This window comes from Buteo buteo, chromosome 4 (genome assembly GCF_964188355.1).
Source record: "Buteo buteo chromosome 4, bButBut1.hap1.1, whole genome shotgun sequence".
NCBI lineage: Eukaryota > Metazoa > Chordata > Aves > Accipitriformes > Accipitridae > Buteo > Buteo buteo.
In genome coordinates this window covers 59921585-59993673 of record NC_134174.1, presented here as the reverse complement: position 1 = coordinate 59993673, position 72089 = coordinate 59921585, and the positions used below count along the sequence as shown (strand labels likewise).

Here is a 72089-nt window from a genome sequence, read left to right as displayed (position 1 = left end):
AAAATGAGCATCCTCTCATGGCCCATGTGAGCCTCATCCTGTGCATTCCCAGCTGCTGGCTGCAGCCTTGCTCAGCACCCTTCCCCAAAGCCTCAGCCCTCATTCAGAGCCCGGTATCTGACCACACGTTAGTGATTGCATCTGCGATAAGTTAAGTGCACATGCATGCTGCATGCTAAAATGTTGTTTGCTAGTGCCATTGCTGTGTGGCTTTATGCAAATTTCTGCCTTTCCAGGCACAACCCTTGCCTTTTGTCTTTGAAAATCTCTCTCCTGCCCTGTTCTGTAATCAAACAGAAGGAAATTACTTTATTCAGGTCACCCTATGAAGGCCTGAGGATGCTGTTTACTCACATGAAAAGCCTAGCTTCAGTTTGGACTTCTCATATGAAAAACAGCTATTGATATGACTATGGCACCCAGAAACAAATGCAGCTTTGAATATTACTTCTGACTCCAGATGAATATCAGTTTCTTAACGTGCCTACAATGGGCCAAAGTGACTAATTTTAGAAAGGTGGATATTTAAACCAACAGCACCTCCACGCAAATGTGCCTTTACGCTGCTGTTTCAACTCGTGATCCCACAGTGAGGGCTTGGAGATATCATTTTGCAATAAAGAGGTATTTCACGGTCAATTGGCTTTATCCAAAAATAATAGGAAAAGAAGCTTGCAGGGGGAAAACCAACCTAGTTTGGCACAAAATGCTAGCACTACTGGATCTGACTAGAGAAGAGTTTAAAAGACTCTTGTGCGCTTAGCTGTACGCTGAAAGAATGACACACAAACAACAGCCACCACATGAATGCATCCATTATATCCTTTATTGAAGATCACAACAATAGTAGCACTTCATTGAAGAAAAGATGATTCCTCTATTATAGACAGGCCCCTCAGATCGCCTAGCTCAGCGTACAACTGCAAGATGTACAGTTCTCTCTGCATTTTCATGTCATTGCCAAAACACACAAAGTAGATTCTCAAATGCCTGGGGCTAAATTACAGCCCCTAAGAACCACGCTGGAAGTTTGAGAGCCCAGAAAAAGTTCTGAAGGTTTTCTCTCTCTCTCTTCATGAGAGAAGCCAAAGCTCGTGGGTACAGTGTTTGTCATGTGAAACAAGGCTATTTTATATCATTTGGGGTTGTTTTATTAATGGTGCTGAAAAATGGTTCACTTCATTTCACTTTTTGTCTCCTTTTGAATGTAGCGGGATGAAGGTAGAGTGTTTTTAACACATCCAAGATAAGAAAAGAATAGACCCTTCTGTCTCTAGAGCTGTATGCCATCACTATTAAAAATCTTTCATCTCATCTCAGACAACAAGCAGAGAGCATGACAAAAAAATTGGAGAGTCAACAGTAAAAAGTGTGTGGCAGGGGGTGGAGGCTGACAGGTAGATAGAGCCACCTCTTTGCCTCGAGTTTCATCCTAGAAGAGTTGGTCAGGGCAAAATTTGTTCCTCTCAAGCAGTTCTTCTCATGTTTCGTACGGGACAAATTTCAAAAGAATCACCCGTGAGCGGGCAAGGAGGGCTGTCCTGCAGGACGAGGGGTTAAGCCAGCCGATGGAGGGATCTCGTGTTGCCACGGCACCATCGGTGCCCTATAAAACTGGAGCTCCTGGGGCCCAGCGGAATGCTGTCAGCACCATCGAGGGTGAGGGAGAGCCGAGGAGGGACATGGTGAGCCAAGGATGGACATCAGGAGCCGAGGAGGGACATCACAACAGGTGCTGCGCTTGGCGGCTGCACAGGAATGCTGCGGGGCTGCCACGGCAGCAAAACGGCCTGGCCACGTGCTTCTCACGGAATATTCACCCGGGGTGGTGCGCGTCCCTTGACACCTGACATGTGCCATCAATCACCGTTCCCAGGCAAGCAGGAGATGGCCCCGAGTATCAGGCTGAGCACAACCTGACATTTCAGCATCCCCGCCAGCTCTCCCCGTGCTGGGGCAGCTCTGAGAGGAGCACGCTGCGCAACCGGATGAAGAGAGCTCCTTTCCAAGCCAAGCAAAGGTACTTGTGAATCAAGGTTAAGTTTAGCAGATTGTCCTAAGCCAATTTATAAATGAATGCTTAGTACATTTCCCTTTGACATTCCTGAAATAAATGTTTGGATTTTTCATTTTGAAAGAACGTTTTGTTTGGAAATTGAATTTCCCTTTTGAGGGGATGAAAAACAACAATAACAGCTGAAACAGAATGAAATTATTTTTTTTTCCCGATCTGAAATTAATTCCTCCTATGGTTTGGTTTTTCTGATTCATTTGGGGGCTACGGGAAGGATAAGTATTTCTTTCAGGTAAGCCTGAAACAATGTTCTTCAAATCAGCCAATAATTCAAAAAAAGAGGAGCAAATGCACCCAGCCCCTGTGTGCAGAGCTCTGTTTAGAAGACCTTTTCAGTGTGTCACTTGGTGTCATCAGTTCTATTTCTCTTCAAAGATTTGTCACTCATTCAGAGGTTAGAAGTCCAGTCGCATCACCTGTAGGTTTCAGGGGTGTTTGTTTGCCAAGGTGAACTGCACTGGTATTACACACAAACCTAGAAATACCTACAGGATATAATATAGATATTCTACCAGGACTTATAAAGATCAATTTATAGACCTCCTGCCCACAACAGTAAAAAAATAAATCAGCAAACTATCCTTTTTGGCAAAAGAAGGCAGAGCTGAGGAGGTAAAGGGTAAGTAGAAAAACTTGTAAAATCTTGGAGGTCCCTTCAGCAACTGTGATTTATCTTTTGACCTTTTCTGTTTGTTTATCATCACATTTTGCCAAAAAACAGTAGTTGCTCTTTCTAATTTTTTTTTCAAACAACCTTTTTCCTCTCAGATTTCCCCGAGATGGCAGCACTAAACTCAACGCAGCTATTGAAAAATACACTGTGGCCTTGAAAATATGTCTGATCAAGAGCAGCAAGGTTTCTGCTTCTTTCCTACAGATGCCTTGGTCAAAAACTGGTATCAGCTGCATGTTTGCTTGCTTTCTAAATTGGAGGTGACGCAAAAAATCTGCTTGGAAAACTGCTGGCCTTTTAAGAAGACAGTGTGCTATTCAGTTCAATGGGCTGAGACCGGTTTTAAAGGTTGATCAACAGAACTGGTAGAAAACAGATTTTTCAGCTCATTGAACGTTTTGAACTTTTGTTCTGTTTCTTCCTGTTGGGCATCAAGAAAAATTATACTTTTAATTGCCCAATTAGTCAAAAAGTCTTATTCTTGAACTGTTTAAATCTGCTTGAATTGGACAAAACTTATATTTTTGATCAGGTGATTTGAGTTTGTAATTAAAAATAAGAATAATTTTTAGATTTAAAAAAACCACCACCAACAACAACAACAAAAAAAGCCAGCAGAACCTTGTAAGATCTTGGCATTGCCCCAAAATGCATTTTTCATTTAAATTTTTTGCCATGAAAAATTCAGACCAAAACCTGAACAGAATTTCAAGGAGGAATGTGAACAGTAAGAAACTGTTAGCCCTAAAAGTTACATTTTTCTCAGCAGGATCAGTTGCTATTCTAAACAGTGTTTAGTCATCAAATCAGTTTGAGGAAAGTATTCGTGATGCTGCCAAATAACTAATGCAGATTCAATGTGTGTATCTTCTGTGGCAAGTTAATAAGCGTGTTTATTGTTCAGTTTTTAAACCAACTGTTAGGCCTGGCATCTTTAAAAGCTAGTGTTTATATCCAGGCTTCTTTAAAATTATGTGAAGTCAAAGCCAAATCACCAAGCCCCAAATGAGTTAACTGATTTAGCTCCAAAATTCAAACTGGTTTCTGAGACAGAAACATGGCAAAGTACTGGCAAGGGGCTTTCTGAACATGAAGGATTTTGACATCTTGCAGTTGAAATCACTGAACAGTGACCCTTGGATTACCAGCTCCAAGCCCAAACCTTACCCTAATTCAACCTCAGAAATCAATCTTAAGACCAACTGCATCCTCAATGTGAAGCAAATGTGGAGGAAGGTCTCCCCACATCATCCCTACTTACACATTGATTGGCCATAAACTGCTGGTTGATGACCATCTCTATAAAATGTCAGGCTGAGTTCAGAGCCTGAGCAGCCAGCAGTGCCAGCTGGGGCTTATTTGGGAGTGTGGACCTTGGAAAACCTCAGTTTTGATGCATTTCTTACCCTTCCATCAGGGACCATGAGAAGAAATTCTCCACGTGCTGGAAGCCAGTAAGATAGCAGGAGCTTCCTTATTACACGTGGTATCTTCTGTATAAGAACAGAGGGTACAAGAGGGCATATACTGAGCTAAAGCAATTTTTTCTTAGTTTAAAAAAGTTACTTCTAATTTCCTTTACATATTTGAGCCCTTTACTAGTGGGTCCCAAGAATGAGTCCTGCTCAGTAGGTGACTGGAGAGGAAAACTGGCCCCACAGTCAGAACACCAGACTGCAGGAACCTGTGCCCCGCTGTTGTCCTCACCACTGAGTCCATGGGTGACTTTGGGCACCTCCCTTAATCCCTTCCATAAGATGGGATGCCGATGATAAACCCTGTCTCTGTTTTGTTTTATTCCGGTCCCATCAGTCTGCGGGCAGGACCATGGCATCCCATGGCTGTCGGGAGGACGGGGAGGTTGTGGGGAACCTGGACTGGGAGAGGGGGAGCTGCCTGAGGATGCAGATCCAAGCTGATGTGGGACTGTCTGCAGGGCTTTGTGAAATGCCTCTCCAAAATGTCGTCTTCAAAATCTTCTGGAAAAAGAACATGCCAGATCATTTTAACTTAACAGAAGAGACCAAAAAAAAAAAAAAAAAAAAAGAACAAGAACAAGAAAAAGGCTTTATGACTCAGTGCTGCATCTAGGAAAAAAGTGTTAACCCCCTTACCTCCCCCGCCTCCCCTGCAGCGCACAGTTTCTGAGTCACAGTGACCCTCCCAATTACTGCAGGACTATCCCCTTCAGGAAGCATCAGTCAGAGCTTTGGCAAGGGTTAGTCCCCCTCTTACACTACCTGATACTTTGTTGGATGAAACCTGATTATTTCCCTCTGCCTCCTCCTACAAGCTGGCTACTGTTGGTGCAATAGCTTCTACAGCTCCTGCCATCTGGAACAGACTTCCCACCCTGCTGATTTTGGCCTCTGTTTCATTTCAATTCTGAGATGAAACAATATTCTCTTCCCTTGTCTATGACTCTTCATTTCTCTTGCCTTACTATTATGTATTATTTATCCTAGTAACTGCTTGACAGTGGTCACTTGTTAGTATAGACTAAAGACAAGACAGCAAAATGTTTCCAGTCACAAGCTGGTAATTTATATTTTTTTTACTAATATGGTGGCTTTCCCTAAGCAGTCTCCTTTTTTTGGCTGAAAATATTATTGCATGATCTCTCCTGAAATATGATTAACATTAGTTTGAATTCTTGAGAAAGCTTAATCAAAGTCGCTTTCAACCATTTTTAATTATGTATGCTTGAAAAAATATACACATTTCTGCTGTGGAAAAAATATTGTCACATATCCTCATCCCACTATATGCTCACAAACACATCAGATGGCTCAGATGTTGGTAAAGCTGGAAAACGTGATATCAAATTAGCAGAGAGGAACTTTTATGGACTAATTGGACATATAGATCAGGGAGGGAAATAACACTGTCTCTCATAAAGGAGGGAGGATTATTTTGTTTCTCAGCTTTTTCTCATATCACAAACCTGAGAAATGAAACATGCCCAACATGCAAGCAAAGCAAAGTTTGCACTAATGAGAAAGCAAAACCCCAAGTATTTTGGAAAGGGTTTAAGCCCTCATTCTTCCAGGCACAAAGGACGCTTCAGCACTGGGGTCAGGGAGACATTTCTCGAAAGGTCTACTTCAGAGCCTTTAATAACATCCTCAGAAGTATGGAGTAACAGCCTCCGCTTGAGACACTCTTTTATCCTACTGTTTTCTTCTGCTCTTGCCATTCTTCTCCAGCCACTGAACAAAGATGGGTCTTTGTTCCATCACAACAACGTCTCTTGGATATGAAGGAGTGGGCAATTAGTCTTTGTGAAGCCCATCAACAACATTCTCCATTAGCCACATCGACCTGGCAATGTTCTGCTTGCTCTCTCCATTTAATAAGAATGTCAGGAAAACACATTAAAAACTGAGTCATCAGTGGCACTCATTGCCACATGGTATCATCAAGGCCAAATATTTAATATGATTTAAAAAATCCAAATTTGTACTTACTCATTTGTAAGAACACCAGCCCGTGACACCGGGCAGGACTGAGGAAAGGCAGAAGACACAAAGGCCTTGGTGGCTGTAGAGAATCAACAGCTGTTAAGACTCAGGAGCCTTAACTGTGGATGAAAACCCCTTTGTAAAAGGAGCTGGGTGAACATGGAAAGAGACAACAGCAGTGACCTAAGGTGGCAAGGTGGCAAGCGATGATGCGCTGGGACTGGCCGTCTCCAGCTGGCGGGTACCAGCAGGGGCCGAGCAGGAGCAAGCGATGTTTGGGAAGGGCTTCTGGGGGAAAGGAGGACCTGTCGGGAAAGGGTGCGAGTGGCTCCAGGCAAGTGGGAGCGGTGGCAGCGGTAGAAGTGAGCATGGTGGGTCAGTGGTGGAGCAGAGGGGCTGGGGGGTGGCACAGAAAGCAGCATAAAGAGGCGAGTATGGGGAGGCTGAGCTGTGAAGAGCCTTGTGTTTGAAGACAAGAAGCCTGAAGGAGAGATTTGGTACTTCAGCGTTCCTCTTGGCCTGGAAAGCACGAGACCTTATTGAGTAATTGAGCTGGGAACCGCAGGGTACCACAGGAATGAACTGCTGGACCCTGATAGCTTTGCTTGATTTTTCGTCTTCCACTCACTGCTCCTCTGCCTTCCTCTCTCGTTTGACTGTGGTCGATTTGTGGGGTTTGTTTTTCTTTACTTCATTCCACCTTTTCTCTTTCCTTTTATGTCCTAAATTGTTATTCAGCTGTTTTGATTTAAATTATGTTTATGTACAGTTACTCACAGCTCTGACTGTTGCCTCCTCCCTCCTGCGACTGTCTCTGATGCTTGCACATTCACTTTGGCTGCTTTACAGCAGATGCCTGGAGCAGTAAATGAAAGCAGCCCTTTTATCAGTGAGCCCTTTCACCTCCGATTTTTTTATTTCTTATTAAGGCTCCAACCAGTCCTAGCTTTCTCTTCAAAAGTAGTATGCGCAACTCAAAACAACAACAACCACCGCTGCCACCAGAAACCCAGCTAAACTGCAAAATTATCAACTCTACTAAACTGTCCCTCGTCCCTCTCCCTCATTTTTCAGCAGTTCAGCAGTGTTACTTGTAGAGGGTGTTACACGGACCCCACTGTGGCACTCTGAACACCACATGTGGCCAATCTAATTTAGCCTATGGCTAAACAAATCCCCAGTCATGGAATAAACCTGCTTATGTTATTAACAAATGCTGTGAGAAAATGTTTAACGTGGCTTTGTGAAATAGAAGTTGAAAAAAAAAGACTCATAATTTCTTCCAGGGCACAGAAATGTCATTGTGGTCAGCAATTCACTGAAATGTGAATATTCAAATATGTATGTAATTCAGTGTTTAAAAAAAATTGAGAGGAGGGGTATTTTCTTTTACAGGAGATTGCAAACATCAACACTGAAAATCTGGAGACTCCTTGAAGATTTTCCAAGAAAAGTGGACAGAAGCAGTTCAGTTTTGAAATTAAAGCCTCTGGGCTTCCCAAGGGGTTTGTGGGTTTTTCATAAAATGAGATGTTTTTCATAATTTTGAAAAGAGATGCATCCCCCCCCAAATCCCATCTGCAAGACTGCCCTTCTACAGACAAAATCCATATACCAGTGTTTGAAAGGAAGATGAAAAATGCCATCAGTGTTAAGCATATTGCTAATTCACTGTAAGATATTTTTTTTATCTGGACATTATGCCACATTACCAAGGAACAAACAAAATAAAAAAGAAACAAGAAAAAACACATTAGCAGTAAAATTTCCAGCAAAAACATGTTTAAAAGAAAAATATAACCAGCTTTGCAGCAAAGTAGACTCAAAAACCAATGGAGTATTTGATTCAGGAACTGAACTTGCAAGTGCTTACTCATGTGAGTTGCCTTTCTTGTCCTTTCAAACCACTGAAAGGAAAAACCCCTTGTAAGCCTATAACCAGCCTCACTGAAGTTCTTTGTCCTTCAAAGACCTTTGTTTCACCTTGCATGGAGATAGTTTTATCCTGTATTTGGAGTGAGCTCTAACAGGTGTAGAGGTGCAAGAACTGGATCCAGAGGCTCAAAACTGCAATAGCAAGAAAAAAAGCATAGCAGCACGGTACGCTTGGAATGCTATCAAGACGTAAGTAATAAAGAGAAGACATTTTCAAGGAAGCATAATAATAGAGTAAATACAGCCAGTTAGCATGGATGAATTTCAAAGAGGGAAGAAAGGAAACATCATGTAAAGAACTGCATAACAATGGATCTGAAAGATATCCAAGTAAGAAGAAAATAGCAGTCCTGTCCCAAACATTAGAAGGCTTCTGCCTGTCATTATGGAAGATTATGCTATTATTCAATTACATAATGGATACTTATATAATTCATCCAATTGTAAACAGATTCTTTAAAAATCCATTTTATCCCACAAACAAGAACATAATTTTTAGCAAAGAACCACTTAAACCTTTCTTCCTTGTATCTCTGCCTGTACAGCTTATGTTTTTCATTCACCTGACTAGATGGTTTTCTGCATCCTTTCTGATGAGCACCAGAGAAGGGACATGAAGTGTCCTTTTCCCTTTTATCTTCTTCTCAGTCCCGGGAGTAAGAACGAAGACTTTCCTCATGAGAAGACTCCCATCTATCCAGGAAGCCAGAAGCAGTGCATCCTCCAGAGCTCCACTTCACAAGTAACTAAGTTCTCCCTGAACACCAAATGTTTATGCAGCTAAGCATCAAACGTTGTGAATGATTCCTCCGCTACGTAAATTACACCCCACAAAGCAAGATAGAGGTGACTTAAAACCCTTTCCAGCTGACCTGTCCAACTGTGGGGAGCCAGGTCAAGAGCACCAACCATTTCTGGTGGTGGTTAGGATGCAGGGCTGGCGTTGACAAATCTGGGTTCATTTCTTCCTCCCACAGCCTTCCTGGGTGACTATTGTTAGTTTCTTGCAGATTTAATTCAGCCACCTGTGGCCTAGCCCCTATTTTGTCTTGTCTCCTTAGATCAGGGCTGCTGGGAGACTTTGAGAAACGGGTCCCTTTCCACTGCGTGGTCCTGCTCAGCCTGGGATCCAGCGGGGCAGGGGATGCTGCTTCTCTGATGCTGCAGTCTGTGATCTAGGGAGGGCACGGTGCAATGGGGTGGGCACTACTGCACAAAGGAATTACGGATAAATTACTCCTACAGAAAGGAGAGAGAGGTAACTGAGTCATGTGCAATTCTCTAGTCTGCCCCAGCTGTGGTACAGGTATGCTCTAAAAGCAGGCTGTGAAATTACATCTGTATATAACATACCTGCCATTGCAACCTGTACATAGCTATCATTGCAATCTCTGAGAAAGAAAAAGGTAGTTTCCAGGTTTCCTACCACCTTGTGGCCTGAGCCCTGGTGTCTGTCCCACACCTGGGCACAGATACTGCAGAACTATGGATTTGTTTTTCCCCCCAAGGAAGGATTTCCAGATAAAACTTGTCCTTGTGCATTCCTGCTACACAGAGCTGGTTTTCTTGCCCAGCCTGTGTGCTTAAAGCACACCCTATATTGATGTGGGACCCTGTCTTTGTGCCTAAAGAGGAAATGCCAAATCAGATTGATTGCCCTCACGGTGGTTTAAGAATTAAAATGGCCTGAAGGTGGGATTCAGGGGTTAGATTTGCTTGGGGAGGCATGGTGGCTTTGGAAGTACAGAGAAACTGTAGGTCCTGGTGGAGGATACACTGAAGAGGAAGAAACCTGATGGGGTCTCAGCTAAATGCAGAGGAAAAACAAGGAAATGCTGCAGATACTAAGAGTAAGAAAAGAGGTTGTAGTGAGCACAGTAATTTCCAGATCCATGATAATGCATTGGTGTTTTACGAGTTAAAACATAAGTGCAGAGAGTGACTTTGGAGCCCATCCTGCCATAGGGAAATTCACACCAGGTGGTGGGTTTTCAAATGCAACAACCCCAGTGCAGAGAACCTGAGAGTTAATATGAAAATAATTTTAAGAATGGGTAATTTTAAAGGCCTGGAGATTGCTGCCTTGAATACCTTTCCTCAGGCCCAGTTGCAGGGAGTGATACAGGTTAGGAGCAATTAAAAGAAAGGAAATCTTTGAGTGCTCACCCACAGGGCCAACAAAAAAAAAAAAAAAAAGGAACAGTTGCCAAGTGGAAGTGTGGAAGTTGATGTTTAACTGCATGTCAAGCAAAGCTGTACTGAGGAGCAGGGGGATGCTTCAAAGTGGCTGCTCATGACAAGGTCCTTCCTGTAGGCTTTGCACATGCCCGAGCATGCACACATGAATAAGACAGTAACCACTAGAGAAGACAGACAGAAAGCCCTCTGAAGATGGGAAGGAATCAAGAGAAAAGAAGTTGACCCAGCCAAGTCAGCTCAACTCTATTAACAAGGGATAGCTGAAGGCTAAATGAGGGGGAAAACATGGCATTATCAAGATACAGATTTGTCATAAAGGCTGCATTATTAATTTCAAATATTTGAAAACATTAAAGACACCAAACTTGTACATATGTGGCAATAGCCCATCCACACAGATTAATCTGGGTGAAATACAGTGAGTATTTTGGGTAAACCTATTGCAGAAGCCGCAGGACAAGATAAACTATTTATTGTGCCTTTGTTATTTTATGGAACACATCACTCATTCAAAGTCTTAAATATTGACTTGATCTTCTACCTAGCAAAGTAGGAAAAGCCCAGTTTTTTTCCTTCTGCACTGAGAAACAGGTAACTACCCAAGGTCATACAGGAAGTCTGTGGCAGGGAGAAGAATTGCTTTCACCTCTCCTGAGTCACGTGCCAGTGCTGCCATTTCCCAGCTATTCTTCTTCTCTACCTGTGATCAATGTTTTCTCTTATAAGCTGTGGAAAGATAGGGACAAAATACAATAGCTATCTCCTCCACAGATGGGTGGTTCCATTCGGTTTCACTGCTCTGAAATGAAAAGAAGCATATAGAATTTTAAGGAAAGATCAATTAAATACAGAAGAAAAGATTGGATGCATTCATCGTACTGTTTTTTAAGAGATGACTGGCAGACAGCATAGGACAAAGAGGATCCTTTTGAAAAGGATTCCTCTCACTCCTGTAAGTGTTTCTAAATGGTAATGGTCTCTAACTATATGTCAACTCTTTCCAACTTCATTCATCAAACAGAACCTCTAGAGAGACCATGTTGATCCCCATGGCTATAAAATTCCCTCGGTGCTGTAATGATCTGAAGGTACAAAAATTCCATGGAAATAAATCCCAATTAAATACCCATTAACAACGATGGAAAGATCACTGGGGCTATTAGAGGCAGCCCTAAGACACAGTAACCACACACAAAAAATTGTCCAGCTTCTTATTTATCTGCTTTAATCAGTGTAGCGCAAAGAAAAACCTTCCTAACATTTCAATAACTAGTGCTAATTTATTGCAACTGAACTCAGTAGCATTTTCATAAGGCTTAAGTACTTATTATTTGTACCATGGCAACAACTAGCAGTCTCAATCCAGATCATTCCTTTTTCTTCATATTATAAGAGAAGCTTCTGCTCTCCTTCCTCCAGAGCAAGAAACAATGGAAGATGTAAGACCCCAATTTTATCCAAGTAACACAAAGAGTTCAAGCAACTTGTGTCATTTTACTTGGAAGGCTGTGACAAAGTCTGGAACTGAGCACACTTTTACAGAGTTTAAACTATAGGAGACTCCCCTTTAATAGTAGGACGTCTTTAAATTCATTGCTGGTAATAGGCTTGGTTCACAAGTATGTAGCGCTGGCTGATTTCTGTCGTGTTCCAGAGATTTAACACAGAATTGAGTAAGCAGATTATTGTTGAAATGCCTACTCCCGTGTTGCCATTCAAACACAACTTTATTCTTTGAGCATTCAGACACGTCTGATCCCAAATCCAGCTATGCGTCACGCCCCAATGAAAATATGACAAGGAGATGGTCCTCAACCTCGCTGGCAGTCAAGCATCATTCAGGATGCTGAGCACAGGGCAGAGCCCACATGGGCTATTTATTTACTGATATTGCAAAGGCAGTTTCCTCCTCTACCTTAAACCTTTCTGCCATATATAAGTAGAATGAATCCTTGCCACCCTGTGACAATTTATACCAAGCAAAAATCTGGTCTTTGCAACTTCTTCAAAACCTCACCGCAATTATAGCTGCAGACCCACAAAAGTCCAAGACCTGAATATTCCTGATATTGAAATAGACTGTGCCATCCTAACTGCACCATCACCTAACAAGCGATGTGATCTGTGTGATACACTCTAGTCCAGGTTTTGATCTCGACACAGCACACAGAGAGCATCGTTGAAAGTGACATGTGATATCTTACTGAATTCAGGCTCAGGGAAATTGCCAGTACTTATCTTGCTTGACCAGAGTGCAGCCTTCAAAGCAGTAATCATGAAATCTTATTACTGTACAAAGATTGGAATTATACACTGGCATCTGTGGTTCACAGTTTTTGATTGGTTTAGGCCTTACTTGACTGGGAGATACTAGTTTCTCTCACTAAGAAACTTCCTCGGTGCTGTCTTCCTTCTGCCAAGCTCCTACCAGCTCCAAAGGGGAGTGCATTACACATGGTTTTGACAAATTTTGTCCTAACAAGCGGAAGCACAATTTATTTGGTTTTCCTCAAATCCAAAAGGCCACCTACACTCTCTTATCGAAGTACCATGAAATCAAAGTAGAAAATGAATGCTTAGCAAGCAAGCACTGTTAAAAATCTGAAACCACTGGCTCTGCATTTTCATCCACTGCCTTAAAACATTTACTCCCAAGGCAAATAATTGACTAATGAAACTAAAACTTCCTTGGGAAAGCAAGTGGTTCTGACCTGGCCCATGTACTTTCCACTTCACACTAATAAATCAATATTTTTCTACTGCCCTTTGCCTTTCTTCCTGTAGGTTATCAGTAGTCTCATTGCCCAATTGCTGTTGCCTTTGTCAGCTGGATTCTGGCTTTTCCTTTCTTTTTGCTGGCACCTGTTTTAAAGCTTGAGCATAGCTCCAGAACACACTGTCCATCAACTGACTTCAACACAAACTTCTTTTTGCAATGCATCATGTTGTATTCCCTGGTGCAGGTTTCTGCCTTCATGTTCACATCTGGTGGGCTTCATGGATTGGTTTTGAAAACAATAAATTGTTATGTTTCCCACCTACCTGCCACCAGCATATTTCTGCAGATCATCATGTGCCCTACATTTGATTAAATAAGAAACCCTTAGACTTCATTCATAGCCATGTAATAGGTCTGTAGAAACTACAGCAATCAGCTCCAAGAAACAAGGTCTTAAGAAACTGTGCCACATATTTTTAGTGTCTTTCAATACATTTTGTCAGTTGGAAATGAGGACAAGCTAAGATTACATGACCAATATGTTTCCCTACAGATACCTCAGCATCATCATGTCACAGAAATTCCTTCTGAAGCACCGGTTTAGAAAGTCATCTTTGATCAAACTCTGATTATTGAAAAAGACCAAATCCTGGAGTTGGCCACAAACCCCTGGCTTTTAATTCTTACTGAGTATATTCAATATCTTGCATGGATCTGATTTTCTGCTGCCTTTTTTTTTTTTTTTTTTTTTAGTAAGTCTGACCAACGGGATTTAAGACTTTCTGGAGCAAAGACTTTTAATGAAATCTGTGAGAACTGAGATACAACACTGCTAGTACAATTGGTATAGCCAATAGCTAAATTTTGATGAGCTTCTCACCGTAAACCCCTTATTTTGGTAGCTTTTAGATTTGCCCAAAATGTAGCTGGTTTGGGTGGATTATATTCAACAAATGCCCACCTCATGCTGGCTTCTCTTGTGTAAAGGTTTAACAAAAATGACCTAGCCATTTCCCTGAAAGGCCTTAGGAGGATATACATTGTTTTTCCCCTTGTAGTAAGTGAATTGCTGGATACTTTTCCTCTGGGAAGCTGTGCTGGATCCTCCCCAGGAACAGATACACTTGGGTGGGGTTATAAACTCATAAGCCTGTACCTTTTCTCACTGGTGAAAGCTGGGTAAGTTTACTTTTTTCCAGTGAAGATGGAAACCCACCCAAATTTGACTGCGTTGAGGTTCTTTGAAAAGTTATGGCTTGCTCAAGTTTACATGGAGACTCATTAGATGCTGGAGTTTGATTCTCAAGAACTCCACCACACCACGTGGTTTCCTCCTCACCTCAGTCCTCCCACCCTGACCAAGTCACACAGATGCTGTCCTACAGAATAAAGAAGCACCTCCCCATCTGGGCTCTGCGGCCACATTTCCCTGGCCCTAGGAAATGATGACAGTTGGCATTAATGTAGAGTATTGGAAAATCAAAGAGCAGGAGGGGACCTGCAGTGCTGGAGGCTGGTAGGGAGTTCTGAGAGGTTGGATGGGGAAGGGCAGGTAGAGAAAAGCAGGTACAAATTCAAAGGAGTGCAGAAAAAAGAGGAAAGGAGGATGATCGGGTGTTTAGGAGGACATAGGCAATAGGAATCCTTAGCTTCCGTAGTCTGTAGTGCCAGAAAGTAGCAATAAAAACACAGACAAAACAGTTTAGCTAAATTAATATTAAATCCAGGAGAGATCCTTGGGTCAAATCCTCTCTTGTGCACTTCAAGCCCTGTCCAGTGCCTGAAGAGACGTGGGACTGTGGGAACATGCTCCAGCGCTGCCAACACATTGAGCCAAGAAGCACTTAAGGCAACACCAGTGTGAGTTGATTTAACAGGGAAAGCAAGGGGAACAGGGTAAGTCTGACAGCCCCGTCCTACATGCCCCACTCACAGCATCAACCACTGCAGACTTCTTCCCTGGAGGCACACTCAGAGGACTGAGCACAGCTCATTGCAGCAGTGAGAGCTGCGATGCCACCTCCCACATAATCTACAGCCACCGTAAGCAATGAATGAACCTGGCCAAGTCCTGGGACACCCTCGCCGGCTTTCCTCTTCCCACTGCAGCATAGCGAACACATTCCCCGTGCAGGGGAGTGCTCTAACCCCAGCCACGTGACAGAGATTCACATCTCGTGGGGGCAGAAGGAAAACACCAGAGGGGACAAGACTGCAGCCTATGCATCTGGGAGCTCAGTGAGCCACGGGAGCCCTTGGCTGGATCCCAAGACTGGTGATGTTCTTTGCATGAAACAGTCATGGAGCAAATTTCTTCAGTACGCCAGTCTCATTCAATGAATAGCAAGTTATACAGTATTTCATTGCAACACATAACTCCATTATTGCTAAGAGGCATGAGGTGAAATTATAGATATTCCTTGACTCCCATCCTATTACTAGTATGAGACAAAATGATACATGTGCTGATAAAAGGATTTGAAATGATGGTCTGTGTGTCAGAAGTGCCAGTACAGTCAGAATTATTTTTAAAAGATTATATTAAAGCATAAATTAAAAGGCTATCCAGAAAGAAAAGTAGATGACTTCCAATAGGGTAAAACATCTATCAAGGTTTAGCATATACTGTGTAGTTACCCTTAATGGGCTCAGTCTTTCTCATAGATTATTCACATATTCTGTGGGAAGTCCGGCTGGATCCTCTTTCTATCCCCTGTAAACCACGGTTGATAATATCTTTCCATTATATTCCTAAGGTGTAACTATTTCATTTTTACCCAAGGGATCCCAGAGCTATTGTGTAGTCCCTAGAAAGCTTTAAAACAATTTGTCTGTGTAGCAATTCTTCTTTATTCCTCCCCATTGCACAAAATCTCACATTTTCTTAATTTGATCATATGAAATGTTTGGGCTTGACTACTGAAAAAAATCACAATCTTTTAAAGGGGGAAAAAAAAAAAGACATTTCTTGAGAGGTTACCTGTTGTCTGTGTAATGCTTGGACAAACAGTGCTCAGACAATCCATTACTTGATTAGATACTAATTCCCTGTGGTTTTTCTTAAAGGTACGTAGTTCAGCCTTTTCGCAAGTTTACTCTTAAAAGCAGCACACATACCTGGACAAGCCAATAAAAAAAAGTGACAATGGTAACAGAATGAAAATGTTCAGTCTTCCTACAGAGGATTTTGCCTCATAAATTTTTTTTTTTTTTTTTTCCCCCTACAGGGATTTCCACAAATTACACAAATAGAGGGAGCATCTGCTGGGAGAACAGTATTCCAAATGACTGTTAACTGCCTAAAAATTGCCTGCAAATACATTTTTGGCCTTGTTATGCCTAATAATGACTCATTGTTGAATTACCCATTTCTTTATTGGATATGAGGACAAATTAACAAAGCAAATGGAAGTGCTCTAGACTGAAATGCCTGTTATCTCAGGCCTGATCAATTGGCCCATTGAGGTTATTTCCTCCTCACCCTGACTTCCCAGAAAAACTCGTTGCTTCACAACGGGAAACTGATTTCTTCATTTACATGCTATTACTCCTGAAGCTAATGGAGATATTTTTAAAATAGCCTTATCGAGACCATACTTGGCCCTGCCAGCCCAGCCTGGGATGCCTGACAGGAGGTGTATCAGCACGATGGGAGCAGATCAAAGTGCTTACAAACCCATGGTTCCCCCCATGGCTGGTTGCCTCTAAATTGGACAGAGCCGCTTGGGTGGGATATAGCCAAAGCTATGAGGTACTCCTTCTGAAGCTTTCTTATCCATGAATCTTATCGACTTTTTAGGACTTACCTCAGGTGACAGAAGTCTCCCACCACTGTTAATGCTGGCAGAGCTTCCCCAGCGAAGGCAGCCACGGACCCTAGCCAAGAAGACTCTGCCTGGCTCCCTCATTTTTTCGTGGCGTGGGGACCCTGCTGCCCTGCCCCTGCTGTGTGATACCGGTGGCACTGGTGACCAGGTGGTCCTGGCAGGGACGCGGTGGCACGACCTGCTGCGCTCGCACAGGAGCCAGCTCAGATTGCCGGTCCCAGCCGGAGCTTTCGCTTGCTGGGGGGGGGCTTTGGGATCCTGGGGCTGCAGAGCCAGCAGGGATGGGGCTGTCAGGTCAGAGGTCTGGAAGGTTTCTGTCCCACATGGCAGTTTTGAATGCTGTTGTGTAAGTTTTTCCCTTGTCACAGCTGGATTGCAGAGGGGCTGGTTGGGAGCACTTTAATTACAAGGGTTGCAGCATCCACAGGCTCCAGTGCAGCCGGTGGCTTGGAAAGTGTCTGACTGAGATGGCTGCAAGCCGCACGGCTGAGCCCTGGCATGCCAACGGGGCTTGGCGCTGCATCTTCCGTAGCTGCTCTAATTCCCTTTAGCTTCTCTCAGAGAAGAGCTGATGCTTGCAGTTCTGCCTTACAGAGTTTCTCCGTAAGTCTCAAGACACAGAAAGTCTTTACAGCCACCTTCAACTTTAGAGTCTACCACAGCCTCCTACTGCTCACTAAAAAACAGACTTGAAGAAGTCTTACTAGGTAGTTCGAGCTAGTAACTTTCACTGCAACAGTGGTTAGTTGTAAATGAATTTATTATTATACTTAGCCGTATTCTGGTACCCCTGTCTCCATACTTTTGTGTCTGTAACAAATAAGAAGGGAGAAAGAAATAAAGAAAATTCAAAGCCCCAATTTTTTCCTTATAAAGCAGTGAAATAGGGCATGAACCTCTATAAATAATCCTCTAATACAAAGAACAAAAACTCCATTATCCTCCTCTTATATCTGTAGAGAATGTGTTTTGACTGAGAAGAGCCTGTTTTGACTGAAAAACAACAAAAAAATGTGGCCGAGAGAAGGAACACCTTCTATGAGGAGCAGGAACTGAAGTAGCTTTTAATACAGCGCAGTCAAAACTTGATTAACCCCAACTTAAGAAAATCCCACATCTGAATATTCTCCCAAACTGGACTTTATCTTAACAAGGGACAACAGGACGTCCTCATCTAATGCTCCTGGCTTTCAAAACTTGTACCCCATCAGGCAGGTCTGAGTGCTGTGTTGGATGCATTAGTGGGATAGTGCTGGTTCAGAACAATGAAACATCTTTGATTAATAAAATTCACACTTGTGCTAAGGGACGACATCGGACCTGCTCACCGCTTAATTCTCATCTAAGCCCTCAGGCTTAAGCAAAACCTATTTGCCTTGTGCTGACTTTCTGCACAGGGGTGAATTTCATTCTATGTGAGATCTGTCTGTGCAACGTTACCCAAGAAGTAAAGAGGAATGAGAAATAATCTCCCTCCATTCCCGCAACATGTCCTCGATTTCCTCTTAAAATGTCTCTGATAATTGCTTTCAAATGCTGGCATGTATGCACCCTTTGGAAAAGGCACTCTTTCAAAGAAAATGTGCAAATCTCCAGGGTTGATTTTGGTTTTCAGAGGATGGAGTTCCCTAAAACAAACCCTTAAAAAAATAAGAAGTTGCTACTTCTCTAATGAACGCATCTGAAGAACAAGACATATCTTTTTTTCAGTCGGACAGAATGAAACATCAATCCTGAGTAACATTTGCATGTAATTACATAGCTCATCTAGCTTTTCCTGATCGAGTGATATGGCATGCAGGCCAAGAACCAATGTACAATAAAACAGACTAAATCCTTATTGCCGAGATTATCTTCAACTGCTCTTTGGGTTTCTTGGTGAAAATGCATTTTCAAGTCAGCTGATGGCTACATATTATTGTCCCACTAAAAAGTGTTGCAAGGGCTAAGCACTCTGAACTCCAGCTATTGCAATAATGTATTCCTTTTGTTGATCTAAAGATGCAGAAGTCCTCATCTTCTCATCATAACTGACTTAATGAAAATCTCTGGCGACAAATTGATTTTTTTCAACCTGCCAAGTTCCTGTAGTAGATTTAAAATGAAGCAATCTTTAATTAATTCTTAACATTTAATCCCAATAAAACACTCAAACAGCAGCTTCTGCTGGCTTTTGGAATGCAGCTGTTTAATAAAATAGCAGCAGCAGTTTCAGTTTGTGGATGGATGCATTTCTCTTTGTCTCTTTACACAATAGGCTATGCCCATGGTTAACTGGGTAACATGGTTAACCCCAGAACTGACTTTACCATGGTGTATTTTGTTTGGATTATGATACACAAGCCTTCACATACACAGAGCTCTCACTGAAGTCACATTAGGCCAAAGCTTAAGAGAACTGAAGAAATACGTCCTGTCTGGTGCTGCCACTTCATCAGCCTTATATCAGCTTGTAAGGGAAACTTGCACACAGAAGCAAAGCCAACCCCAGTGAAATTCAGAGTTTTCATCTCTCATTTCCATAGGATACCCTTCAGAAGATCCCACCTGGGAATGAACGATCAGCTAAGACTTGTGGTTATGTTCCTGTAGCACAGTGTTTCAGGAGAGAAATCTACTGTTACCTACAGAAATGTCATTGGAAATGCCATCAAACCAGACATACACAACGCCAGTGAATATTCTCCGATCTCAGAGTCTGTACTGGTTTTTGACATGGCTCACCCACATAGTAAGAAAGTTCACATTTTCCTGCTGTTAAAGTGTCTGATGCTGTCAGCAATGTTGCCAGCATCAACCCTGTTGCTCTCCATAGGGCCTTTCACAATTGTAAAGCACATTTTTGTTTTCTTCCATCATAAGCTTTTTTGTTCACTGTTGGCCAAATAATGTTGATAATAATCCCTTCTAGGGAAAGAATTTTACAAGCATAAAAATTACCTTTGTGTCTTGTAAGGCAACACAATCTCTAGCTCCCCGTGGTCATTTGTCATAGGAAAATGAAAGTGTTTAATGGTGTTGACCAACAGTACAGCCTCAATCTTCTCTGAGAGCCCAGAACTTTTGGTCATGGGTTAGATACTAGCCAGCCATGCATGCCACATCTATATAAAACACAGGTCTTTAGTTCAACATTTCCACTTTAAAAAAAGTACATTGTTCTGGCATTTTTCAGACAACTACTACTAATTACTGTATGCATGTAATACTTTTTCTGACTTAACCTCTCACACATCATAGAAGAGCCATGTGGGGGGGGGGGGAATTGCACGTGGGGCCTCGTATCTCTTATCAGCATCTTCTGACCTCACAGAGGTGAAGGCAAAGGTGAATCAAAATCCTATCCAGAACTGTTGGAAGACCTAAGCACACAGTCCTTTCAAAATGGTCAGATAAGAGTTTCTTTGGTCATGGCCAGACATGAAAGTGTTAAAGACAACGTAAAGAAGACAGGTCTGCAAGATCTGAGTTTGAGCTGAAGAGGAAACCACTGAGATGGCTGCCATCAGGCTGACCTGTTGTGTCTCCTGGTTTCTTTGCAGTTCTCCATCTGTCTCTGTCCATCTGGTGACCCTTGCCTTCTACTTTGATTGCAAGCTCTTGGGGTTTTTGGAGCTTCTGGGGGTTTGGGACTTTTGGAGCCTGTACTGCACTTGGAACAAGTCCACATGTCCTAGTCATGAACAAGAGTCCCTCATGTGATGATATCAATGATAGTGATGGACCAGAGTTCCCATCCTTTGGGAAATCCTGGTGTTGTAATTATTTTCTCTTTTGGAACCAAAAGCAGATATTTGTCACAGAAAGGAAATTATTTTAAAAAAATTAATGAGCACCATTAAGGTATTTTATGTGAATGATACCCAACATAGGTCTGTTAAGTATTACATGTAAAACAATCAGCATAGTATTAACAGTTGTTGATATGACCTAAGAGTCTAAATAAAATTAATTGAAATGCCAGTGACATAGCAAACCTTTTTATCTTTGAAGGTAGGAAAGACTTTGTCTTACTGTAACAAAATGTTTCAGCATTACTAAAATAAAACTATAGTGTTGCAATTACTCGTTTCAACTTATCTTTGAAAACATCATAATAGTTGACACATTCCTGCAAAATATTTCATAGTGATGAAGCCACACTTGTTGGATAGGAAGCTGTTCTTTCAGAAGAGCTCTGCTTCAGAGAGTTTAGCTTTGGCCTGATGCTAGAACTCTGCATAATGAAATCACGAGAGGACTTGCCTTTGCGACAGCCCTGGGTGGAAGCACATCTTTGAATGAGTGAACAACAAAACTCTCCCTGCATTAACATTCAAGATGGGTCTAAGGAGACAGTGTTCCAGCCTTCAATTATTTTCTGCTAAGCACCCAAACAACTAGGGCAACGTGGAAAAAGCTACGCATGTGTAGTGAAATATATGCAACTAGAATAAGGAGCAATACCAACTCCATTGTGCCCAGACACAAATCACTCTTTTTTTTTAAAATACCTGAAGATCCTTGAATAGAAGCATTGTTATTAAGGTAGTCTGATAAGTTATGTCATTACAACCATTGCATCAACAGCTCATGCAATCCACCATTCAGGGGGTTTAAACAATTCAGCTATTCCCTTTGCCTGGTGGATAATTTTGCAGGAGGGAGAGAAGCTGACAGTCCTGCCCATGCCTACTTCCCTAACTCAGGCCCAGCATTTCAGAGATATCAAGGTGAATGCACTGTGAAAACACCAAGTCCATTATTTCCATAAATGCATGGAAACCAACAACATTCAAGAAAGAACAAAATGGGAGTGCTGGGCTCTGTGCAATGCTTTGCATTCATTACCCTCAGAGAAGTTTCATGAAAGCACTCGGTGTCATTCTCCTAGCTCTCCAGCATCTCAGCCTTGGCTCAGTGTGTAAGTAATGTGTGGATAACTTTTCTTATCTTTTCTTATTAAAAGAGAGAGAGAAAGAAAGAGGCAGCAAACCCAAACTGATTCCGATCCAAGGACCTTTTCCATCTCCCATAAAAGACTCACATTCTTTGGCCTTATAAATAAGTTTATGTTAACAGACTAACATCATAAATAACAGCCCAGTTTGACGCTGGCAAAAAGATGAACTGCATCTATTAAATGTGGCTCACCTCCATGAGTCTAAACTAGGCTATGAAAATATAACTGACCTGATTCCACGAGATAGCCATGAAGGACAATGAGCTGGGCACACACGCTTCGTCTCTCAGGACACTGCTGCTGGACCCCTGCGTGAGAGCGGGTACGCTTCCTTTCGGAAGCCTGCTTAGGTATCGAAGTGCCAAAAGAAAAGGAGGATCTAGCTGGGTCATTCATCACAGCTTCCTTCAGAGCTCTGGCTCCCTGTATGGATGGCAAGGGGATGTCGACACATTCAGAAAATGGTCCTTTCCTACCTCTCCCTACCCCAGGGAAATGGGAGCTTCATGGCAGCGTGGCAGGGCAGGGAAGATCCTACAGCCAGCCCAGACCATGCCACCCTCCCAAAACCCAAAATCTTTGCAGCATCTCAGGGTTTGGAGCACCCAGTACCTGTAAGAGGACATCTACTGGGCTCACTTTCTTGTTTTTACTTTAATGGCTAGCAGAGCTGCTGCCCAATTTTGGCATGATGGCAGCACCCTGGTTCGCCCACATTCAGCTCCCCTCCACCCAAGGAACTGCAGTGCAGACCTTGTGCCCCAGGGGTGAGCCCAGCACAGCACAAGATGGGCCAAGTCCCCATGAGCCTTTGTTGGATAAATGCTAGTGTGACGGAACCAGGAGGTAGACAGGGAAATACCAATGTCCCCGTAAGAGAGCTCTGCTTTCAGGGCCCTTGTTTTTTCCAATGGGCTCCAATGTAAAATGAAGCTTCCTTGGGAGAGATTAGTTTAAGCACCTTGGTACGGAGGACCCCTTCCCCATCATGTTGATAACCATTGCTGCTCGTCAGCATGCTGCTTGCATCAGCTCCTTGTTCGTCCCTGTGCCACTGATACTTTCTAATCAGTCTCTAGCCAGTTCATCATAAATGGCCCCCATCAATCCAGCCTTGCTGCCTGTGCAATACTGTCATAGCAAAGTCAGAGCAGGCAAAATGAACTTGAAACTTCAACCAGGTTGGAGCCAGTGGAGAGTGCCGGGACAGCTCAGACCAGGATCGGGGGACCCAAGATCTCCTCCTACCATCAGTTCTCGCTCTCTGTGTGGCCTTAAGAAAATTACAATAATGCTAGACGAGACTGCGGTCTGAGTTACAGGCAAGGGTGTTAAATCTGTTGCATTCACACATAAAATGTGCTTGTAATACTTTGTGAGGCCCTCTGATATCTGCACAGTAAAGGTGCTAAGGAAACAAGTACAGTTATTCACGGAGATCCAGAAACCAGAGCCAACAACTGACTTTTGTCTGTCTTCAACCCTAAAGCAGGTAAAATTTGCCAGTTTTGGCAGAGTTTCACTGTAAGCTTTGGTTCAGCTGACCTTAATCTCCTGGAAAGCAGGAATCCACAGAAAGAAACCCTATATATATATATATATATATATATACGTGTGTGTGTGTGCGTGTGTGTGTGAGTGGGAGTGAGCTGCTGCCCTACTGAATTCCAATAGCCCAAGTTTAGCTCACGTGCTTTCTCCATGGGTCTAGCCACATGAACAGCTTGCCACAAGAAATGTTAAGGTGCAAATTTGCAGCACATCAGCTGCTCCATAATAACTGTGTGAGCTTGCAAGCCATGATGGATGCAAGGCAGTCCAGCCCTTGCTCTTTGACAGTTAAGCTACTTCATATTTAATGCAAGGGCTTACCACAGCTACCTCACGGGGCCAAGCACAAGCACAAGTTACCGCAGACTGGCTGATGTGTTGTAAGTTTGCACCATATATCACAACCTGCTTTAGAAATAGGTAGCGGCAAGGCATGAAGATGATGAGGGCAGCAAGATAGGCTCTGGGCTCCCCGGATCATAAAGCCCTCCTCACACCCCTGATTCTGCAGGGTCTTGACAGCAAACTGTTGCAATGCAGCAACGTTCTGAATAGTCAAACCTGGGGCCATGTTCAGTGGGTGCCTGCTGGGGTGCCCAAACAAGTTTGCTGCACCACAAAGTCTCTCTCCCTTGCCAAGTGGCTCACCAGCACCAGTCCCAAAGGTGCAACCGTGCTGTCTGCACACCTTGCCAGGGATTCACCCAGCCCAAAGTCCATACACGTCTGCCTGTGCTGTGCAGGTGTGCTCATGGGCTCTGTGCTGGGGGCACCGGGGGTCCCTGCAGCTTTTGGGGTGTTTTCTGTGTGCTGTGAGGACCAGTCTTTGGGTGTCCCATGCAGAACAGCAGCCACCAGAAGGTAGACCTCATTGTGGGATGAAACCACCAAGGTCAGGCTGAGCTCAGATGTGCTGTAGTGAAACGCGAGGAGGGTGGCTCTGATGTGGAAGGAAAACAAATCTGCCTCCCACAACCACCCTCCTGCTCCCTCTGCAGTGCTACAAAACTTTAAAGCCCCTACTCGTGCTCCCACAGTCCCCACCTCAGCCCAGCTCTGCACCCCCAGGTCCCTGTTACCACCTCTTATTGTCCGCCTGGGAACCACGTGGGGACAGCAGTGCCTGAGGATTGTTGCTGCATGGTACGTTTTTGATCGCAGAGTTGAGAAACCTCAAGCCACCTCTGCTTGGATCGCTTCATGGTGACTTGTTTCTGTGGGCATATTCCAGCTTAGGGATCTCCCTACCAGCCTTGGTGGAGGAACACTCACAACTCATGGTAGATAAGGATAACCATCCTGAAGCATGCTCTAAATATCCCCAAATTAAATGATACATGTAAAGAATTTAGATACAGTCCCAAGGACAAGGAATCCTAAATACTGAGTCTGCTATTCTTGGCCTTTCACAGTGACATAAAAAAGCAAAATTTTTATGAGAGTGATTGCTAAACCAAAATTGACTTGGAGGTGTTGCCTTAGGTCCAGCTCTGATGGATTTCAGGCACGAACATTCCCTGACAGTGAAAAAGCCTTTTCAGGTGTCTCAAGCCAGGCATCCCAAATCAGTGACCACTTTTGAAAATAAAAATGTAGGTCTGGGAACCCGTTCCCACTAAGTCTTGTTTATGCGAGTGCACGGCTACAATGGACTGCTTGTCTGTGTAATGGCCAGACTCTGAGTAAGGATTTGCAGACTCAGCCTCCTGATCACAGCCAGTGGAATCCTGGCCCTACTGAAATCAAGGGAATTTTCCCTTTGACTTCATCTGGGACCTGGATTTCACCTTCTGTGTTCCCACCTACAAAATGTGATTAACCAGGCTGCTTTTTTCACATAAGTGTTCGTAGGCTGTAGTCATTAGTGGCTACAAAGCATAATTTTATTTCTTAGGGTGGAAGCTGCTGTTGAAATCCAAAATGTTGTTAATACAGCTTTTTAAATCACATTGCTTCTTGAGTATTTTGCAAACAAGCAAACAAAATGCCTGAAGCTCCCCCCCCACCAAAAATAACTTCACCTTTAGCACTTGAACTTGGAAGTACCATATGTCAACCTGGGTGTGCAAATTCTGCATTTCATGAGCTGCAAAAACTCCCTGGGGGAGATCTAGGGACCGCCAAAAGTTCTTTGGGGGACTCTCTTTTGTACTGAAACTGGGGAACTCTCAGCGGGCTTACCCAGCTGCTGGAAATTCTTCCACAGACACTGATGTGCAGCGCTGTTCCAAAACAAATATCTCTGAGTCCCACACTTCATCCATCTGTTTCGCATTTCAAGGAGTTAGTGTTCCACACACAAGTGTGTTAAGAGACTGAGAGAGCAAGCTGGACCAACAAAGGCTCATTAAAGAAGGCGGGCGGGGGGGGGGAGGAAGGGAAGACAGAAAGCAAGCTATTTTCCAAATATTGTACACAGAGCCATTGGGCAGGGTTAGCACAGAGCTGCAAAGGCCAGTGAGAAACCAAAGGATCTCCCCCCTAAAACCCCTCTGAAACATAAAACATTAAGTTCCAATTCAGAACAATACAGAGAGCTCAAGCAGAAGCACATTAATGTCAGGGGGTAGTGCAAGTCAAATTTGTCCCTGATGTCAAATCATTGACTGGAGAGCAGTTACACCAGGAATGAAGGAGGCTGCAGGTTCTTATCAGTCGACCTGACTTCTGCTACATTTAAAGTCATAAAAGATACCCAGCGCTAACCAATAAAAATTAAAAGAAAAGTCAGGGTCATTTTTGTCGTTCCCTAGGTCTGATCCAAACCCTTCAGACTGCTGGAAACCTAAGTGAACTGCTCCGTAGCTTTTGTTTTCTGTAATTGTCCCTCACACAGTGCACTGTGGGGACTGCTGAATGCATTTCATACATTTTTTGGCAGCAGCGTTCCATGTTGTGTTAAGGGTTCATTAATCTGCTTGCCACTAGGCCCCTGTGAAAAGAGGAAATTGTTTCACACTTGCTGAAAGACAGAGAAAAGAGTTTAGAGAGGAAGGAGAAACAGATTAAATGGGAAATACAAGCGATGGAGAGACAGGTTTGGGGTAGTGCTTTGTCACTTCTCGAATTATACAAAGGCTAACATGTGAATTCGGGGAATGTGACAGACTTTTGTTCGGGGAAAATGTGCTACTGTGTCATTAATTAGCCCAAGATGGGGGACTTGGCTGCAGCTCATCTCTGCTCAGATTGTGTGAGCTGAAACAATCGAGGCCCATTTCCAGGCTGAGATGGCAAAGGAAATGAAGTGGGAGTAAGGTATTTGTAAAAGGAGCAAGTAAAGAGTAAACTGACATCGTGAATCAAAGAATCAATCATTTCAGGGTAAAGAGGCCGGTGGGCTGGGGAGCAAAGATTTTCCTGAGAAAGACAGGGTGGCACTGGCACACGTTGTGTCTGCCAAGTGATGTCCAGCCGCTCGAATGGGCTCACCCAATTAACTCAGTCCGGACTCTCTGTGTGGTACCCAAGGCCTTCCTGCAGCCGAGGTTTAGAATTAAAATGCCCTCAAGGCCTGGAGACACATTTCATCTCCCAACATGCTTTCTAAGCCTTCATCTGAACTCCCTGGCACACAAAACAGGGCTGGAAAGAGCACGGGGCTCCCGGGTTTCACACTGCTGCGTGGGTGTAGACGGCTGGAAGGAAACACCAGGGGAAATGTTCTCCCAACCGGACTCAGACTTTGTGGTTGCCCGTTGGTAGCAGCAAGTCCTCTGCAGAGGCAAAAGCAAGAGTAAGAGCTGTTGTCACCCCTTTTCACAGCAAACAGATCTTCGGGAACAGTCCTGTGGGTCCCACTGATTTGGATGCCTTTTGTATAGCTACTCACATACAGAAGGGTTGCAGGATCAGGGCCAATACTGTGTTAAAGCAGTGAAGATCAGACATGCAGTAAGGATGACATATTGTGTTTTCACAAAAAAACCAAACAAACTGCTGCGGTTTGAGTTTACAGTCCTATCAAGCATCCCTCTAAAGACGAGTGGAAATCCTGATAAACGGTTTCAGCATTGCCTCACACAAAAATGTGCTAACTAGGGTGGGCTTTAGTTTTTCTCAGTGATTATGAACTGGTTAGGCAAAACAAAAATTGAGAATAATTTAGATTGGACAGAATCTATTTCACCTGAGCCATAAAAAGACAAGACTGGAGCTGCTGAATAAATTCTCATTTTGAACCAACTCTAATCAAGAGCTTCTTCCCTAGCTCTTCATGAACTTTAAAAGAAGCAAAGTGCTTGCACTGGCCAGATGGCAGTAAGATTTGCAGCATCAAATTTTACATGTTTTAACATTTTTTGGCTGGTTCTGAGTGCAACCACCTCTTACAGAGAGCCATTTGGACTGTACCCATGGTTCTGCTGCTCGGAAACAAGGTCATATATTGTTGACTAAGAAACACCAGCATTTAATATTTCACCTTGTGCTTGTATTATGAAGTAGTTTGGTTGGCACCTCTGCAGAAGGAGAGGATGTTTTCTTCAAAACTCTAATAAAGGTTTCTGCCTTACCCTTTTCATTCTGCAGTGCCTTGCCTGCTTGACAGTGTTTAATTTCTGCACAAAGGTAAAGGAACGTGAGGTGGGCAGATGTACTTGTGCATTAACTTTACACGTGGCATTTGGCAAGACACACCTCACCATTGCTCACATCGGGAGTGGACCTTTGTTTTTTTTCTTCTCTACTGGTGTTTCATGGAAATTTGCAATAGGCCAAATGAGCAGGAATAGCCGATGACATTATGCCTCCCACCTCTGAGTCATTGCTGGTAGGACCGGGATGGAGTTGTGTGCTCCTGTACCACAAAGGGGCCTATAGTTTCTCAGATACTTGATTGACTGCTAAATGAATGGCAAGCACTTCGTTCTCTGTAGTGTGTCATGATTAATTCGTCTCCTTCCTATACCCCGCTGTACACGTTGTAGTGGGCTTCATTCATGAACCAAAAAAGACCTGAGTAATGGTCCCCTACTCACAATTTTGTTTCTCCATAGAAGGTCACAAAATATACCATGGCTGCAGGTGGTCTTATGTAAACAAAGCAATCTGGCCAGAGTTCAAGGCTCAGCAATATAATATTGTCAAGTGATCATTTTGTTGAAATAGTTGGATGCCTATAAAACATCTGCAAATGCTAAATTTAAAATACAAATAAAGCCCAAAGTTGGAAACTCCTCAGACTTCTGGTGAAAACATTGTTTTCTAGAACACAGATCCTCTTGTCCCATGTAAATCTAATGCTGAATGTGGACAAACAGCTTAGCTCCTGATAGTGCCAAGAAAATGGGCTTTGCATGGGTGCAGAGCTCTTTCATTTCTTGCAGGATCATAGCCCAGCTTCCCAGAGAAAAAAGTGATGGGAGAGCAATAAAAATCAGCTTGGGAAGTGGGGGGAGAAGGCTTAGGGTGATATTGTTGCAGATTGTGAAACCTAAATTAAACAGAAGAATGAAATCATCTTTCTGTTACTTATTTAGCACTTGGCTGAAATGTTAGACCCTGTCCTGAGAAAAGTCCATAAATGGTATCACCCCAGGAGCTGATCGGTGAAGGCATTAAGTCATGGGGATGCTCATCTGAGATAGAGGTCCCTGCTGACTTTCTGCTGGCCCACAAAGGGACAGTCCCTGACTGCTGGAGCAAAGGGAGATGAAAATGCCACCTCAGTCTGCCCCCACTCCCACTCTTGTTTGTTTAACTGTGTGCTGCAAAGCAAAAGATGGAGCCAAAGCCCCCTCAGCTCACATCTACCTGCTCCAGACAAGTTGAGGGCTTGCAGCGACGCAACATCTACTGAAGGAGCAGTGGGAACCGAGGGAGGGAAAAGTCAGGAGCTGGGTGATTGAGGAGGATACCGGAGAAAAGGGCTTAAAAAGGGTGGCTGCCACCTCACCTTACCCCAGAGGTGAAGGATGATATGGTTAAAGCCTCGCTGTAGGTATCCAGCAGGAGCCCTTAGGTTTTGATTTAGCAGTTCGCAAACCTGAACTGGGAGAGAGAAGAAGGAGGAAATGGAGAAAAGATTTTCTACATATTTTTCCATGTTTGTTTTTCAGTCCTACCGACTTTTCGGCTAACACCCTTATTCACATTTCCCAAGTAAGACCTGCTTCTGAATGCCTGGGGTTAGAGGACAAAGTGGCTTTGCTGCTCTCAGCGTATCTGCAGCAATCTCTGCTGTCGAGGAGACACCGTGCATTGAAACAGCAGGTGGTGTTGCAGGTTAGGAGTGAGCTACAAAGCAGAGTTTGCTCAGCTCTTGACTGCACAATGTCTGGCTCCAACCAGTGCTATTAGTCTCTGAGGCCCCGTCCAAACTACAGCTTGAGCCGCACTTGCGCTTGCAGCTGTGCTGCGTTCAGAACTGTCGGCAGAGGTTTCCTGGCATGGTTTTGCTATCCAGCTTTGCAGCCTGGGATTTCTCTAACAATTGTGCGAGCCGAAATCATGCTCTTGACTGTCCCTCTGGGTAATATGTCACTTAATTGGTTAATACGCTTATAATATCGCTTAAAGTTGTAGCGGGCATGGACACAAATGGCTTTGAAAAGCAGCTTCAAATGCAATTATAAGCCTTACTGGCTTTTAAAAGAGAGAAAGGAAAATATCCCCCCTTCTGTTGCTGGCGCAGGTGGGAGCGATGCTGTAGATGGGGCAAGAAAGGCCTTTGGCATTTTTACCTCAGCACCAGGTCATTCTTTCAAGCAGTGTGCAACGAGGTTTTCCTCCCCTGGGCAGCCCTGAGCAAGGTTAGATGATGCTGGGTTTCCAGTCCCCTCTGCTGCTGGAAGCACCCTCTGCCCCGCAGCCCTCGCGAGGGTCGGCTGTGGGCTGCGAAAAGCGGGCAGCGTCCGAGGGTGGCAGACGCCTCGGAGCACCGAGCCCAAGGGAGCGTGAAGTCTTTTGGATGCTGCTTCTGTGCTTGCACGGGCATCTCCCCCAGTTCCCGTCGGGTCTCCCTGGGGAGCGGCGATGCTGCCCACGGGCGCAGGCAGGGCTGGGGCGTCCCCCCTACTCTCAACCAGGGCATCCAAACTCTCCTACGACAGTTTTCGTAAATGGATAAATAATTCACCAAACTCTCCCTTCCCGGTTACAGGACAAATGACCGGCGCTTACCTGAATTTTCTAGAAGTGTAAGTGTCCCTCAAGTATTAAGCAAATATTGCTCTCCAGCAGCCTACAGATGCTGCTGCCCTGCAGATGCATACAGTTCACTTCTTGCATGAGAAAAACATACACATTAATGATATATTCATACTGTAACAAAGCAGTTAATTAATTTGCTAATACATCTTTTCTGCTTTAGAGCCTATCAAGTAATGAACATTTAAGGACCCATTCATTTCCCTAAGAACTGCTGCATGGCACGGTGGAATCAATACAAAAGATGACCATTTTCACGCATCAGATAATCTTATCTACAAGGTTAAGATAATATTATGTTAATGTTTCCTGCATTATCTTGCATGCTTTCGACTCCTTTGAGAGGGATTCATTTGGTTTTAGCAGCTTTTGCAAGCATTTTTGCTTCCCGGATGATTTCCGTTTCATTTTAGCTTTACAATTATTCTCTGCACTTGATCAGATCCAGTAAACAGTAGTGAAAAAACAAACAATTAAAAAAAAAAAAAAAACCAGTGCAGGCAAATGTTATATTTGACCTGCTTTAACCTCCAGCCCACTCTGTAAAGCGGAACCGGAGAAGACAGTAAAGAAAGGCCGAGCTGCAGCTGAAGTATAGCTCTTGAACTCGCTTCCGAGTGCTTGCTATGAATAAAAATTGAACACAAATTAAAAACAAACAAAAACAAAATAAAAACCCTTCAGACTAATATCCCTCTCAGCTTTCAGTTTGTTCAAAGCCAGGCCTGGAGGGCACGGAGGTGATGCCGTCCACGTGTGGATCCTCTCGTGGCAAGGACCGGGTCCCCTTGGAAAACTCAACCTCCGCCTCCACCCGTGCCAACGATGGAGTCAGAGGGGCACCGCGGGCACCCGGGTGGCATCCCAGGGTGTGCTCTGCTGCGTGGCCATGCTAACGGATGGCCACAGAGAAGCGTGCTGGGCCAGCACGTGTCTGTAAGACATGAGCGTGGCTGCAATACCCTCCCCGCCAGCAGTGGCAAGCGGATCTAGGGGGGCTACTTGGTGTGCCCCACGCTGTAGCTCCAAGGTGTACCGGAGCCCTCACGTGCATTTGTGGTAGCTACATAACATGCACATTTAGGAGTCCCTGAATACTTGTTTGCCTCTGTAAATCAAACCAAAAGTCTCGTTATGGTCTGTTGGGTCAAAACACAACTTTTTTTAAAAGTCCCTAAGCACGGATTTTATCAGTACACCTCAACAGCTCCAACAAAGGTCCCTCTAATGCACCAGATAAATAGCATGCATTAAAATGTCTCTGAGCAGTACTGCGAGGACAGCTGCACGCAAGGTTGTGTGCAATAGCTGGGGTCCACGTAGCCTCAAGCCCTGCCGTCGGCTGCAGAAACGAAGGGTGTTTTCACCGCGGTCACCTCCGCTTTCCCTGGGCTCCAAATGAAACGGAGCCCAGACAGAGCTCCAGCAGTCCAGCTACCAAAGCGCAAGGCCGAATTAAACATCACCACTTCCATCTCACTGTGTATTTCTTTTTTTAACTGCTTCTTCCTACAGTTAGCACCCAGGATTATACAACTTGGCAGCAGGTTTGAAAACACGGACGTGTGCGTGGGTCGAGTGTGAAAGAAGGGACCTGGCACGTCCGCGGCACGCTCACCACATGCTCCCGCAGCAGCAGCCTGTCAGACAGCTCCCCTCCACTCTCTGCAGCTCTTTTATACGGCGACCTGAGAGAAAGAAATATTTGTAAAAACTGGAAAATGAGCTGGCAAAACCCAAAAAACCTGGCAAGTGAGCTCAGCTTGGTGTACTGCCACAGCCTTTTTCTAAATTCTGTCCTTTTTGTGCATGTGTTGCCTACCATCTCTGACCAGGTCTTTAGCTGCTACCCCTATAAAACAAATAAACAATTTTATTATGAAATGAGAACTGATATTGCTTTTTCAAGCTAGATGCCCCATCAAGGTGGCAGGGCTCGCTGGCTTTTGAAGGCATGAACACACTCCCACTGCCAGCCAGTGCTACCAGCTCTCCAGTTTTCTGCTGGGTCTTGCAATCCTTCGGCCCCAAAAGCCTGCAAGCCACGGAGCTCAGCTTTCAGTCTGACTATGTGTTCAGTCTCTGAGATGGTACTGAAAACCCTGAAAATAAGGGCTGATCCAGTCCTGCAGCTCCAAAAGCAATGGATAAACATAAAGAAGGGCAAACGTTGTAGCTGTTTTATACGGAGGAGACAAACCTGCGTACTATGAAGTAGACACAGACATTATGGAAACAGTGGAAGGAAAAATTAGTTCGTCATTTTGTCATGAAAGTTATTTTGCTTTCTTTAATTGTAAAACACACTGAATTTTTTTTACCTGAGTACTGCGATTACATTTCAAGGTCTTGCTGTAGTAGCATAAAAGTAGGAGGCTGGAATAGACATACATTGTCCATCCTGCCTATAGGTAAAAGAAGTAAGACACCAAAACTGCAAAAAATGTTTTTGCTTTGTTTTATATTTGCACAACACCAGTATTTTAACTCTGCTGAGAATCAAGTAATTCTGTAAGTATGATGACTCCTATCTGCAGGCAGCCCTAGCAGGACATGAGATGTAATCAGATGGGCATCTCTGGGGATGCTTCCTGGAACATAAAGAATTTTATCCTCCCTGAGCACAAATACCACTCTCAGATTTTTTTATGTCAGAGAAAGGAGAGGAGAGGGAGAGGGGGAGGGAGACGGAGAGGGAGAGGGATTTTTGCATGCAGTTTGTTTTACATTGCTCCTGCAGGTTAGGTGATGTTGGACAACAGCTTTTGCAATGCACTGTAATAACAGAGTTTTGGAAAGTGGAGTGGGAGAACCACTAATTGCAGACATAACTGGCCGACTTCAGGAGGATTACTGTTCATATAAACTTGTAAGGTGCTTCCATTGACTTCCTGCGAGTTTGGATCAGATCCTTTGTCAGTGGCTAAAACTTACCTGATTTACTCAAGCTTGCAGATTAGTAGAGCGAAGGATTCTGCTTACCATGTAAGAGTAGAGAAGTGTAAGCCATAAGCAAACCCCCAGTTGCAGCAGGAGGACCTAAGATCAGCCTGCACCACTGAAATGAGCCACAATGATTCTATTAAGACAAATATGCCCCCCTCCTCTGGGGAGGAAACCATGTTAGAGCCTAAAAAGCCTTCCAGCAATAACTATACTTCTGTAGTGTTATTGCACAACCTCTGCTATAAAGTGGGGGGGAACCAAAGAGAATACTATAAAGAAGCCGCCTTGAAATGAGAGGAGAAACCCCTTGACAATTGGATGATTGGTTAAAATTAGTCCCACTACACAAAAGCAACTGTTCTGATCAAACCCATGAGAATTAAGCTCTAACACTGAAGAATAAAAACAGATAGAGAGACAGGTTGAGAACACAGTTTTTACATAGCTCCACAGATCAAAACTGTCTACTATTGCTTAGAATAACAGTGACAATTACTAGGAAGGGATTTTAAAGGAATACGCACTGGAGAGGCCCATAGGAAGAAAAAGGAAAGACTGAAGTTCTCAACAGCAGGACTGAGGACAAAAAAAAAAAAAAAAAGACAAAATGAACTTTTCCAGAACACGCCAGGAAAACTCTCTGTAAGATAGGGTCTCTGCAGCTAAAAGGCCTGACAGGAAATGGAAGTTTGGATGACTAATTAAAATTGATGAAAATGGGACAGACAGATGAGTTCTGTTTCTACTCTTTCAGTAACTGACAAGGTGAATGCCTCAGTTTTCCCACCTATAACATGCATGGGCTAATCAGTTCTCTGTCAACAGCAAGGCAGTTTGGTATCAGAAATAGTTTGAAATTGCTGGGAGACACTTGGATGCTAGGTGTTGTATAGATTATACTGGATTTATTCCTGGAGCTGCCGCTTCCAGAGCTGAATCTATGAACAGATGGGACAGTCCAGCAAAGGGACCTCCTGACTGTTTCAGCTCCATGCTCTTAACCTCACCTTTGCAAGCAGTGCCTCCTAAACGTAAATGAACATTTTCCTTTGCCCTGACCGACCTTTCTCAAATCGCCTTCTCCACTGGCTCTTCTGTAACAAAGCACTGGCCCCCTGCTTTTTCTGCCCTCCATATATTCTCTCTGCTCCTTCTTTTTCCACAGTGTGATCAGGAATTGGCCTATTGTCTTTCAAGCTTATGCGAATTGTTGTTTTTCCCCCTTACACAGTGGATTCTCATTGTTAATATGTGAGCTATATGATTACCCACAGCTGGAAATTCACTTCTGTAACCATATAGCTATTTCCTGTATTTTTAGAAATGGCTTTTTCCAGCCTCTCTTACATCTAGTCCCAGTAGTACTGGTTTTAAATAGAAACTTATATTTATCTACAAAGTACTGAGTCCTGGCATCCCTCAAGGGACATAAGAATAATTCCCTATTTCACATATATGACAGCTCTACAGAGATTGGTTTGCAATGGCAAGAGAGACCTATAGCTTGGCCATTGCTCTTCCATGAATGGGCATCACAAGCACCTTTGTTCTCTTAGGGCACATAATCAACCTGCAAGCTACAGCCTGTGCTTAGATGTTCCACTCAGTTGCTCTCTAAAGTGCACTGCAAACAGGTTGCTTGCCAGAAGCATCTTAGCTGCGTTGAGTGCTGTGCAAGATAGGAAGCTCTTTTGCTGTTTTTACAGCTATCAGCAGCTTTTACTTCTGATTTTACTCAGAAGGGCTGTTCCAGGTGGCCTGACATGAGTCTATAGGACAGAAAGAGATGGTTATTTGTGGACGATGAGGAGACACTGCTGCATTTGGTCTTAAAGACTAGAAGGAAACAGAGTGACAAAGAGTGCGAAGACAAAGGCAAGATCTAATGCAACAAAGGCCAAGAGAGTAGATCACAGCCTGCATTGGATGTTTGTCCCTTATTAGAAATGTTCTGTGTGTGATAGAAAGGCGAACATAGTACCAGCACACAACTTCCAATCACTGCAGGCCACTGCAATGTCTCCACAGTGTACATATATCACTAGAGGAGAAACAAATATATTGGTGTGCTATTCTTTTAAAAAAATAGTGTGATTGTGAATAGTGTGCATAAATTATGGGGTAATAACTGAAAGGTTCTCTTATTCTGCACATGGGCCATTCAAGAAGAGCAGTGCATGACACAGGACATGCAAGAGCTGGCAGAAACACCTGGCAAGCCTGTGACTTTTGTCCCTCTTTCATTTGCCCAAGATAGTGGAGATGACTCTGACATCTATCACTGATTCTTATCTCTCCTTCCTCCTTTTCCATTAAAGTTGGCTCCATAGGTACCTTAACAGCATGTGCGTAAAGGCCTGACAATATTGTCAGTACAAATAAAAATATCTAGTAGAAGTCTTTATGTTTTTTGATAAAAATATAATTGAAACAGAGCTGACTGAGAAAAAGATCCATTGGTCCTGTGGCCAAAAGAATAGTGCCTTTTTTAGTGCTGTTGAGGTCACACAGTTGACTTGTTTCAATTCCGTAACTCCAAAGACAGTAACTGCAAAGGAAAATGAAAGGTGCGAAGCAAACCCAAAATATCTTCCTACCTGACTGCAGGAGGCATGCTCCTTGCTACCACCTGCCATTCAAGAAACTAACCAAAACACAGGGTCTAACCTCTCCTGAACTTAAGCAAATCTAAATATTCTGAGGTTACATCTAAATATTACAATGAGCAGGCATACCTACCCTTACCAAAAACTCTGAGGCAATGTCAGCTCAACTGGTAGGTCTCCACAGTGCAATGCTGCCTGAATGCATTAGCTTGGGATCAGGCACATTAAAGTCATGCCTGCATGGAAACACAGTTATGCTGTTCCTAGATCAAATGTGTTGGTTCATATTGTGGGAGACATCTGTGTCTCTGCCCCACACCCTGAGCTCCTCTCGTACCGGGGGGATGCTGCACAGGACGCGCTTTGTGTGGAGGCAAGTTGTTATAAAGCTGAGAGATCACACCCTGATCATCTGACTTCTGCTGTGGGATCTTTTCTTTTAGGCCCCTCTTACAAAGACATATAACATGAAAAGGCTCAATTTTCCACACAGAAATATTTTGCCGTACAAGTGTTCCTGTGAAGACATCATTTCATGACTGCCCCAGTTCGGTTTAGAGAATGCGTGCAGGGAGGAGGGGTTAAAAATACTTAAGAAGAAAGTTTCCCCAGAACTACTCCCTGTTGAGTACACAGGGGGGATAAGCTTTGACAGTTTAGTTTTAAACAAGAGATAACATCAAATAGGCCCATGGGACTGGTTCCAATTATCAATCCAAACAAAAAGAACAGCTGCACCCAAAAAGGCCTGTGCTTACAGTCGTATTTCATTTTAACCACATTACAAAGAAAAAGTCTCATGATATACAAGGCTTTGGGGTTTTCTTTTTCTTTCCACAACGTATTTAGTAAGTCACCACATCATATGGTATAGAGATGCACAGTCAATTAAGCAGGCATTTCATTAACATTGCTTTTATACTCACATCAAAATGTCTTAGGTTAATCAAACCATTACATTAGAAGGGAATGCTACAAAAAGGAAATAACTGACAACTCTACCTACAAAACCCATGACTTGATGTCGATATTGTTCCTGGTTGCCTGTCAAGGTAAAGTATCTTGGGATTGTATTTCCTTGGAGTTTTCACAATGATAATGAGAACAATTATATTTCTCCATCTGGAATCCATTAAATATGATTATGATTGCTGACTTTCCTATCCTTATTACTATCTGGATTAGCTAACCCCATTACAAAGACCATGCTCCCAAAGCTCACTTGCAAATATTGTTATATGATTTCCTGTCATCCAACCAGAGCGTCTTTCTCTTTCTCTCTCCCACTCTCTCATCTTTCTGTTCATGTACCATTTTACAAACTATTTTGCCCTTGTCTCAATTATAAGAACCTTAATAGATTCAAACTCCCAGGTGACCTGCATTTGCAGGTGTTTAAGGGGGGGAAAATCAGCTGCCCTACATGGTAATGACTCTTGCCTTGCCTCAATCAAGCAAATGGATCTGGCCTGTAACTTGCAGGTGGTACAGGGTGGAAACTTAAACATCCTGACCATTTGTTTCATGCAGAATATGTAAAGATTAAGTAAGGACTATTAAGAAAGATGTTATTACAGAGAAAGAAGAGGACAGAGGTTTTGTACTGTAAACTTAATAAGCGATCTTCTCAATTCAGAAAGTAGAGTTATTGGCTTAAGGCTTCCCAAGTCTCTGGTTTTCATTCTGTGCTCATTTGCGCTATTAGTAAATGCAGAGCAATTTCACTGTAGTTGCTCCAAATTTATACCAGTATAATAAGGATCAGAATGTAACCTTATTTATCTGGAGAGTTTCTTATGAATTTTCATTAAGGAGTCTTTTAAAAGGAGAAATGTTATTGGGTAAGGGTCACTTCACAGTGTTTCAGTCCTGTACCAGATTGATCTCAAAGTCTGCGTGCCTTCAGCTGCAAAGATTAATGTGAGTCTTTGTAAATGACCGTATCTGTAATAGCAATAAGACACACCAGAACTGTATAATCATCTTTGCTCCTTGATACCAGACAAGTGTCTTTGGGTCAAAGCTGCAATGGTTTCCTGTAAGGCTCTTCATGAAATTACTTCAGAAGAAGCTCTTACTTTTCCTGTGCCCATGGATCCATACTTTTTCCTCACTTACTTCTTCTGCTGCACATCAACCCTCATCTACTGATTTGAGCGCTAATTTAGAGGTTCGTTGATGCATTATAGCTTTGCACAGCCAGCTCAGAACTTTCAAACTGTTTGCTTTGTGCTTTGATTATGCATTCATTTTGACTTGAAAAAGGATTATATAATAATAAGCAGCAGAAGCCAGTTGTAGCTGTTTCTATCTGTAATGATTGTTTAATGACTATTTAAGATGTGCTGCCTGGGGTTGTCTAATCAGCCAGTTTTTATTAGCTTTCAATGAATTCATAAAGTGATACCTAATCAGCAGTAAAACTTCAGTATTGAGCAAGGTAGAGTTTCATGTAGGAAAAACACAAAGGTCAAAAATTATTAATGTCCATTATTAATTATTATAGTGGGCATTTATAAGGCAGCTATTGTCATGACATCCAGGAAAAACATACATCAGAACAAAGAATGTTTTCCTGGCCTACATTTTCTTCATTAAGCCATGGGAAACTGGGTTTGATTCCAAACTTCTTGAAGTCAACAGAGAAAACCACCTTGGTGAGTCCGCTGCCTTTGGATCAGGCTCATGGTGAGAACAGTTGTTCACACTTTGCTACTCTTGAATCCATTTCGGCTGCTTTCTGTTCACAGTCAATTTTAATTCTTTTTCTTGCTGTGCCATTGTGGAAGTAATGTCTTCATAGCAAATTTGAGGAAGAACAACTTTGAGGGAATTTCGGAGCCATATGTCCTGGGGAAACATGCTAGGTGATCTAAAACATCATGTACGTGTTTCTTCTTTTTTTCTTTAAGGAGTCAGATATATTTTAATTATTGCAGTCTAATGAATCCTTTCTACTCACCAGCTGAGCAACAGCAACTGACTATGTGCTATTTGTCCATTGCAAGTATGAGCTGAGAGGTGTTTACTCGCTGAAAGACGTTTACACTGATTCATTATCTCATGTTTGTGACCAGCTAAGGGCATACACATGCCACTTTCCACAGCTCAGCTGACATGCAGTAGTTCATTAAGCCACAGTAACATGATCATGTTTTAAGAATCCTAATTGTCATAACTGTGGCTACCACTAATTTGCTGTGGTCGCACTGAAATCTATCAAGTACCATCAGTATGAAATCTACATTAAAAGTAAAAGCTTTTTAATTAAAATTCCTTTACTACCCATATTGAATATCCAAGTCATTTAGTGACTCATTTCCAAGTGCGAGCAACTCAGATCTTTTTTGTTGTTTAAAACCTACTTTTCTGTTTCCGTCTTCCTTCTGCCTAGATCCTTCTGTTAGGAGCATTGATGTTGATGGGCCAGCAGAATCAGAGTTGCCAAGTAGATACCTGGCCTAACAGAAACTACCACTGAATCATTGGTTGGCCTTCATATTGTTTCCTACTCAAGCAAGAGCATCTTGCAGCAACATGGGCACCTCAAGTTTAGTACTCATGAAGAACTTGCAATGTGAAAGACAACCCTGTTCTCTTCCATGGTGTGGGTTTGAATCAACAAAGCATTTGGGCCGGTGCTTTTATTTGCTGAAGAGCCTGGAAGAATTGTAGCTTCAATGCTCATAAAACTGGATATAACAAGACATGAGCACACTTCACACCTTGCGAGATTAACCTGCCATCAATCATCGTTTGACACACAAAAAAGAAAGCTTCTTCATATCCTTATCTGGAGATCAACTTGCAAAGGCCTCCTCTTGGAGTCACCTACTGAAAGCCAAACCCACCCAGCAAAATCCTATCATAAGTTACATGTAAAGTTTTTATGAGATGAACTATGAACTTTAAAAAGTCTGGAATCTTTAGCAATTGCTTATTGCCTGCAGGATAGATGCAGTTAGTATAGTGCCTTGTGGGCATGCCCTTAGCTGCAATCCTTATTGATGTTCCTTTGCTACTGCTTTCAAAACTGTTAAAATTCCTTCGCTCAAGTGTTCTTAGCACTTATGTTGATAGGGAATACTTCAAAGGATACATCTTTACTTTATCAAATCTGCTCTAATTTTGCAGACGGAATCAAAGAGGTTCATTTTAAGTCTAGTCAAGTTTGCCAACTGTCCTAAGCTCAAGAAATCAATTCCATGTTGCCATATAATCAACCTAAACGAGAAGCCTGGAACACAACAGGCCAAACTTCTTGCTGAAACTACATTTGCTTCAGCACATTTACACTGGAAATAATTTTGTCCCACTATTCTTACTCCCGTGCTTTTTCTATTTCTCCAATTCTTCTTAAAGCTTCCCTGATGTATTCAACTCCATGGTTGTACTGATGAGCAGCTGACACATCAGTCCCCAAACACAGCTCTCAATGGCATCTGTTGAAAGTCCACCATCGTGTACTCGCTTTTCTTTCTCACAGAAGTCTCCTCCAGCACAAAGAACTTGCTGGGTGTTCTCATGCTGTTATTACAACAGCAAAGTATATAATGAGGGTCCATGCACTTGGCAAGCTTTTATGAACAAGTAGCAAAAGACAAAACGGGAGTTTTGCAGCTGAAGTCCTGGGCATTAACCTCCACCTGCTGCGGCAACAAACACACTTTTTTTCTCTCAGCAACTTAAAGACAATTGTAAACCTTATGTCAGTGCTACTGATTTGTCCCTCCTGTCAAGTTTGGTGCCACACATAGCTGTTCTTCTAGCTGAACCTTTAGTTTGAATTATTATGAATTCTATAGTCATAATACAGAAGGGATTTTTTGTCTGGGTTTTTTTTTTGCCTTGTAAAATAGTTGTAGAGAGAGTCTAAACTAAAGGAAGACATCTGAACACACTAAACAATTTCTGCAGGAAAAAGTTATGCAAAACCTGGAAAGCTATGAATCTTTTCGAGCAAGATGCTTATCCTCAGCTGGGACCAGATCAAGTGTGCAGAACAGAAGTTACATAGAAGGGTTATAAAAAAATCTTCATTCCTATCCCAGTTGCATGAATAGACATTTAATAATTATTCTTATCACGATGCGGGACCTGGCCTACTTCAGACTTCAGGAATCACAAGATCAGTTTGGTTTCATTCTTTTTGAAAGTCTTCTCTCAAGCATAGGCTCAGAAAAGTTTTGTCTCAAGTGAGACTCAGTCTTCAGAACCATTATTAGGGTCCTCTGTACCACATCTTGCACCATATACAACTGAAGACTATGACCCTCTTGGGAAAATTGTCTCTCAGAAGCTATCCAAAATCAATGTAGATTCAAAGATGCAAAATATGTGGCAGAACTGTTATATGACTTCCATTAAAAAGTCCTACAGATGCAAGATTAACCCTGTCTCAGCAATAGCAATTCACTCTACAGAGTATCCTCAGTTTCCAGAAGGAGAATATTCTCTTTCCTTATAAATTCAACCTCAGAAAGTTTTCCCTGATATTTGGCTTCAGTTTTTACTTTCAATGGTATTTTGATTAGACCATGAAACAATAAAAAACTGTGTCCTGTGTTAATGCTGTATTTGTGTTAAAAACCCAGTAGCAAAAAGCCATCCACTAATGTTCTTCTTACCTTTTCCATAGTATTGAAATGAAAGCCCAACCCTGATGCAGGCAATGGTCATAGTCATGTTGACTTCAGCCAGGTTTCCATATGAAAGAAGATACATTCCATGAAGATTTTCATTCCAGCTTTGTCTTCTACTTACATCTTCTGACAAGGAACTGACTTTGAATGTGTCCTGGAACCTAAAAGAGATGACAAAGCAAAGTCAAGACAGCTACAGACACTTACATTGGCTCCAATACACTGCTTTTTGAGTAAAGAGTTTGCATGTTCTCATCAGCTTAAAGTTGTAGTAAAGTCTCTGCAAAAGACCAAACCAAACAAATGTGTGAAGTACATACAGGAATACATAAACATATATAAAAAGAAAAGGATTACAGCATAGCTTAAATATCGCTTCCTTTGTCTTGTGCTTCCACTTGCCTGCCTCAAGGCCTTCAGTACATAAGAAATTTGTTTACATGAAGTTCAGGCTTCGTGAGGCTGGGTTGCAGAGCAGAAGCTCTGTGTGTGTTTGTAAAAAAAAAAAAAAAAAAAAAAAAAATTAAATTTATTCATTCTATTTAAATACAGTGATGCCCCATCTTCTGCCTGAGTATCAAGGCCACTGAAGTAAATGACCATAGATTAACTTTGCCATGTTAACAGCACATCCAGAGGACAGTGGATGCCGTGTATGTATATGTCCAGGTATATAACCACATGCGAATACACCAGCGTACAAAGTATATGGGTATTAGTGGGTATCAATCCATAAAGCATCCGTGTGCTTGCGGGGAGAACTTTCTACATGAAAGGACACACTCATGCCTATCTATACAGTGTGCATACGCGCGTAAGCAGTCACTGACAACTAGAGGAGTGTATAAAGTGTGCGTGTACGTGCCAATTAGGCTGACAACTTCCATGCTGACAAGACATGGCTCCGAATCCTGTGATTCCAAAGAGGCAGCGGTGAGAAGCAGAGTGGCTGGATCCACTGCCATGTGGGAGACAGGCAGCCAGCAAAGAGGGAGCATCGGCGTGATTGACACGTAAGCATTGTGCTACTCTGCGAGTCTTTGTTGTGTGCCTATATGGTCTCATTTGTTTTTCTTGGCACTCCCCACAATTCATTTAGTGGCAGCACCACTCGAAGAGACTGTGGCATCTAGTGGGGAGGGAAAGAGGACATCCATTCAAAATAACAGCAACTTTTAAAAAGAAAAGTTCTTTCAATATTTTAGTTGTCTAAATATTTTACAAATGCTTTTGTGTTTCATACAAGCAAGAAGGTGAAGGGATTTTTCACCTCTGTCCATGTGGTGATGAAAGCAAGCGAGCAGTGACCCTGCTGTTAAATGGGCCCATTTCCAGAGTTTAGAAGGACTCTCATTTGATATTCCCAACAAAGGATGTTCTTCATTATTAACCTTTACATTAAGTTTGTGCAATTCCTGAGTGCTTTCCTCCAGACATTCCTTTATGACTGTTTTTTCCCTTTCTTTCCTTTTGAAATGGAAGTGCAATAAACGTGCAGACTGACCCCAGTGCCAACACAGGCACAACATCCCTTACGTCCCACGCCTGCCGCAAAACTCTCTTCTCCTGGGGCATGGGGAGGGAGGGTTGCCCTTCCAAAGGGTTAAGGCATTTTCGAATACAGATTTGTATCTTGGGCACAGAAAACAGCACATTGGGAGGAACAAGAAAAAAAGATCCTGTTTAGTTTCAGTGTGTGACATTTGCCTGGGGGAAGAAAGTGCAGAGCTCATTGGAAATCCTATTGTTGAAACTCTGACCAGTTAGTTATAAAGTGTCATGATTTAATATGCCAGAGTTGTTTCCATTTTCAGGGTCAATCACTCCATCTGTGTATGTGTGTGCGTGTGTGTGTGTGTGTGGTAAGCCTGTGCATTTAAAGAAATATTTTCAGGTTTTATGTTGCTTAATTTCCTTTACAGGAATTCATTTTGTTTTCAGCAGAACAGATCTCCAGCAAGACTGCTTCCTTTACAGCACATGGAGGCACATTTTCCAACATCAAATCCTCTGATCAAAGCAATCAATGTTAGAGATGGAAGCACTAATTATGACCTGGATCAGGGTTTATTCTGTTATGCGATTAATGCTACACGATATTTAAAAATATCAGGTGCCTGCCTGCTGCTGGTGTGAATTTCAACTGAAAACACCACTTATAAAATAGATAGAAGAAAGGTCAACAAATCTGAGCTTGTTACAGCAACCTGCAAGTCCTACACATTTCAGTGTTTAGACATCAGTTTGCAATACCTGTTTTCTTTTATGACTCTGGGCTTTGTTACCAACTTACCATTAATAGGGTTCAGCCAATGCAGATCTTTTGACTCTTTTTCTCTCTCTGTCCTCACCTGTCAGCCTTCTCTTCATCAACTGTATTTATTACAATCAAGCCCTGTCAACTGTCACAGCTTACATACAGTCTGCCAGTAAATATGTCTTTCCAGTCATTAGACATTCCTTCCAGTCACCTTGGGATTTCTACCTTGTCTATCTCACTCCAAAAAAACTTTTGTTCAGAAGTATTAGACTCCCACAGAGCAGTGTCAGCTTGGGGCCATTACTGTAGGAAGTGACAGAAAACACCAAACTGTCACTCATTAGGATCTAGTTTTTCCAGAGTTGATGTAAGTCAGATTTAGCCCCAAAACGAATCATGATTTATTTAATATATTTGCTTCTACAAGTGTCAGCTCATCAACTTAAAATGCTTCTCCTTTAACTCTATTGAGGCCTGTACAGAAAGTTTTCTTTGAAACCTAGTTTTTGCTCTAAGGCTCAATAATTAGAACAGAATCGAGAACAGTCAAGTTTCTGCTCTACAGGTGCACTTTAGTGGCCCCTGGTTTTATAATTATATGTACAAAGCATTCATGTTAGAATTAAGGCTGGACACGTGAGAAAATGCCACCTGGTGGGTAAGCTCTTTTTATGCTGCCTCCCAAGTCCAAGCGAGATAATGTAAGTCTATGGATAAGTTTAAAGAGAGAAAAACAATTAGCTAGGGAAGCAAGGATGGGAAAAGAAAAAAAATCCTATTATTTCCTGATTATGCTGAGAACTGTCTCTCCGAAGGATCTATAGTCCATCCATCCAGAGCAAAACAACACTAGTGAGATATATTCAGAAGTGCTTCTACAATTGCACCTACAGTAAAAGCCTTTGCTGAGGCACAAAAACCCCAGATGGTCCCCTGCCTCCCCAAAAGCATGGGGGTACCAAGCTGGGTTGGTACTGGGATGTGTACTAGTATCTTATCCCAGGTAAGAGTTGGAGAGAGAGATGAGCAGAGGGTCTTGGAGGTCAGTGGGGTTGCAGAGAAATGTAGAAGTAATAGGTGGCATCTCCACTGGAAAAAGTGAGAGGACAGAAGTGAGGGATAAAGGTCCAGGATCGTTAACCCAAAAGATTTGAATTGCTTGCACCTCAGTCACCAGTGAATGAGACTCAGGTCCCTCACTGGTAGAAAACAACATAGCTCAAATGACTGCAGTGAATTTACAGAGCACAGGCTTACAGAGCTAAGTAACTCAGCGAAAATGTCAGTAGCCAGAATTTGCATTCAAATAAGGATGTCATCATTAGTGATTCACTTACGTAGCAGCTATTACAGACTGTAGGGGACTATGCAGTATTAGAAATAACATGTTTGTACCAATGACTTGGTTTCACTATCAAAATGCAAACATGTCTCAGGTAGAAAGAGTGTCTATAAAATCGCAGGTTATACTAAACAGGAATATACATGCAAGTGGTGGAGAATAAATAAACTGTCCCATAAATCATAAGTCACTTGGGATTTTTAGCGGGGACAGTTGCTAACTTCTCATTCTTTGTTTTCTGGCTGTGAAAGTAACGATTCCTGCTGCCAATTGCCATCTGAGATTAAATATGGAGCACAGATTATGACAGTGCTCAAGGGGGTGGTAAGCTCAAGGGGGCTTATGAATCATCTACAGGATTCCCAATAGAGGTGAGTGAACAGGCTTGACCCTGACAACTGTGTGAGTGGGGACAGGTTTCACCATCAGGGATACTGAAAATTGTAGGTCATTTGAGGTTTCCATCCTAAACCATGGGATCTATCCAGTGTAACTAACTCCTGACCACTATGAAGCTTCAGCAGTCCTAGGATGCCAGCAGAGGGGTGGCAATGAACACTAGGACATTTAAAGCTACTTTCTTGGAACAACATTCTGGGCAAAAAATCTTTGAGCAACCACATTTAAATGTTGTATGCTGTATCGAAAAGGTGATCCTTCAATATTGCTTTGTTAGCAAATAAGATCAGCTGTAAATGTTTCTGACAAGGTTAAGCTCATTTTCTGCCTTTTCATATGGCAGCACTAGAAATGTCCTCTGTTTAAAAACAGATGCTTTTTAATGTTTTAGGGATACCAGGAGAAGAAGTTGGTACTTACATATTTTAGCATTGAAACCCCAGGTTGCAGCTGATGAATATTGTGTAACCTTTCTTCTTTTTGACCTGGTGAATGATGAAGAGCCACTACCTGCTGGTAGCTAAACCTAACTCATCACAATTTACAACTTCTTACTGAAAAGAAGCAGCGTTAATTATAAAACAAGGGAATGGAGGGTAAAAGATAGGGGGGTACCATTTACCATGAGGTGGGAAAACCTGTTATCTGCCAGCACCGCAGCCCACGTTCTGTACTAATTTTGCAATATTTAAAGCTACATCAGGCTCCTAAACAATGCAGGGATCAGTATTTCTAACATGCTTCTAATTCCCTCACCACCCTTGCCAACCCAATTTCTGCTTCAGAAGTGCTTTTCCCCAGCTGGATTGCCCACAGCCTCTCCTGCCTGAGGGACCGCAAGGGCACACCATCTTCCAAGCCGTGTACTCCCTAAACAGGCTGGCCCATACAAGACCATGCAGAGGAAGGTCTTGCCGGGCTCATACCAGTTAACACCTTTTTACGTCTCCCAGGGAGACTGGGGTGAACCCACTGGAAGTATTAGCCACATCAAAGCCTGTCCAGAGCTCCAGACAAAGCCAACCACTGTCTCCTCCTTTCATTGGCAGGGAACAATTGCATCACATAATTAACAATGATGATTTTGTGCCAAGTGGTGCCTATACCCAGGCACGAAGGAAACTAAATTTTATTATGCTCTTTTGAGAAAAGTGCGAAGATACAGTCTGTGGGATGGCACTAATACAGTGAGAAGGTCCAAATCCAAAAACACCAGCCCAAGGGCCACTGAATCAGTCTGAAGTATTGCTGACATGCAGAGTGGTGATAAATGAAGTAGATTTTCCTTAGTAGGCCTTCATTGAGAAGTTAACAAAGTTTTGTAACCCCTTTGGAAGCAGACGCACATTTATATGGTTGGGAAGCAGAGATCAGAGGATTTAAGGGAACTTTCTGCAAGGAAAGACATGCTCGCTGCTGGAGTTGCCCTCAGACTGCCTCCCTGCTTTTTGCCTCTCAGGCGACCAAGAAACCAACCTAGAAAACCCTACCTCATCGCAGCAGACAGACCCCCAACAACATGCTTTGGATCAGGCCTAAGATTTTAAGTTTATACAGAGGATGGCAAATAAATTATCACAAAGCAGTTTGGGAAAGCAAAAAGTGACCACAGATATGCCAGCCACACTGGGAAACAAATGAAGAACCCAGCACAGTCTGAAAAAGAGATGAGATGGCTAGGACATGGCAACTGTATGCTCAGTGTGTTCCTCAGTGAAACCGAAAGCAATACCTGTAACAGGGACATCCTAAGGAGGTGGGTGTCAATAACACAGCATGATTTCCATCCACGCTGTGGGAGCTGTAAGAGCTACCCTTTCTTAGGAAGGCAATAATTCCTGTCTCCCTTGGCCTCCCACAAGGAATCTGTCCAGCACCCTCTCAGAGGACAATGTGACTTAACCAAAATCAGCTGCAATCCTTTCTGGAACTCCAGTGCTGCACCGTCATTCCCATCATACCTTGGATTTTTAAGCATTTTTTCCCTCAAATATGTCTCTTCATTACCTAAAAATCCTGAACCAACCTAAAGCCCTTCATCGCTGGCCCTAAGAGGATGTCCTAAAAATGACACACTAGATTCTGTTTGACAAATCATCTAAAATACTTACACTGGCCTGACTGTTGCGCTCAGTCTCCTTGATACAAAAAAAGACTAAATAAATGCTTGCATGTTGACTGCAACAACACAATTATAGAAACTGCAACCAACAAAGAAAATAATAACTGCTGGAGGTATAGACAAGGGAAGTGGTGGGGGGAAGGAGGAATGAAGGGAACCTCAAGGTTAAATGAGCAATGGGTTGGGGCACACAAAAAAAAACGTAAACAAGAGAAATCTTTCAGCATAATTTTGAAAGTAAAGGCAGACTGAATTGTATTATGCAGGTGTACAGAAAGCACTTTGCTGCATTATGCCATCTCAAGTTCTTGCTCCTATTTCCTTTTGTCAAGAGGTCTTTGACTGAAGACAAGATTGTCTTCCAAAGAAAGGATAAAATGTCATGTGAATAGCTCAAGTGATAGACTGCAGTATCTTGGATGCAGCAAGAAAAAGCAATGCTAATGGATTTGTACAGTAAATAATATGGGGCAAGAGGGAGCATCAGTCAGATCTAGCACAAGTATAGAGAAGGCCCCCTGAACCTCCATAACTTGCAGTGATTGCCATGGGTTACTGAGCTCAATGTACTTCAGGCTGGAGGATAAGGGCTTCCAAATTTCCCCCATAAAAATCAGAGGGACACACTAACTCTTATGTACCTTAAGCCCTGATTTTTTTATTATCTTTTTTTTCCTTTTTTTTCTGATATGCTAGTTCCTCAAAACTGCTTGTTGCAAAACATCTATCCTCATTCCTGAGGTATGGTGCACTCCTAATGGATGACAGCAAGTGCCCTGCATGCTGGGACAGAGAAGTCCAGCTCTCTGACTGGTGCCCATGGTCACAAAGTATTTCTTTTGGCCCACAAATGAATGGCCCAAACTTCCTAAGGCTCTTCCGTAGCCATGCGAAGTGAAGTTTGTTCTTCAAGAGACCTGTCTCACCTGAAGTTTTGCCAGTTCAGTGGGAGGCAGGGACCTGCTAAATAGGCACGAGTAGGTTCTAAATGAATCCCAGGAAAGGCGACTAAAAATCACTAGCTGCAAACATCCTGCTGGCTTAAACTCGTGTCACAAACAGTTGCATAGAGAGGAAACAAGCTGAATGCACCGTGACTTTCAAGACTGGGTTACCGTGCTGTTTCTGGAGTTGAATGCATACTTCCTGCTGTATTAGAATAACACAACACACAACGGCAGTTCTGCTGCATGGATGGCAGGTTGCTGACCCCAGAGCTCGGCAGGTTGGAGACGCCGGAGCGCAAGCAGCCAGCGCAGCCTCAGCTCCAGCCAGCCCCAGCCTAGACAAATGGGTCTTTGGGCATCACCCCCAATGTAGCCTTGTGGAGGGCTGTGCTCTCACCAAACGCGGTGTAGTGGGAGGAATACGGAGGTGAGCTGTGGCTTAGCTCACACAGATGTGACTACACCTTTCCAGCCCCCCTGCTTACCTTCACCCTGCCAGCCCCTCTGCTCTGCTCCTATCTGCTCACTATACACATACCTACCTGCCTTTTTCCTCCTGTCCCTTCCTCACCAACCTTTCTCAAATGCTTTCTCCAGCTGTAGCCATACCCACTCTCCCTGTCTCCCACTCCTGTTTCCCCTGCAGTTATCTACCTCTCCCAGCTCCCATCGCTGGCCCACAGCCCTGCACATACTCTCATCCGCTCTTCTCACACCCGCTAAGCCTTCCTTCCCTCTTCTGCTCCTTTCTGTCCCTTCTTCTGTTTAGGTCTGGGTCCAAATCCTGTTCCCTGAGAGGCTTGTCCTCATCATCATGGCATTCATCAGCAAGGCTGCCTTCCCATTCCCCTACTGTGTCCCAGGCATCAGCAGAGGAGATGCCAAATTTCTACCTTGTTAGCATCTTAAAAAAAAATAACCAACAACAAGTTTTGGTGGGGTTTTTTTGCCTTGAAGCTATTAAAGCACTTAGCTTTGATCAGTGTGAATTCTGTGTCACAGGTTTCACAGTCCTTGATAGTATTGTGTTCTTTCCTCTAGTTGGTGTTGGAGCTCCATTTCTCCCTGCACTGTCTAAAGGCTGACTCAGAAAAAACACGATTCTGGATGAGAAGAGATGGCTTACTTTATTAATGTCCAACATGACTCACTCTGGGGGAAAGGTGGACAAAGGGGTCTGCTTTGAGACGTTTTCTCCCCTTTGGGAGCAAACCGAGACTCACCACCAGTCAGGGCAGGACAGCAACCAGACTCAAGTGTTGGACTCGGCTTTCTGTCCATTAGCACATAACAGAAGGCCTTTCTGAACAGTTGCGAATATTAGGTTTCATATACAAAAAAATACATCCAACTCCCTTTGGCCTTTTGGCTGAGATCAGTTGAAGTATCTGTTTGAGATCTGACGCGTGCTGTATTGGAGACAACAGCACTCACTGGCAGGGGCATGTGCTCTGTGATCTGACAGATCTTGCCTGTCTTTAACTGCTCTGATCCTATGATTTGGCTGCCCTGTGGGTACACTGCACACTTACCTGAAGATGCACAAGGAGCTGTGGGATGCCATCATGCTGTCAAGATGCTTCATGAGATACCAGCAGCAGAAGACTTTCTGGAAATGACACCACATCATCATCCACTTCACGCTGCTAACTTTGTGATGGTGTTTCCTGGAGCCATTTCATCCTGTTTAGGAACAGCAGACGGGGTAAAAGAGGTGAGGTATGAACATTAAAAGCGCCATTATCTGTTTTTCTAGCTATTGAGAGCCTCGAGTGAACCCCAGGACTTTGAGTGCCTCTTCGATCACCAGGCTGACTCAGAAAGCTCAGGAGGTGGTAGTGGTGGGAGACTTTGTAGACCACTAAATCAAACCAGAAAATGGGATGTGTTATTCCTTAAGACCTCTCTGGAACACATCAAGGGGAAGAACTGCACTGTTAGGGGGTCCTCAGTTTGGGAGGCATATGCTGGAGGTCTCATGCAGCTGATAAATAAAGCATTACTTCGATTTCTCAACAAAAAGAGAGAGAGAGAAAAAGAAGTATAAAGGATAATTCCTTTAATGAGAAAGGTACAGATCCAGTAGATTATTCCTGACTGCCAGGAGCTAATCAGCTACAGCCATGAAAGACAGTGGTCACTAGATACCTATAGTTGTACCAAAGGTACAAACAGGAAAGTCCAAGCAAGTAACATGTAGTTGGCTCAAAAGAGCCAATTAATCAAAAATAAATTGAAAGGAATAAGAAAAGAAGACAGAAAAATGCAAATTAAGATTAGAGGTACTTTATAATGAATTTCTTAAGCAAGATAATTATGGAATTTCTGTTAAGTTTAATTCACATACTATTTCAATGGAAAAATTGGTATTTGCAGTACTGATAAGGCACAGGATGAATGGGTGAAGAGCTGTCTCCAAAAGACAATTTTCAACAGAGAGTCATCACTGAATGGGATTTTTCCTTAATGAAATTTAGCAATGAGTAGTACTGGTCTGCAACTAGTTGATGTTTTCTTCAGTGGATTCAGTTCGTAAACATCAATAGCCTCGCGCACATGAATTAGTCTCAGTAAAAATTATGTCCACATCAGAACATCTCTGCAAACAGTTTCTGGAAAATTTCATCTCATTGAAAATGTTTCTGACCTGGCTCTCACAAAGTCTTTGCTGATTACAGGTATGGGAGAACAGAGAGCCTGGCAGAGGGACAAAAGAGGGTGCTGCTGATGTGGGGGTGCCACCTGCAACACACTGTGACTCTTGGCAAGGTGGGAAGAAATCTAAAAGAAGGTGTTCTGATACACCCCAAAGCAAAATTACATAAATGGGAAAGTGTGCCCTTCAGAAGTGTTCGTCTGTCTCCACTGACTATGGAGGGAGCCTGGGAGATGAGTTGAAATTAGATGACTAACTTTCAGATGCCAAAAATTCTAGTTTGGCTAAGCTTAGATGGGATGTTTCTCACCCTCATAGCAAAGAAGAGAATAAGCAGGCTAGAGGATACACCCCAGGTGAGCATATGCTAGACTGTGGGATCCAGTTGTCACATTAAAAAAGGACGTTACAGAATTGGAGAAGGCTCAGAAAAGAGCTGCAGAAATGATTTACTGATTGTAGATAATGTTTGACAGTGAGAAACCTAAAGATCTCACACTGTTTAATTTATCAAAAAGAAGATTAAAAGGTTACTTCATTGTGAGCATTATCTCATAGGAATGCCACGTACTGAAATGCTCTTTAATCTAGCAAGAATGGCACAAATATTTAACATTGAGTGTGATTAGCCACTAGAATGAACTGCCAAGGGAAGAGGTGGATTCTCTCTCTCCTGATGTCTTCAAATCAGGTCTGAACACTTTTCTGGCAGATGTGCTTTAATCAAACAAAAGCTGTGCTTTAGTCAGATGCAAGTTACTGGGCTGAATGCAGGGGAAAATGGGTGAAAAAAGGATGCACTCCTGGCCTCAAAAATCTACAAATTTGTGAATGCCAAATGTAATTTGAATGTACTTGCAGGAATCAAAGTGTTCAAACTGTGCTCCAATTTAAGGGACAGGAATTCCAGGAGAGTAGGTGGAGATGTGCTCCTAGTGTTTATGAACAGCAACTAGCTCTAAAAACTCAGTATCTCGTCCAAAACCTGACACTGACTCCTTCCACGGCCAGGGCATGACCACCGCTTTACAAATAGGGCTATCTAAAACCAGACATATCAAAATGGTCTGATTTTCAAAGGCGGTGGGCAGGCATGCCTAGCTCTGAGGTCAGAGGGATTTGGCAGCACTTAGCACCTATGGATGTGAATTTAGACACTTAATGAAAGGGGAACACTTTGGGAGTGATTTCAATAGCATCTGAAAGACACGTAGGAAAACCAGCCCTCACTTTCAGTGGTCACCGTGCTCCTAGATCAGAGCAGCGCTTTTAAAATTCCTGCTTTTTGGCATCACCTTTCTTTGTCTCTGTTCTCTCAGCTGCAAAATAATCACATTTCCTGGACTGGACAGCTGAAAGGATTAACATGGGTGTCTGCAGACCTCTGGGGAGCTCTGCGGTCTACTTCTAAGGTGTCTGTGAGAGGTGGCTAAGAAAAACAAGTCCATTTATGCTGTACAGCACTTTAAGAATGTGCATTTCAAAAGGGACCTACTCCTCTGGAAAACACTTCATGGTCCACAAATCAAAAAAGGTGAAAAACACAGAAACAGAAACTGGGAAACAGCCTGTAAGCAACCCGTGATTTGCAGCCGCTCGCCGCGCGCGGCAGCCGGGCGATGCTCAGCATCTTTAGGAAGGGAGGCAAGGACCCCCCCTGGGCTGCACCCCGGCCTGCTCCTGCCTTCCCGGGCAGCACCTAAGGCTCTGCCCAAGGAACCCCTCCGCAGGCAGCGGGGGGAACGCTGCCTCTCCCTCACGACCAGAAGCGAGTGCTAACCATGGAAGTAAGCCAAAAAGTCCATAGGAAGCCGTTGCATCTGAAGTATCCCCCAGGTTTCCTAGCTCCCTGGCTGATGCCTCCCACCTGGCCCCAAACTCGGTGCCGGCTGACGGGTTTTGGATCGCCCCCTCTGCGGGGTGAGCAGCCCCCAGCACCGCCGCTCGCTCTCCCAGCAGCCTCCAACGCTGGCGCGTTCAGGATCGCTTCTCATCTTTGTCTCTAGCCTCTGTCACTTTCACCTATTCCCGTGAGTTTGGAGCATTTTTTTTTTTTTCGCCCTCTCCTTCTTCTTTTTTAAAGAAAAAGCTTTGCTCGTCAAGCAAGTTTTTTTTTTCTCCCTGAACTCTTAGACTTCCAGCCTCACAGACACAGAAATACTATTCAAAAGGTGAAAGTTTACAGCCTCGAATAACAATGCCAGCTGCTATCTTGGTAACAAGTTCCACTTCTGAGGCAGGAGGGATGAGAGGGTGGGGAGGAGAAGCCAGCAGCCTGGATGCCTAATGCTGTGGGACTATTTTGGTACCCGAGAGCTGCGGTCTAAAGGTGTCAGTGTCTCCAGGTGGCCTGAGAAACAGCTCTGCACCCAGAGAGGGACCGGGAGACTGCGCCCGGGCACGGAGCATCTGCCTGGCCTTGGGGAAGAACATCCACCTCCCTCGTGCTTCTGAACTGTTACCAGGAATATAAACCCTCTGTAGCTTGCTCAGGCTATAAGCAGACAAAAAAGAGCGAGGAGAATAGGGTGCAATGAGGGAAAAGTATTCAGATGGCATTATTATTTGGGGCTTAGCTGCTCCTCTAACGGTAACTTTTGCGGTGGGCATCAGACTGTGCAGTTCATTCGCAGCTGTAGAAAGGTTTTTCTACTATGCATGCCTTTTAAAGCATTTTGGACAGTTTCTTTTACAATGCTGATTCTTTTTTTTTAAATCATTGCCAAAGAGGCTATAAAAATCAGACTAACAATATACATTTACAAGAGACGTTCACCTCACTTTTTAATCTTGGAATCCTAGTTCTTCTTTAATCTTAACACTCCACCTTTGGATTTGAGATTTGTATTTGCATACAAAGTTTAAGCAAACAGTCAAGGTATCAAATAGCAAAGTACAGAAGCTCTAAGAGATAAAATGGTAAATAAGAAACATATATCATAATACCCAGGCTTGACACTGGACATTTTGAAATACCATACCACTGAAGGAGTATTCACAACACTGTTTCATTGACATCTGACTCCAAATCCTTTCATCATTTTGACATTATCAACTACATAATAAAACAGGCTTTCTTTTTTTTTTTGTTTAGATACATAATTTATGATTTTATCAATAAAGGGTTATTTTTTTTAACAAGGCATAGCCGCAGAAAGCTTTGTTCTGGCTTTTTTAAAGCATCAATGACACTAAGATATATCTATCTTCATGGACCCACCTTTCAGATTTATTGTATATGTATGTGAGTATAAATATACATATACAAATCTACTGCTACTGACGTTTTAAAAAGCTGAAGTAAACATTTCTTGGGATAGTTTTTTGAGACCCTGCTTTAGGAGAAGCAAATGTACGGACACAACGTAAATTATGTCTCTGAACCGAATGGAAGAGGTTGATATCCTAAGGTAGCTCACAATAGTAGGACGGCAAAAGAGTCGAGTGCCAGGAATGAGTGAAATTGTGCGTAGATGTGCGTGAAAGGGATGGCAACAAGTCCTGTGCTTGGCACAGGCGTGACAAGTGGAGGAGACGCTTTGGCTCTACACCCCCCAGCCAGCCCCATCCTGCTCTGGCTCTGGCACCCAGCATCCGTCCCTGCGCTGGGGACGCTGGGCAGCACCACGGGACGTGGCAGTCCCCCCTCATCCTCTTCCTCCACCTGCTAAGGGAAGGAAGAGTTAAACCTTGGTAATTTCCCCCCCCCTCCTCGCTACTTCCTATCGCTGCTTGAATTGCTGGAGCTTTGTACATCTGGTTCAATTCATTCCCAATGATTCAGGTTCTCATTTTTCCCCTCCCTTGGGGACACCTTTCCTGAGTCTTGCTGCGGAGCCTGACCCCGGTGCCAGCAGGATAGAGCCCCAGGAAGTCCCAACAGCCTCATCCCGACTGCGAATACCCAGCTGGGTTTTAAACGCATTGCATCAGAGAGCAGTAGGTCACCACATTAATCAGGAACTCTGAAATCCTCCGAGACACCTTGTTGGGAACGGTTACCGGGTTCTGGCTAGTCTTAAACATAATTTAAAAGACTTTGGGGTTATTTTAAGGCTTTTCCTTTCCTTCAGCCCTATCTCTACGTAAATGCTCTCCTCCACTTCTCACTGCCAACTGCTTCTAACAGACATATTATTTTGCTTCTCTGGCCTACTTTGTTGCAGACAAAGTTTTGACTATCCGAGTTCTTTTTTATTCCATTTTACATTTTTAATGCTATGTTGTAAAACGTCCTTCCTCTTGAGCAGTAATAAAACCTTTTTTTTCCCCCCTCCCCTCTTCAGATTTCTTTTATAACACATTCAGCATTTTCTGGGACATAATTAAAACATCAAACAGTTTTCCTGCTGGTTATGCTAAAATCTGAATGCTTGAGTCTGCTGGCATTATTGAAAATTAAAATGTACTATTCTTGAGTGTATTTAGGATGCCCTTAAATAACTATCAAAAATGGTTTTGTTCTGCTTTATATACAGACTGGCACCATAATGCTAAAATACCTGCATTAAATAATGTCTCTAACTGGTAGCATGAGGATACTTTTTAAAAGTATAAAATATGTATTTTTGTTCACTATTTTTCCTAGGCTAATGTGTCTAATTTTCCCATACAACTTTATCCCCAAGGAAAAATATAGATGGAAAGACCATTACCAGTACATGAAGTTCAGTGGTTCTCTCTCTTTAGATGTAATTGCTATCAAGGAGGCTGGCAGCAAGGTAATTTTAGTTCAAATGAGTACATAGCCTGAAAAAGGATAAATCAACCTTTGTAGGTCTGAAATTAAATCCCAGTGTGGGATTGTTCTAGCTAAGTGTACAACAGGTTCATAAAATATATTTGCCAGCATGAAAAGCCCCTAACATCCAAGGGCAGCAGTGAGCATGGGGCTGGAGGGGGAAGGTTTCATGCCCTGCTGGAAGACCTCCTTCCTCCTCCCTTTGCCAGTAATGGCCTCAAATTACCTTTTTAATCAGGCAATGAGGGCTCGATGCTGCTCCCATTCAAGGCAGTGGAAAGCCTCCCACAGTACCCCAAATCCCCTGCTTGGGATGATTAATACTCACAAAGGAGCTGAGGAGGGAAGAACTGATTTCAGTGGGAAGCTAGAAAGGGACACCTTTACCAGAATTAGGCACTTACTTAAATATCCCCATGGCTCTGGGCCCAGGGTCCTAGTAGTACTCACGGGTTAGATAGCTGGGATAACAAAACCTATGTGTCACCTCACAATATCCTGCAAGTATCCTTGCAGTGGAATTAACTCTCAATCATGTTTTTGTTTATTGCAGAGATTTCTCTTCTGTGGCTGCCTTGGATATGGTGAGCAATTTTAAAAAGGGGGATGGCTGGTGCACAACACAGAATTTAGGTCACACCTCTGCTTTGGACTCTGTGATGTTTCTCGTGCATTTTTTGAGCTCCAGTGCATGCATGTGTTGGGCCAAATGGTGAGAAATGTCTTCCCTATATGTGTGTGTGTGGTCACACGAGCAGCTGTGAACCTGGGTCCCCCCCTCCTGCCACAGTTCTGGGAGTGTGACAGTTCCCTACTTGGGGCAAGGAAAATCCCCTGTCCCAGGAAAAATCGAGGACGAAAGATTTGCTTGGAAGTGCAGGATAGCAGTCTTTGTATCCCAGGTCTGTCCTACAGTGTGAGATGTGAGATCATGCTCATGCTTAAATTTGACCTATGCATTTCTTGCTAAGGGCTCCATTTTGGTCAATAAAGCGACTCCAGCTTCATAACTGTAAATTTTCAGCAAGACAGGGTTCTGTTTTTTCCAAACTAAAGAGCATTTTATTAAAAGCAGACATGTCCCAGCCAGCATCACTTATTCACCGTGACTTGGAGAGCCAGGATGCCTGGGAGGCAGCAGGGCCCCCGCTGGCTGCAATGCCTTGCTGCTTTGGGGTAGATCCCCTGTTCTATGGTCCACACCTCTTTATCAAAGCATGAGTATTGAGTGGGAAATGTCATAGAGGATCAATTTTTAAAAATCTTTACCATTCAGTTGCTTCTAGATTGAACCTGAATTTTACAGAAACAAGACAGAATTGTAGAAAAATGGATGTCCCAAACAGTTTATGGTGCAATTTCTCAGACAACCTCCAACAGCCACTCTGCGGACCATGTTTCAAGTGCCTTTCTCCTCAAGTTATTTTAATCTAAAAATCTGGGTACTGCGTGTCAGAGTACACGGGCTATGTACAATTAACTTATATTGAGGTTCAATATTTCAATTCATTGTAGATACTTAGGCAAATGCTAACCAGTTCCCAAAAAGTCAATTGGTAAAAGCACTTTTTGAAAAGTAGGCAAGTGACTGAAAATCAAAGGATATATGTGGCTCTTTTCCTGAAAAGCAGCCTAACAATTATAGCCACTTCTCCTGATTTTGAGGAGGAGGGTTTGGCTCAGACTTTCCCACTCCTGCTCTCAGCCTCCCACTAAGCATGGACAAACCTTTTTCTTAAAGGTTAAAAAGAGTCTGTATAACCTCATATGTACAGCGTGTCTGCTCCTTGACCTCAGCTCTCAACGTTGCCCAAAGTGTTACTAGAGCAATGGAAATAATAATAAACCTCCCCAAATGCAGAAGATTGTTGAACACATTTCTTAAGCCAAAGACTTCTGTCTCGCTACAATATGCTGAAGTAAAAACATATCCAGGAGTCGTTCCCTGGAGTCTCAAATCATTCTCTCATCACACTGGGTTCAAAGACAATGCGAGTTGTGTAGTGTAGCTGAAAGTATCTGCATAAAGCAATTCCTCTATGATGTTGTTTTGTTTCTGGCTTGCTTTTACCTGGGCTATCTGAAGACATTGTTTGAGGCTAAGGAAAAAAATATGAATAATGTTTGGGCCTAGAGATCAAAAAATCAGGCTTATTTCCATAGTCGTTAGTAGCCAGTATCCCATGTGAATCTCTTCTTTTTTAAAGCTGCACTGAAATGCTGGGCATATTAGGAAGGAATTCTTTTTATTTTTATTTTATTTTTCTAAGAGTTTGTTCTTCTTGATTTTTGAAGATGCTGAAAGCTTTTTGATGTCACAAAACCAATCATAAGAGGGAAAACGCAAATTTAAATGTGAGATAAAAGGGGCTTTGCATGCATGCATAACAAGAAATCCATTGAACAAAACAAATTACTTACCACCTCCACAATGGCTCTCTGCCTCCAAGGGATGGGCTGGTTCACAATGAGGAGGTGACGGTGATAAAGTCACTGTGATACTGTGATCAGAAAAGCTGCAGTAAGAAAAAAAGTATATAGGGGAAAGTAAACTACAAAGAAGGGAGGGTGGAAAAAATGGCTCACCATTCCCCTGGGATTGTGAGTGACTTTCAGTATTCCCCAAAAAGTTTCACTTCAAACATTATGAGGCCAAAGAGGTCTCTTTCTGCGTGCCAGTTCTGGCAGCTGCTGGAGGAAGGCAGAGGAAGGAGGGTGGCTGAATTTTTCATTCAAATAACTTTGTTCCCCTTTGGATATGCCTTGCCTGGAATCCCTATTGATGGCAATGAGGTGTGAATTTTCCTGATTTGGAGGGCAAAAGTGATCTCTTGGAACTGAGTTTGTTTTTAAGAGGTTTGTTTTGGTTTGATTTTGTTTTCCATTTACAACTCTCCCTTTCTTTTACCATTTTAAAGCCAGGAACGATGAGCACTAAGGGTTGGGGAAAGGCCAAGAGAGATGTGTAGTTATAAATTTCCTTTACTGTTCTATGTTTCAGTGTTTGGGTACCACTTCAGACTGGTTAGCAAGAAATACTCTTCCCTCCAGTCCCCCACTTCCACGCCCAGACAGGGGTAGGTCACACTGGACACAATCCTTTTATGTGCTTTTTTTAACGTTTTTTTTTTTTTTCCAGGGCAAAGCACTGATTTTTAGGAGCTGAAACTCTGAGGATGCCTTAAAGCATACTGTATCTTCTATGGAATAAGAATATTAAAGATACTTGATTTGTAGGACAGAAGTTATATCTTCATTTGACCAGCTGGTCTTATCCAAAAAAATTGAAGAATTTTCTGAGTATGAATCCTTACCTATGCAGGTCTTACATGTACGCTGTGCCCAGGACTGTTGTAACTGAAGCCCTTCCCACCTCCCAGCGAGGCCCACTCCAGCTGCACTGTAAGCATCTCACCTTCGGGATGTACCGGCTTGTGCAAGGGTTCTCCATGCCCTGTTTCTACTGGGATTCAAAACCAGAGGGAGGAAAACCCACAAAGCACTTTGAAGTCACTTCCTTTCTAAAGGACATGGAATATGGTCAGAGTGCCTGGAAATATTTAGCTTTTTTTCATTTTGGCTTTTTCATCTTGGTTTCTTCCTTTTCCTCTTTCTTCTATCATTCCCTATATCTCCTTGGTCACCGAAAAAGCAGAAGGTAGAAGAAGAGGAGAAAGAAAAGACTAGATGATCAAACAGGAAAATAAATGAAAGGGTGACTTGATTTTTGAGCAATGAACAAAAATCTGAAACACTTCCTTGAAGAGTTGTTTGGGGTTTTGTTTTGGGTTTGGGTTGGTTTTTTTTTTCAAATCATTGAGATATTTTTGTCACAATATTTTGAAATATGAGTTTCTTTTCTTTCTTTGCATGCATTTTTTCACTCTTCAGTATCCTTTTTACATGGGCAGGCAATTTTCCTGCCTGCCATTGGCAGCCATTGGCCATGCCAAGCTCATCTTTTGCTGTTCCATCACAGCAAATCCTTTGGTCACATTTTGATGGTCAGCTGACTTCAGCTTTCATATCTATCAAATCTCAGCTACCTGTGAAAATGGCTAGTGTCAAAAGGTTTGCTCAGGAATCCTCTGCTGTCAGTAAAAACTTATCCATGGCTTTCAGTGGTGTTTTGGGATCAGATCTGACCTAATTTGGTGGATCACTGATCAATTCTTCCTCCAGCATGCTTACCATAAGGCCATGCTTGCCATATATTCACTGATTTATGTCATAGGAGTTATCCTTGGTTCTTGATATCAAAACAATTGTTCTGAAGTGTGTTGATTATCACATCAAATTGAAAACTATAAATTTGAACTAAATTTTACTTCAGAGATTCCCACTGTATATTTGGAGCTCTAATTTTACCACCAGTCAGGGAGAAAAATATATCTCAAGTACATAGAGACTACACAGAATGGGTACCAGTGTTGGAAGAAGCCTGAAGGAGATTTAAGAAGCATTCTGCTACTTCAAGTAAGCATCTCTCTGAAGAGCTGTTGCTTTTACCGGTAGTACTATGTCTTGAGGATCTGAAGAGCATTTCCATCACTGAGAGGAGCTGCAGAGAGTTATACAATAATCACCTGCAAATTTGACAAAGCAAAGTCAGGATCTTAATACTGCAATTCATTTCCTTTGATATATTATCTGTCATCTCCCCCTTCCCACACAACCTCTTTATACTGAGAGGGAGATGGCACATCACCTATTCCCTTGACTGTTGAGAGAGACAGCTATTTCTCTCCCCTTTCTCCCTCTCCGTCTCTTTCTTTCTCTCTCTTGTCTTATTTCCTCCCTGGCTTCTTCTAGTTGTTTCTTCCATCTCTCCATGCCTCTTTTATGGCTCTTTCAAAGGAGAAGGAAGAATCCTGTTAGCTTCAGCTCGACACAAAATACTGCAGCAGGGAGCGCCCGTGGCAAGGACTTTGGCCACGTGGCCCACAGCCAAGGGAGGGTGTCCCAGTACGCTCCTTTAGGTATGGCCGGGCTGTATTTTAAGCAAAGGTCCAAACTCCGCTCATTTCACTTTCAAAGAGCCTGGAGAGGCCTTTGGGGAGCTCTGAAGTCCAGGGGAGGAGAAAGCTGGCATTCAGGACAGGCCTGGCCGTGGACACGTCTGCGCGCCTGCGTCTGCCACCCAGCTGCCCTGGGGAGCTGCAGGGCTTGAGATCTACACGGCGCAAAAGAGCCCGGAGCTGAGCGATAATATTTATACAACCGGGCTTTTCACTACCATGGGCTTCTTTGTCACTGGCTCTCATTGGCTAGCAGAGGTTAGAGAAACCCCAGTTACAATTCATTTCATACTTATATATCTTCTTACACTTTACTGCATAAAGACAACCTATGGTTTCAAGTGTGATTCACACGGCATATCTGGCCTGTAATTTTGAATCGACTTAAAATTTTGGTAGAAACTCTGAAGGCTACAAACCTGAGGTTTATTTATATCTCTCATAATCCCTGTGAAATCCTAGCAGCGGAGTCACCCAAATGAGAAGTCACAGTGTTCGGGTTCTTGTCTAACCAAGGCTCATTGATTTTTTAAGCGCATAAATTCAGCAACTCTAAAGACCCAGCCAAAGACAATACAGCAAGCAGTGCAGTTCGGAGATCTCCCTGGGGAGGAGATGTGGTTGTAAACACTTGAAAATGTTTAAGTCCAGTGAATGCTCTAGTTATATTTGGTAGGTCTGACAGGACAAGCAGTCCTAACAATCTGAAACAGCGGGCAGAATGGAAGGAAAAGCTTGCCAAAGATAACGAAAGCCTCACAGCCCTTTTTGCATCACCTCCGCCAGGACATGGAGATGTCAGGGTCTCGGTCCTCCTAGAGATGTTCTCCCCTCCAGGCAGCTCTGACCCAAGGCACCTGGTGGACGTCCTTTGGGTTGGGGGTCCAGCCGGCAGCGTCCTTGCACCGCATGAGGAGCGAGGAAGACCTCCGTGGGGAGCAGAACCACGGCGCCTTCATCCCGGACCGCAGCGCAGCTTTGGACGGCAAAGCCCTGCGCGGTGTCTGACACCCTCGGCCGCTTCTGCAAGTCTCTTTGTGGCTGCACGTTGCGGACAGGTTTACATCAGCATTTGTACAGACGTGGTATCGAAGCAGGAAGGTTAAATGACTTCCCGAGAATCTCAGGGGAAGGCTGCGAGAGAAGAACGGCTTGGTCCGGGCTCGTCCGTGCCACGGGCTGGTAGCCAGCCCCTGTACTGTCTCTCCTGGCCCTTGGCTCCCCGCAGCAGCATTACACGGGGCAGGAATGAAGTCCTCCTAGGTGAGAAAATGGAAATCTATCTGTGCAGAAAAATGTTTGAGACTTCTAAAAATACTTCAAATCAAGAAGCCTCAGAATTCCTCTGTAAAAAAAAAAAAGAGGTGCAGAACAAGGAGCAGATAATGTCCAAAGACACGCCGAATACAAGGGGATTGTGGTTCAGAACCAGGGCTCTGAGGTTTGTGAGCAACAGACATGAGTAGCAAAGAGACCAAAGAGGTTAGCGCTAGATAGACGGGTAAGGAGAACAAGAGCGTTCGCAAAAATACCAGGGGAGATGAAGTACCAGTGAGAAGTTGAATCCTTCAGCAAACCGAGGGACTGAACTCTTTTGAAATCTGCCTTTAAATAAATATACAAACACAAAGTTTGAACAACTAGAAAACACTGGAGAAAAATAAACCTGTAAAAATAAAGATAATGACAAAGAATGGGTAGGGGAATATAGAGAAAATATGAATATAAACAAATCAGCTTTCCAGATTGCATACAACCCAGAACACTTAGGGAATTGAATAACAAATTTATTGTACCACCGACAATTATTTTTTGACAAATCATGGGAGATTCCCAGGGCCTGGAGCAAAGCAAATATTGTACAGATTTTTCAGAGAAGAACTGAAGTGTGATGCTGATAATTACCATCTCATACGTCAGTTCTCTCTCCCTGGTAGTATAACAGCACAAATAATTTCCGGAGACCTATGGGGCTGACTTGCTCATTACCCCCAGATGATCCAGTCTAGTCCAACACAACGCTGGCGCGGGGCTGACTGACAGCTATGGTCCCAGCCAAGGGAAAGGAGGATGACTCGCTCGGCTGCGACGCATCCAGCAGCATGTCTGGATCCCACAGCGCAACCCTGCGCGGAAAATACACAAGATGATGCTGAACAAACTCATTTCCAAACTATAAATGATGTTAGCGTTCTGCCTAAGCTCATTAGTCCCAAGACTAATTTAGCTGATCCAAAACTCGGCCAATCTGTGGAAAGCGTGTGTTTACATCCGCGAAGAGCCCGTGAGGAAATAATCCCAGCTCTGCCACGTGCTGTAGGAACAACCCGCCCATCTCACTCAGATCCCACATTCCTAGAAATGCTTCGGGAAGCAATTCAGAGAAAATAAAAAGATTTACAGATAGCCTAAAAAAATCCCCACCTTCTTAATATACTGAAAAAAATGGAGAGAAAATGAATAAGCAGCCACTGCTGCAGTCAGGCTAATGCTTGTAGCAGTTTGTCCAAGCTTCTGGGAAAGGGCTAAGGCAAAATTCCTTTCCTTAATTTCTTGTTCCCACCCAAAATGCAGGGCATATATATTTCATCTATAATCACTATTTGTAGATATTTTTTAGGGCCAGGAGGGACCATTAGATCATCAGTTCTGGCCTCCTGCATAACACACGCCATAGAATTTCATCCAAAAAGGTAATGAACTATTCACCTCGGTTGTGGCGGTGGATGAGGGCTGAACCTGCGACCGACTCTGTGGCTTTTGGGGGGATCACGGATGAATTTTGACATTTCTTCATATAGATTCTGCAAAGCATGGTCACATGGAAAATCCCACAGGATAAACAACTTTCTTTTCAAAAAAAGCCACTACTTGGAGAAAGAGAAAAGGGCAGAGGTGTTGGGGATATGGAAGCTCACAGTATAAATGGAAAAATTTAGAGATTATCAGCTTTTTCCAAATTTCATATCAAGCTTTTTATTCTTGCCCTCTTCCTAGTTAACTTTTGTCAAAATAACCAGACGCAAGCATCAGGGAAACTAAATGATAGTTTAGTCTCCAAAAGAGGGAAAAAAAAAAAAACTTACTGAAATGTGTTTCTATAGTAGACTTTATACATCCATTCAGTGTGGTCTAATGTAAGTCAGGCTTTAACAAATATTTTTGCTCGACTTGGTTCCAGGATAAAATTGTAGAAGTTACTGAAAGGTGAAAAAAACCCTCGATCTATTCAACTTAAAAAAAAAAAAAAAAAAGACATTTAAGGGGGGTCTAACTGAAGTATACAAAAATCTTAGCTGAATGGATAATATCAATGCATGTTACTACTTTTGATACTGCACAGATGACAGGATCAGGGGCATAAATGGAAGTTCAAAAAACAAATTCAGAGGAGACATAAGGAAGTGCTTTGTCACTCAAAGAATAATAAATGTTTGGAATGGCCTACTGGGCAAGGTTGTTGAGGCAAAGACAGTGGGCTCGTTCAAGAAGCAATTAGATGCTATCCTGGGGGAAACGCTGTATTACAAGAGACAAGCATCAATGTGTTGAATGGCCTTTTCTCATTCCTAACATTTTCTATGTTCTTTTCTCCAGCTTGTACTCTTAAGGGTCTGCAGCCTCAGTGTATGATATCAAAACTGAAATCAGGCCCAGCAGTGTTCTCCACTAAACTGGGCCAAGAAGCATAATAAAGATTTGGCCTTGCTATAAAAATGTGCCGTGCTGTACTGCTACCCTGCTCATTCCATGCTGGCTTCTGGGCTTCTAATAAAGGAACAGGCATTGGGCAAAGCACCCAGGGTTCAAAGATTTGTTTCACACCTTGTGTCGAGCCCAGAGCACACTTTCAAGAAACTGGGGCACCCTGCCCTTCAGGTGGGAGCACTTCAGAGGTGGGCCAGGACAATTCCAGCGCACGCAGGGCTCTTTGGATCCTTCACAACTAAACTCGGTATTCAAATGTGCCTTTATTAGTAGTTATTAATATTTTTTGAGAATTGCTCTGTCCCTTTCAGCTTACCCATCTGTTCCAGTGCTGTTTCTTCTCCCCCCAAGCACAGCGCCGATCCTTTCCGCCCTCTTTTCCCCTTTGCGTACACCAAAAGGGAAGTAAAGTTTGTATTTGTTCTTCGATGCACGTGAGGGGCACCCACAGGACGAGCGATTCTTTAGAAGGTTAAATAACATACCGCGGGTCGTGCCAAAACGGGTGCGCAACTCACAGAGCGATCAGCCGAAGCGATGCAATTGCACCCCACCGCCTCCTGGGAAAACCGCAGCCCCCTCCATGCTGAGGTCCCTGAGGAAATATTTGAAGAATGCTGCATTTGTAGCTGTGCAGTTTTGTGGGGGAAATCTCCACCAAGCATAAGGGGCTGCACAAGAGAAAGTGTTAAACTAGTCGGGGGGGGGGGGGGGGGCAATGTATGGATGTGCAAGAAACGCTCAGGTAAGAAAGCAGCTTACTGACTGGAAGAGAGGGATGGCAGCCTCTCCCTCGCCAGCCAGGGCGAAGAAGAAAAAAGGAACCTTGAGCTGCCATCCCTGCCCAGGAGCTAAGGCAGCCCCTAATTCAGGGCCGTGCAAACAGAAGTTAAATTAATATAACTTGCTGAAAGACTCAGTCTGTCCTTTCTTCCCCTAACTCTTCTGCAAGGGCTTTTTTTATTTTATTTTATTGTATTATTTTTTTTTACTAGTGAGGGATTCTTATTATTATGGTTCTAACCTCCATTACAGTGGCTTTGTGCCCCAGCACTCCAGGGGAAATGCATATTCAGAATAGCTTTTCAAGTGCTGCTGAAGCCATTTGATGTCTGCACCACTAGCTAAATTATTTGCTAACAAACTTTGAGACTTTTTGCCCTTCCAAAGGAACCATTTCACATGTGGTTTTTGGCCTCCTCTGCAGTGGCCCAGCAATATTATTTTATCCCAGCAAAGAGCATATTATTGTTTAATATCACTGCTATATTCCAGTATGTTTCCCAAGATGATAGATGTTGGCACAGAAAAGAGGCAACTTTTACAAACAATAAGTAATAAATTGTGGAAGGCTGAGGTAAATATTTTTCCATGTCCCCAAACAACTCTGAGTACATTCCTGAGGAGTGTATTGACAGTAAAATGTTTGAGAACAAGAAAATTTGTTGGATCAGGTTGTGGTTGTTGTCCAACCCATAAAATATCAAGAAAATTCCTAGCTCTTTCTACCATCTGTTCCACTGTGTACTTCTGGGTGCAGCTTTAAGCAAAGCATTCAAAATGTCTACTATAGCAAATATGAATATGAATGAGTTAGTGAGAGAAGATAAACTGCATTGCATTGTTCCAAGGCTTCGGGAAAAAAAACAAACCCGAAACACAGAGTTTGTCAGCTATGTCCAGATAGCTTGGCAATGAATTATTCACACACCTGGATTCGCTGTGCCAGTGAGATCCGCAGTGCTATGGGCACCCACTCCTGCCCGGCGGCATGCAACCCACTCAAGCAGGGTCAAGAGATGTCACACACAGGCTGCTGAGCACGGACTGTGCGCATTGAGCTGCTTGGGAACAAGTCACAGATAACAAATATCAGAAATTAACTACTAAAAACGTCATCTCAAGATTATATTTGAAAACCATCCCTGCTGGAGGGCAAGCTACAAAGAGAAAAGGATGACCAAAATCAAAATATTATTATTTAGTGTAACATTTACCTGCAGGTAATGCCACTGTAACCATCTCTGTGTGCATCGCCTCCAGCCCCACACATATAGCTGTCCATCTCTACCCCTGTACATCCCTTTGGACCCCATCCTCACAGATTCTGCCCTCAGGCTGGCACACTCACCCAGGCAGAGCGCTCACTTAACCCACCAGGAGTCAGAGGGAAAAGGACTAGTGATAAGGAGCTAAGCTGCAGGTACCTGGCCCCAGTCACATGAAAATGGGCACCTTAGTATGTATAGAAACTTGATTATAATATTTGTACTGCTTTCAAAGGATCTTTACAATTTTTAAATACTGAATATGAACATACTCAACGTCCTTCTGGGCCAATATCTGCCTGTTTAAATGGAAACTACTAATCCTCTAGCACTATAAGGGGAAGACGTACTCAGTATACGTACTCTGTACTTGAGACATAAATAATAAATGCAATTTAAACTGAAATTTGAGCAGACTTTCCATTAAGTAACAGATCCCTGTTGGATGGTAGTGTTTTTTTTATATCTGGCAGAGGGCTGTATCTCAGATATGTAGACATCATGTAGAGATGGGATATTTTGTACGAACATTAATAATGATGTTCCTACATTGCTCATGCTGTGGAAATGCTTCCTATTCATCTCATTATCTTCTGGTCCCACAATGGCAGCATGATGAGTGCAGAGAAATGAGTGAGAAGCCTTCTATGTCTTTGTGTGGTGGGTATAAAATGGTTGCAAACCAGATGAATGCTTAAATACATTATCTCTTTGACATTTCGCACTACCCTTCTGGAAAGACCCCATATATTTAATATCAAAAGGGCAGAGACCACTCACCATGGGAGAAAAAGAGAATGACTGCTTTGTCCTGCTATCTGTATCCCAGGGAGCAGATCACAGAGGACCAAGGTGGTTTCCCTTACGCCTTGAAAGGGGCTGATGAGAACCCAGAAGCATCTAGATAGAAGTCGGATTCATTCACTCATATCAGTCCCACAGATCTGCTCTAAATCTCTCTTCCCAGTTGCCTCCTCCAGGGTTAAAAAGATGGCACAGCTGAGTGTGCCAGAGAGTTATTGTTGTGTACGTTTCAGTGGTCATTGCTGTCTTCATAACCCTCATTTCAATATAAATCATTTCTGTTTTCACATTTTCTCCTGGACTAGTTCCACATCCCAAGGACCATTCCCATGAGTGGCTGTTGAATTTGGCCCCCCAGCTCTTCTCTAATGACCTTTCACAACATTGGTAAAGGCTTCAGCAGTCACTGAAAGCATCAAAGGGCCTATTCTCATCTTTCATGGAATCTAATAAGAATGGTGGGGCTGTATATTCACAAAGCTGGCACTGCTTCTCTGCATGTCCTTGGGCAACTCCTTTAAAAGCTGCAGGACTCTCCATGTGGGAGAATGGGAATAACGACACTGGCTGCCAACCACGAAGGTTACAACACAAAACCACTTAAAAGACCTGTCGAAGCCCAAAACAGTTGATGCAGGCAAAACGCTTTGCAGGGAAGTAAGAGGTACACACAATCACGGAGAGGACAGAAATGTGCCCAGAGGTAGCTTAGCTGCCACCCCAGCCTGTAGCCCCCAAATACAAATGATGACAAGACTGCAAGCGTGAATATCCCAAGCTTCACTGATCTAATTTACATCAGTGGACAACTTCTTGTACAGACTAATCTCTGGAATAGGCCCCCTTTCCGCATGCTATTAACAGAACTATAAATATTTAATTTGAAATATAAGATACTAATCAGCATCTTAAATAAAAGAAGATTGTGATAGATTGGCAGACTGCCATGCTCATCTCCACTTTATACAGTGCTTCCTTCTTGTCTTGAACTGCTAGATGACATCCTTCCGATGGAATTAATTGGCCTCTTTCTTGCCCCATGCTATTTCTGGTTTAATTATCTTGCAGTTTGGCAGTGGACGATGTTCTTCCTGTCACTGATCTTTTGCTCTCAGTGGTGTGGGGTGTTTTCTAAGTTCAGTTCCACTTTCCTCTTACGAGTTCCTGACCAATATTTTGTGACATTTTCTGCAGAAAGAACCATTTAGATCCCAATGCAAAGTGAGCTGTGATCAAAATCCATGGGCTTCAACAGCTGATAGATCAGATTTTCACACCTGCCATGTGCCTCAGCAGTCGTAGGACAGAAATGTGCCTTGGAAAATGAAGTTGCACGTGTGAGGAAGAAGAAATGACAAGACTGATTGGAAGAAAAGGAACTGAGTTTCTGTTTTCTCAGGAAACTACAGCTTGACCTCAGGTTACTGAAATATTTCCATTGACTTCGTGGCTTTTCCTTTGCAGATATATCAGACATTAGAGCTATCCAGTAAAGTACATTCCCTTGTAATTACCGAATTACCAAAGTGCAAAAAGTTACAAAAGACATGAAATGCATTTTACAATTAGCCATTGTTTTTTTTGGTTAATTTTGACACTTCTGTCTCTCTACTGATTGACTTCTTCCATTAAAGTATTTTAAACTGTTAAAAATAAACTAAAAAATGAAGGAAGAGGAACCTTTCTGGATAGAAAGAGAGAAGGCAAAGGGAAGTTCAGCGTACAAGTAAGCCCTCTTTCCTGGTAAACAGAATGGGTAAAAGGATGATGCGTTGAGAAAGTACGAAAGCCACTCTTAAAAAGTTTCATAGCCATGGAAGAGCATAACGTCAGGTTAAAGCAAACCCAGACCCATTCCAAAACCCTAATTTTGATCTTTTTTTGCTCCTGGGAATCTTTCAGAATTTACTCTTTGTGACAGCCTGTACCTGATTTTTCCCATACTGTGACGTATTGCCTGGTTTACATGCCCAGCCAGTGCCTTCTTATACGGCCTGTCAGAGCTGGTTTAGTCCATGTCAGGGAGCCAAGTATCAGTAAAGCTGGGGAACATTATCCTAGAACAAGAGACTATTCCTGTGCTACGAGCCAGGTGCTGTAGCTACACTTGAGACCAGCCGTGGACACATACTGCACTCGGCAGTGGTATGTATAGGATTGTTAACAGTTGAAGAGATGTGAGGCACAGCCCTGTAACATTATTTCCTTTGCCTTCAAAAAGCACTTCTCTGAAGTGCCCGGAGACATCCTGTCTTAGGGGTTATTCCCAGTTAAGATAAACCAAGTGAAATTGTGCGACTACTGTCAGAAGAAGAATAATGTTAGTGCTTACAAAAGCTGCCCTTCAGATATGAACACTGCCCCGTTATGCATAACCTCTGTGTTTGATTTCTCTGTCATATTTTCTCACACTGGAGATGGTCCCAAAGCAAACCTCTGAATGCAAGCACAGAACAAGATTAAGAATCAAAGCCTAGAACACCAGAACATATGTTTGGCTTCTTAGTTGTATCTTTATAGAGGTCCGGCCAAAAGCCTCAGTGCAAACACCCTTGAATGTTTGTATGTTTTGCAAAATAGGCCAAAATATTCATGCTTAAAACTATTAACCTTTTGCTGACTAAACCTTTGATGCAAATCTAGTAATTGCCATCTACTCTGCAGGGGAGAGAAGCCCTGTTTGACCTGAATACAGGGCTAGCTCAGCTTTGTGTTTGTTCCCCAGATATTCTGGCTGCTCCTTCAAGTCAAAAGAACATTACTCCGTACTACTGAGTCCCTGACATGGTTTCCCATTATGTTCAGGTCCTTTGACAGAACTCTGGGGCTGCAGCGCTACATGACATGGACCCACCATGCTTACTGCAAAAGGAACAGAGGCGGTGGTTTCCGTCGGCAGCTAGTGGCCTATGGTTAAGACAAGAGTAAAAGACAAATTTCTCATGTTGAGCTGGTTTCCTTCTAGCAGTAAGAAAATTGGATAGCAAAGAGAAAAGGTCTTCACTACGACCAAAGGTCTATGCACGTATCTCAAACCTAGAACGTACCCACAGGTACATTCCCCTAGGAACATACTCCTCTCAAGTATGAAAAGTCAAACTTACTTGCAAATTCCACTGCTGGAGGTCTGACATCGTGAGATACCTCTGACATTCTGGACTTTCCCTCTGTCCTTCTTATGTCCTTGTGGGACTCTTCCAATTCTGCTGAAGGTTTCTGCTCTCCCAGTCCTCCAGCTTTCTTAGACATGTCTCAGCAATCTGCTGACATCCCATACAGGTCGAGACAAAGTGTCAAACAAGTGATTTTTGCAATAAATCAAGCTTTTGCCCAGGTTTAGGCGTTCACCGTCTTTTCCCCCTTGAGGTTGTTTCTGACAATCTCACTGAGTGAATTAACAAATATTACACTTATAGAGATATTTTCACACCACTCATGTAAGACTAGGAACTACCCAAACTATTACAAAGTATCTGCAATCCATCCTGGCTACTACATTGTGGATATGACACAGGGGATACCCTAGCATGTTTTCTTTGCACACCCCAAAGCCCAATGAAAACAAAATGATTTAGGACAGAAAAGATGAAACAAAAAAATGTCATTTAAATGTTACTCCAGAAAATTTCGGCATGGAATAACCTAATCATATTCATTAATCAGGTTCCAAATAAAATCAGCTGTCTTCTAAAGTGAGAACAGAGAAAAATTAGGACAACATATATCTGTGACAAAAGTTAGACTTTCTTTATTCCAGGAGAACTCAACTAAAAGCTCCCTCCATTCAGGCACCTGGGTTTCGTTTCATAATAGCTTCTGTCCATTGTTCCTTATTATCAGAGCTGACTATGTTCAAGCTAAGGCAGATCTTGTTCCTAAATTTATGTCTCTGTGTGTGACCACTACAATATGTGTTTTGTATGCTTTTTCCTGAAAGCCTAATATAGTGATACCTGTGACACGGCTTGGACTCCCCCTTTCATGTATATTACCAACTCGAACTGCAACCTGCTGGTAGATTTTTCTTAAACTCTAAAATGAGGGTCTAACCTTCTCTTCTTTTTCTTTTTCTTCTCTGTTACCTATAATCTTGATTTGACTCACACAAAAGTGACACAGTGGGAAATCCACTCAAGAAGACTTTGACAACTAACAATGGAAACCTACCTACACGAAAGTTGACTGGTGGCATTTATAGTGAAAAAATGTATTCAAGTTTAAAGATGTCATCTGTGTTAACTGATCCGTGTTGGTTTTGTGCGTTTTTGTCAAAAGAAATGTGCTGTGGAGTCACCTCTGTTAGGGTAAAGAAAACTAGCC

General features: G+C 43.0%; 2 long non-coding RNA genes across 2 annotated transcripts; one reads left to right on the top strand and one right to left on the bottom strand.

Annotated features, from left to right (window-relative positions):
* Positions 1 to 1835: 1835 nt before the first annotated feature.
* On the top strand, positions 1836 to 7730 carry LOC142030690 (uncharacterized). The gene is made up of 3 exons (XR_012650239.1): positions 1836 to 2020; positions 2843 to 2930; positions 7604 to 7730. It is a non-coding gene; the product is annotated as an uncharacterized LOC142030690 (long non-coding RNA).
* A 22994-nt stretch (positions 7731 to 30724) lies between these two features.
* Positions 30725 to 58696, bottom strand: LOC142030362 (uncharacterized). Its single transcript, XR_012650161.1, has 4 exons — positions 58613 to 58696; positions 50327 to 50477; positions 41710 to 41885; positions 30725 to 32218 (listed from the first exon to the last, which is right to left on the bottom strand). It is a non-coding gene; the product is annotated as an uncharacterized LOC142030362 (long non-coding RNA).
* Positions 58697 to 72089: the final 13393 nt, after the last annotated feature.